General features: G+C 42.8%; 4 protein-coding genes across 7 annotated transcripts in view; 1 reads left to right on the plus strand and 3 right to left on the minus strand.

The window, feature by feature from the left end:
* Positions 1-3,045: 3,045 nt before the first annotated feature.
* LOC135319532 (serpin B4-like) lies at positions 3,046-47,613 on the minus strand. 4 transcript variants are annotated; one of them, XM_064480417.1, is made up of 8 exons: positions 47,586-47,613; positions 9,712-9,916; positions 9,088-9,144; positions 7,748-7,870; positions 7,318-7,435; positions 6,077-6,219; positions 5,467-5,622; positions 3,046-3,891 (listed from the first exon to the last, which is right to left on the minus strand). In XM_064480417.1, the coding sequence occupies exons 2-8, from the start codon at positions 9,877-9,879 to the stop codon at positions 3,481-3,483; spliced, it is 1,176 nt and encodes a 391-aa protein (XP_064336487.1). In that variant the 5' UTR covers positions 9,880-9,916; positions 47,586-47,613; the 3' UTR covers positions 3,046-3,480. The 4 variants fall into 4 exon arrangements, with proteins under 4 accessions (XP_064336487.1, XP_064336488.1, XP_064336485.1 ...); XM_064480418.1 differs by lacking the exon at positions 47,586-47,613 and adding an exon at positions 30,970-30,991; XM_064480415.1 differs by lacking the exon at positions 47,586-47,613 and adding an exon at positions 10,516-10,600.
* Positions 23,275-31,032, minus strand: LOC116151485 (serpin B3-like). Its single transcript, XM_064480420.1, has 8 exons — positions 30,970-31,032; positions 30,166-30,358; positions 29,501-29,557; positions 28,121-28,243; positions 27,690-27,807; positions 26,128-26,270; positions 25,680-25,835; positions 23,275-24,104 (listed from the first exon to the last, which is right to left on the minus strand). The coding sequence occupies exons 2-8, from the start codon at positions 30,331-30,333 to the stop codon at positions 23,694-23,696; spliced, it is 1,176 nt and encodes a 391-aa protein (XP_064336490.1). The 5' UTR covers positions 30,334-30,358; positions 30,970-31,032; the 3' UTR covers positions 23,275-23,693.
* On the minus strand, positions 39,942-47,626 carry LOC105096830 (serpin B3-like). The gene is made up of 8 exons (XM_064480419.1): positions 47,586-47,626; positions 46,781-46,973; positions 46,128-46,184; positions 44,748-44,870; positions 44,318-44,435; positions 42,808-42,950; positions 42,360-42,515; positions 39,942-40,786 (listed from the first exon to the last, which is right to left on the minus strand). The coding sequence occupies exons 2-8, from the start codon at positions 46,946-46,948 to the stop codon at positions 40,376-40,378; spliced, it is 1,176 nt and encodes a 391-aa protein (XP_064336489.1). The 5' UTR covers positions 46,949-46,973; positions 47,586-47,626; the 3' UTR covers positions 39,942-40,375.
* A 13,815-nt stretch (positions 47,627-61,441) lies between these two features.
* LOC105100413 (serpin B11) overlaps positions 61,442-71,004 on the plus strand; it is a 13,539-nt gene continuing 3,976 nt past the window's right edge. Inside the window, exons 1-5 of the mRNA XM_010993433.3 lie at positions 61,442-61,493; positions 67,271-67,454; positions 68,505-68,564; positions 69,727-69,855; positions 70,023-70,140. Of these exons, the coding sequence (XP_010991735.3) occupies positions 67,287-67,454; positions 68,505-68,564; positions 69,727-69,855; positions 70,023-70,140 (475 nt within the window). The 5' untranslated portion in view covers positions 61,442-61,493; positions 67,271-67,286. The remainder of the gene's footprint in view (positions 61,494-67,270; positions 67,455-68,504; positions 68,565-69,726; positions 69,856-70,022; positions 70,141-71,004) is intronic.

Here is a 71,004-nt window from a genome sequence, read left to right on the forward strand (position 1 = left end):
CTTCCAGAAGATTGAAAAGGAGAGAATACTCCCAAACTCATTCTATGAAGCCACCATCACCCTGATACCAAAACCAGGCAAAGACACTACCAAAAAAGAGAATTATAGGCCAATATCTCTGATGAACATAGATGCCAAAATCCTCACCAAAAAATTAGCAAATAGAATCCAACAACACATAAAAAAGATTATACATCATGACCAAGTGAGGTTCATCCCAGGGACCCAAGGCTGGTTCAACATATGCAAATCAATCAATGTAATACATCACATCAAAAAGAGAAAGAACGAAACCACATGATCATCTCAATAGATGCAGAAAAAAGCATTTTATAAAATTCAACAGCCATTTATGATAAAAACTCTCACCAAAGTGGGTATAGAGGGAACATATCTCAACATCATAAAAGCTATATATGACAAACCTACAGCCAGCATAGTACTCAACCGTGAAAATCTCAAAAGCTTCCCACTAAAATCTGGGACAAGACAAGGATGCCCACTATCACCACTCCTATTCAACATAGTCTTGGAAGTCCTAGCCACAGCAATCAGGCAAGAAAGAGAAGTAAAAGGGATCCAAATTGAAAAAGAGGAGGTGAAAGTGTCACTATATGCCGACGACATGTTACTATATATAGAAAACCCTAAAAGGTCCACACAAAAACTTCTAGAGCTGATCAAAGAACTCAGCAAGGTAGCAGGTTACAAGAATAATGTTCAAAAATCAGTTGCATTTCTTTACACTAATGATGAATCAACAGAAAAAGAAAGTAAAGAATCAACCCCCTTTAAAATAGCACCCAAAGTAATAAAATACCTAAATCTAACCGAGGAGGTGAAAGAATTATACACAGAAAACTATAAACCATTGATGAAGGAAATTAAAGAAGACTTTAATAAATGGAAATATATCCCATGTTCTTGGATTGGAAGAATCAATATTGTTAAAATGGTCACACTGCCCAAGGCAATCTATAGATTTAATGCAATCCCTATCAATTACCCAGGACATATTTCACAGAACTAGAACAAATCATAATAAAATTTATATGGAACCATCAAAGACTTAGAATTGCCAAAGCATTACTGAAGAGAAGGAAGGAGGCTGGAAGAATGACTCTCCCAGACTTCAGACAATACTATGGAGCTACAGTCATCAAGACAGCATGGTATTGGTACAAAAACAGACATATAGACCAATGGAACAGAATAGAGAGCCCAGAAATGAACCCACAAAATTTTGGCCAACTAATCTAAAAAATCTTTGAAAAAAGAGGCAAGAATATACAATGGAATAAAGACAGTCTCTTCAGCAAATGGTGTTGTGAAAACTGGACAGCAGCATGTAAAGCAATGAAGCTAGAATACTCCCTTACACCATACTCAAAAATCAACACAAAATGGATCAAAGTCTTAAACATAAGACAAGATACAATAAACCTCCTAGAAGAAAATATAGGCAAAACATTATCTGACATACATCTCAAAAGTGATCTCCTAGAACAATGTACTAAGCAATAGATATAAAAGCAAGAATAAACAAATGGGACCTAATCAAACTTACAACCTTCTGCAGAGCAAAGGAAATCATAAACAAAACAAAAAGACAACCCACAGAATGGGAGAAAATTTTGCTGATGAATCCAACAAAGGCTCATATGACTTAATACGAAACAACCAAACAGCCCAATCCAAAAGTGGGCAAAAGACCTAAACAAGCAATTCTCAAAGGAAGACATACAAATGATCAATAGGCACAAGAAAAAATGCTCAATATCACTAATTATCAGAGAAATGCCAATCAAAACTACAATGAGGTATCACCTCACACCAATCAGAATGGCCATCATTCAAAAATCCACAAATGACAAATGTTAGAGAGGCTGTGGGGAAAGGGGACCCCTCCTACACTGCTGGTGGGAATGCAGTTTGGTGCAGCCACTGTGGAAAACAGTATGGACATTCCTCAAAAGACTAGGCATAGACTTACCAAATGACCCAGGAATCCCGGTCCTGGACATATATCCAGGAGGAACCCTACTTCAGGATGACACCTGCACCCCAATGTTCATAGCAGCACTATTTACAATAGCCAAGACATGGAAACAGACTGAATGTCCATCAACAGATGACTGGATAAAGAAGAAGTGGTATATTTATACAATGGAATACTACTCAGCCATAAAAACTGACAACATAATGCCATTTGCAGCAACATGGATGTTCCTGGAGAATGTCATTCTAAGTGAAGTAAGCCAGAAAGAGAAAGAAAAATACCATATGAGATCACTCATATGTGGAATCTAAAACAAAAAGAAAAAGAAAAACAAACAAATGAAGCATAAATACAAAACAGAAACAGACTCATAGACATAGAATACAAACTTGTAATTTTCAGGTGGGGGAGGGTGGGAAGGGATAGACGGGATTTCAAAATTGTAGAACAGATAAACAAGATTATACTGTATAGCACAGGGAAATATACACAAGATCTTGTGGTAGCTCACAGAGAAAGAAATGTGACAATGAATATATATATGTTCATGTATAACTGAAAAAATGTGCTCTACACTGGAATTTGACACAAAATTGTAAAATGATTATAAATCAATAAAAAATGTTTAAAAAAAGGCTATGTCGTAGAAAATAAAAAGTGGTAATACTTGACTTTATATCTTGATGTACTTCAGGGTCCTAACTTCATCCTCCTTTCTTCACAATTTCTTCTCTTCCAATGTGATGCCATCCTTGCCTTTAGCTACCATGGCCATGTTTCTCTCAGTAATTTGAATCATATCATCAGCCTCACATCTTTAGAGGTTCAGTTTATTTCTAGTCTCTGAGTTGTAGACTCATGTTTAACTCCTGACACGGGTTACAGAGCCATTTATGTCCTCGTACTGGCTCCCCTCTTCTGCGTGATCATGCTCTACTACCTTTGTATTTTTAAAAATGCAACCATCTATTTCTAAATTATCTTTTCTATGTGTGGTGGGCACTTGCACTTTGTTGAAAGGAAAAAAGAGGAAAAGCAACAAAAGATATGAATAAATCATTGTTTTATTGATAATGTATTTCATAAAACCAAGAGATGAGGACAGGTAAGTGTCCCACATACCACCAAAATTCAAATACATGTGTGTGTCTAGGTCAATAGGTTTGAATAGTAGCTATAATTTTCTGAAATAGCAGATAGGATATTTCAAACTTAGATTAAGATAAAGTATTGAAGTATACTTGTAACACATTTTGGAGATTTTGTCTGAAGCAAAATTATCATGGGGAAATAAAGTAGGCCAACATGTGATTGTAGAAAGAGAAAGACAGACAAACATGCTATTTCAATGGTTAGATTCTTAGTGATGACCATGAGGTTGGAAAGGGAAACACATCAAGGAGAACCTGTTGCTTCCAGCAATGAGTGTATCAGAAGGACTCTGTGCATGTGCCCCTAGGGCCGTGCAAGGGTAATCACATCTAAGGGGAAGAGACTCTGCCCAAGAAGAGGATGGTGTTGGTCTTGTTGTGTCTGATGAAGAACAGGAAAGGGTGATCACAATGGAAATGTTCATAATGTGGTACTGGTAATGATTTTGTAACCACAATGATGCCTGTGGCCGCTGCAGCCTCCGTGCCCTCCTCATTCACCTCCACAAAGGACTTGTGCAAGGCTTTAGACACCACCAGGTTGTTTTTCCTAGTCATGCCTGAGAAGTCAGCCTTCTGAGAATTGAAGGCGTCCACCACCCCCAGGGCTACCAGTATGGCCTTGAGGTCATAGGTCTCTTCCACTTTGAACCGAGGTAAGTGTAAATCCACTTGACTCTTCCACATATTCTGTGAGCTCGTCCACTCTAATAATTTCTCAGCAGTGAGTTTATCTTCCAGCTGTAATGATGGAAAACAAGGACATGGAGCCCAGCTTAACACTGGATTGTAACGTGTGGGGAACCTTTATCTTAACAGTAAGTGTAAGTACAGGAGATTGAAGTGATTAGATTTAATCCGAGGATGCAAACGTAACAGAGACCTGAATATATATTATATAATCAAATAAAAGCTCTTATATGTTAATGAATTTGCCATTTTTATCAATATATGTACACATAATTAGATGCATATTTATAAATATCTATACAAAGGTATATAGCTATAAATGTATAAATACATACATATAAGCAGGAACAGAATCAGTAAATAAAATTACTTTGTAAAAGATGAACTGTTCAATTCTCATGCTCCGTATGTGTGGCATGCCTCATTTTCAAAGTCTTCTCTTGTTAATGTCCTTTCCTTCATAAATTTTTACGTTGTGCATTCATAGCATACATCCTACTTTTGTTCTTTTCTCTTGCTTGACGTATTTGTAAACTTTCCCATGGAGATATGTATTTCTCTAATCAAGTTTAAAGTATTACATGATACGTCATTAAATTGATTCTCAGTGTATCTCTTTATTTAATGAACATCTGACTGAATATATTTTCACTGCGTGTCAATCCCTAAGCTAAACTACTGGTAACAGAAACATGTACCATTGTTCCTTGTTTAAAATTTTTCATTATTTTGAGCCACTTCTGTCCAAAAGTGTTTGCCTCATTTAGACTTGTTACCATAGGCTAAAATCACAGAACTGGGGTTCCTGGGGTCCCAGATAATTCAGACTGCAGAGTTGGAGCAAGAATACTTGGATGTTTGTTCACATTTATTGCCACAGGACTTTCCCCGAGGAGTTCTAGTTGCTAGTGTCACTCCATATACATTTTGAGTGTGGGAAGCTCACCACCACATCAGCGTCAGCAGCAGCCACTCCAGTAACTGCAGACGACCATTAACAGAATGTCCTTTATATGTAAGATATTGCCATTGTATATTGCCATTTTTACATATTAACTTTAACTATTATAACATGAGAAGAGGACAATTCTCTAATTCCTTTTTGTTTTTACTCCAAGCAATGAGGCTCTGAATGACTTTTGGGCTCCTTGAACAGAATAATTCAACATTGAAAAGTGGGGATCAAAATAAATCTTTTTGCCCACAGTTTACAAAACCACTGTGATTTAGTATGCAATATGTCACCTGTGTTATTTCCATTTATTTGTCTTGTTTCTGAATGAACTTGCAAATATTTCAATCTGTCACCTACATGTGAGTGTCATTTTCCTGTTTAAATGAGTGGACTAGATTATATTGGAGGTTGTTATGGGTGCAAAATATTAGTATGTGGAGCTTTGTGAACTGACATTCCATAGTTTCATCAGAATATTGATGTGACCTGTGATGGACAGAATTTCTATATATTCTTCCTATCATACTGCGATCCGTAAGGTATATATTTTATTTGTTTGTTCTGTGCTGGATCTCTGTCAGCCAGCACCACCGATGTACGAACAGCCTATTTTGTTTGCATTGCTAGGAATCGAAGCAACAGTAGGAAGACTTGGAGGTACACGGTTTTACCTTCTGCAGTCCATCTACTTCATTGGGCAGCAGCAGCATCATGCTTAGCTCCTCGCCTTTGTACGGTATCTCCAGGATCTTGACTTGCATGTCCTCCAGGGAGGTGAAATTGAAGGTGTTGGTTTCTTTCATCATCTGCACAGATTTGCTTGTATCCTGCAAGGAATTAATGTGGAAACAGGTGCCAAGTGACCACAAGTCAGAAAAAGGTGTAATATTATTGAGATACCAAACCCATTCTCCTTCTAAGAGATGATCTGGGAAATCTGTGAGTTAGAGACAAGAGTTTCTATAAGGTTCCCCAAGTAATTAAAGAAAAAAAATTACATAAGGAAAGAGAGCCTTGACAAATTTGATTATCTACCTGAAGTTGTACATTAATCATTATGTATGTAAATTTCACATTTCACATAGAGCTGTATTACGTTATGAAAATAAATTATAAGCGGAGGGTATAGCTCAAGTGGTAGAGCCCATGCTTAGCATGCATGAGGTTCTGGATTCAATCCTCAGTACCTCCTCCAAAAATAATAAATACATGCAATTACCTCTCCTCATTAAAAAAAATAGAAAAAGAAAACAATTAAAAAAAAATAAGTATACACAATACCTTGCTCAGCCAAAATTTTTCCTTGACAGTGTTTTCCTCCTTAAATTTCTGGTGCCACTGCCCTTTGAAATAGATGGCGTTCACCAGCACCAGAACGGTGGAGCTGTCAATAGAATCTTTGGGAAATAGATTCTTGATTTTTTCTGCAAAGAAAGAAAATGGAAGGGTCTTCCTGAAGGCACACGAGGTTTTTGTTGAAGATGCTTTGAAAGTTACAACTGATCATTAAAACATTGACACAAGTCACCATATTAGGGACACCATACCCAAAAGTTCATAAGGTGCCATTTTCCCGAGTCAGCAGCCTGATGAAGGTACCCTCATGGAGACCCCTTCTTGTGACAGGTAAGGTGTTCAGTCTCTGTCCTTGGTGACATCCATCATCTCACACTGAATACGGATGGAGTGATTTCAGCTGATCTTTCCAGCTGTCAACTTCCTCCCTCTATCACTGTATCCTTCCCTCCCGGTACCCTCAATACCTACTTTCCTCTCTTGTTTCCTCTGACTTTGTTCTATTCTTCCTTTCTTAAGAACGTTTTCTTCCTTCCTCTCTCTCTTCCTATCTGTTCACTTTTCACTCACTACTCAGAAGAAATAGGCCTGAATGCTCTTCAGGATGAATGACATGGACCCTAACACCATTACCAGGGTTGTCCTACTGTTCATTCTCCACTTTGAATTGCTGTAGGTTTGACCTATAATTGGGATGGAGGTAGGACGTGGTTCAGAGGATGGAGACTTTGTGCAGCCACCTGCCGTGGTTGGGGAGATGGCTGTGACCATCCCTGCAGGATGTGGGCACGGACAATGGGCCATGCAGCTCTGCGACAGGTGACAAGAAGGATGGTTCAGAGGAGAGCTGCTTGTTTCCCAAGTAACAAAGGATAAGGGAATCCTTTAATATTGTCTCCTAGTGATCATAATCCAGAATTTAAGACCCTAATTTAAAGAAAAAAGTGTGAAATCAAGTGAAGTTTGAGCCGAGACCTGGGATTCACAAAGACACTTCATCCCCAGACTCCAGCTGTGTTTCCAGGAGCTGGTGCTGGGATCCCTCCTGGGTCCCCTTGTTTCTCTCCACATTTACTGGGACCATCCCACCATCTGCATGTCCTCCTCCATCCTCTACAGTCTCATCTCACCCCTCTCCAGGCACCCCATGCAGTGTCCAGCACAGGGGGTGACACACCCAGCGGAATGAAAAATGTTTCTTAGTGACTGAACCTTTCATAACGTACCATTAGTTTGCCTTTCCACCCAGGAATTAATCATCTTTCGACTTTCTTCTGGAGCATTCACAAAATCAGCAGATTCCACACTGGCTAGGTACAAGTTCTTCACATTATCCATGTATTCCTTTGACATGGGAAGGAAGAAAGAGGAATTAAGAGTAATTCATGAGTAACTTTGTAAGCATCCCCAAATTAAATTTTGCTCAGTCATGAGCAGAGAGAGGACGTGGGACCATCCCAACCCCACTTCACTGGTGGGTGGTCAGGCTCTGGGACAACCCGAGGGTGGGTTGTGGTGTGGGAGCCCAATGTCCCCAGGGTAAATGCTCTCCGTGGGGGTCAGCCAGGCTCACCTGCCTCTCCTCCCCCATTTGGAGACCAGGGGGCAGATGACCAGGATGCAGACGAAAGGTGTGGGCAGGCCAGGGAAACTCACCTGAAGAAAGGGAAACTCCTTTCTGCCATAGAGCCTGTTGGCGATGTTCAGCTCATAGGCGTCGGTGGGTTTGTTTAATTCAGTCAAAAGCTTTTGAAAGTGATGATTTTCTGGATTTTCAACCTTCAAACATCAAAATGAGAGCTCATCAGGCTCTCTTGATGTAAATACTAAATCCACCTAATTTGTCAGTTCTGTGCCTAAATTTTGGTATCTCCTCAATGACGTTTGTTGTTATTCTTCAATTTTGGTGTATTTTACCTCAAATATCCTTCGTAATCCTTACATTCAGTCTTCCTGGAAATGCCTCCTACTCTAACATACTCCAAACATATCTCCTTTGAACCAGAGATGCAGCACCATTCCACTGCTGTCTGTGCCGTAATTATCTCACAGTCAGATTTGGCTTCTCAGGTAACCCTAAGCGCTAGAACGAGACTGCATCTCTAATAGTCACCAATGGTACAGGAATGTCTAATTTGCATCATTTCCTATGTTGTGAATGAAGCCACCTTGTATTTCTTGGTGGGATTACCTTCTAAGACCTACAGTTTGTGCTCAATGGCTGTTCACTCACGACCACCACACTCTGGGTTAGGAGCCATGTGTGGTGGGCACACTGCTAATGGCTTTCCATCAGCATCTCTTTATTTAGTCTAACTGACATGAAAACAGGAAAGCTCAGATAATTAAAAAACTCCCTGGAGAAACAATGTGGCAGAGCCGATTTTCAACTCAGGCCTGTCTGTATCCAGTATCTTCTACTTGCTCTAAAAGTTATGGAGCATTTGGGCTGCACACCAGAATTCTCATTTAATCATTTTCCAAAGTATACCTGAACTTATGGTCGCTCTTAATTTTACTTATGAGCTAAGTAAAATTACGTAAGTTTAGTAACGTCTTGTGATTATCGTCATTACGGTTATTATATAATAACAATACATATCATGTATAAGGATTTTTGTTGTCCAGGCACTGTTGTCATGTTTTGCATGTGTTTGCATGTACAGCAGCAAATCTTTCATTGGGATGAGGTCTCTGAGGCCCAGAGTAGTTGTATTTTGCAACGTTCCCCATTTGTGATAAGCAGAGCAGGATTTTGAAGCTACCTTTGGGCTCCAGAACACATACTGTTAAGCAGAAGCTAATTGCCTCTCAGGGAAACAAACAGATGAATTAAATAAGCATGTAATATGAAATGAGAAACAATCTGTCCCATCTACTTCGCTTAAGATGCCCGTGATAGTAAACTCTTCTCCGTTTATCTGAAATTCCCAGTGTAACGTGCGACCGTCTCGGATGTGTGACCTCCCTCCAGGCCCAGGTGCCCTGGGACTCACGGGATCCGCTGTGGCTCCTGCTGTTGGGTTCTCTGCGACTTCCTTAAAGTGAAGGGCCTGCAGGAGACAGGAAGTGGGACGAAGAAGCTTTACTCTAAAGACCTACCTTCATCAAAGAAAGACAGAGGAAGAAAGAACCGAAGAAAACAAACAAAACAAAAGCCAAAAGCAAACTAAAGTAAAAATCAGTAAGGAAACAAAGACTTAAGAACAAAGTAAAGCAAAATGTAAGCATTTTGCTCCTTGACGACCCAGCAAAGCGGGCTGATCACCAGCCACTTCAAAGAATCCTGATTCATTTTCACTCACTGCAGAGGGAGCACGTAAAGCTGCCTCCCACGGAGTTTAGTCAATGTGTCACTTCTACCTGAGCTCTTCCCCTCTAGTTGGGGGGCAGTTGTAGGGGTTCATGTGGGTCCCAGAGGAGGGCTGGGCTCAGGGAAGCAGAGGGGGCCGGGCACTGGGGGAGACGTGTGTCCCCCACCACCCCGGGCCCACCCAGTCACGCGGCTGCTTGCGGCTCTCTGTGCAAGCCCTGGGGACTGCCAGATCTGTGACCATCTGCACACAAGACAACAGAGGAACCAGTGCCACCTGTTCCAGGTAAAGGAAGCTGCCACCTACCTTCTGAAGTTGTGCAGCAGTGTTTCCTCGGGACCCCAAGTAAAGCATGCCAAATGCTGACATGATGCTGAGGGGGGAATAGAAGATATTATCCCCTCTTGATCTCTGTCTGATCTGTTGGTACAGATCGACTCCAAAGTGGGTGATTGGTCCACTGAGTGAATCCATGGTGTCTTGACGCTGTCTGGAGCTCCTGGAACAGAATCTGTCATTTTATAATGAGTTTACTGAAGGGAAGGTTAGCCTGTAATACAATTTTCTTAAAAGACATCATGCCTTATATATGGGTTGTGGGATTCTGGTAACTAATGTTTGTCTTCATTTTACTTTTCAAGCCTTTTAAAGTGTACTTGTGTACATTTCATCATTAGAGGAGTATCAAAATTAATATTTAAAGACAACGTTTATGAAAAAACAAATAGACTTTTATCTTTCCATCCTTGCTGACTGTACTAAGGCTGGGTAGAGAATGCATTGTAACAGATACCGAGACAAAGACTGATGTGGTGACATGCATCCATGTCTCACGAGGCACTTCCCTGACTTTTTTCTGAAGGATCTGTAGGGGCCAGACATCATAACCACCCATCCCATATGCACCTAACGGAGTATTTGAATTTTTTTTGGAAATAAAGAAGTTTCCTAAAGAGTAAATCAGATGAAAAAGGCGTTTTCCTATTGCCCTGGCAGAGTAAATAAAGTACAATCAGACAAAATGAAACAGACCAATGAGACGATGCACATCATTGTTATCACTTTGAGAAGAGCTCCGTGCAGTGAAGCAGCGCTGCTGGCAGCCCTTACCTGTGATCCTGGAGGGGGCAGAGGTGGGCGGGGAGCCTGTCGGCGTCTGCGCGGTGAGCGGTGAGATGGGAATATATAGCTCCCTCTTGCACCTCCCACTGCCCAGAGCAGCTGCAATTTCAAGTAAATCAACCTTTGGTTTCTTCACCAGGCTAACCACCAGCTTCCTGAGTAACCGTGACCTTCATGAGTGAAATCTCCATGAGTAAAGACGAGATTATTATTCTTTTCCTGTATTTCCTTTTCAGCAGCAGAAATTGGGACCTGCAATTCTTTGCTTATATGAAATGTATGTAGCTGCCTTTCTATTACCAATGAGAATATAGTTAATTCCAACTCCTTCCCATGATCCGAGCCACTACCCACAACCAGAAAGAACCCTTAAAATTCTTTCTTCTCTTACACATTGAATGTCTTTAAGGTCACTTCAAACGCAAACAATTTAAAAGCTTATATTTTCTATTTTATGCTCTGAAAGGGCTTTTCACAGATCAACGTCCTGGCAATTATTCTTTATAACCAGAAAATAGCTTGAATTCTCATCGTAAGAGATATGGACGAGGTTTCCCAGCCATAGAAGGAGAACAGGCGTCATCTGCCTTCCCTTAGCGGCTGGACCTTGGCAGTGGTCCTCCCGGTCGTGCCTCTTGCAGCCAAGCCCAGTGTGGCCTGATTTCTGAGGTCAGTGGGAGGTTCATTTCCTTGCAGCGTTAACATGTTTTCAGTGAGAAGAACCATGGATGCCAACAGGGGCCAATTTGGTGGCAGTATTCTCACTTTTACACAAAGGTGTAACAGAAAATAAATTATTTGTGCTACAGAATCACGACATGTCTTTGTCAGTCTGCCCCTGAGCACACCGGCTTCAGATTCTTGGTCTGGACAATGGAGTCTAATGCCAGAGAGAAAAAGGAGGAAAAAGTGTTCTTTCAATGCCATGGTTACGTCTTGTCACTAAAACCTTGGCGTTTTCAAGTGTCTGGTGTTTGGGTAGAGGAATCGTATTATTAACTGTAGACTTTTACTGCGTGGGGTAATGTCTTCAACACTTTCCCTCTTCAACACCTATTGAAGCTGGTCCCTTTGTTTCCCCCACTTCACAGATGACAGAAATGAAACACAAAGTGGCTGAAACAAAGCCCAGATTTCACTGGGCCCTGAATTGCACAGGCGAGCTGTCCAGGCAGGAGCTGGCTCATAAGCTGCATGTGTATCCACCCCCCACACTACGTTAGACACACTGTGGGATTCAAATGCCATTTCTCCTCCTGTTTAAATGGAAACACCCTGTCTCTTCTGCACTCTCCAGAGAGATAATCTCCTCCCACACCATGTAATGGGGCGGGATTGGGTCAAACAGGAAAGTCCCAGAACCCTCCTCTGTGGGCCCCAGAGTCGCTAGGAGGGGAGGCTGGGGCTCAGACACTCCTCTAGGGCTCCAATCAGAGACAACCAGGAGCAGGGAGTGGGGGATGGAGTTGGGATGTCTCTCTGTGTGTGTGACTTAGAGAGAGGACCAAATCCTGCCCACCCACCATTCCCCGAAATGGCTCCATCCAGCTGGGATTTGGAAGACATGAATAACTTTGAGAGGGAACAGAGGTGGACAAAAGTAAATCATTTTTTCGCCAGAGTAGACTGTGCCCTGCGACACGGCAATGGCAGGGGACAGCCTGTATATCCAAGGCATCTGGCCCAGGATCTCCCCTACCACCAGATATGGGATGCTTGTACTGCAGACTGACTTTCTAAGTGGGATATCATGCACATACAGTGAGCTCTCTATATCCACTGTTCCTGCATCCGCAGATTCAATCAATCAGATGGAAAATGTATATTAAGAAAAGTCCAGAAACTTCCAAAGAGCAAAACTTGAGTTTGCCCCACTCCAGCCACTATTTTACATTGTATTCATAACTATTGATGTAACCTTTACCTTGTCTGAGGTATTATAGAAATTGAAGGATGATTTAAAGCATAAAGGAGAATGTACATAGGCTTTAGGGCATTTTATATAAGGCCCTTGAGCACTCATGGATTTGGGAATCCTGGGGTGTCCTTGACCCAGTCCCCCATAGGTCCCCAGGGACGTCTGTACTGTAAGGTTCACCACTTAAAAATGTGTAAGTCACTGGCTTTTTGTACATTGATAACGTTGTGCAACCACTAGCACGATCTGATTCCAGAGCCATTTTATCACTCCCCAAGGAAAATCCTTCCATAGTTCTCCCTTCTCCCCAAGTCTCTGGAAACCACTAATCTGCTTCCTGTCTCTGTGGGTTTATTCAATCTGGATATTTCCTGTAACTGGAATCACAGAGTATGTACCCTTCTGTATCAGACTCCTTTCACTTAGCATAATATCTTCAAGGTTCATTCATGTTGGAGTATAAATTGGTGCTTCATTGCTTTAGAGGCCTAAATAGTGTTCCTTTGTATGATATACCAGTTTTAAAACAAATCCGTTCATGTGTGGATTACTTTGGGTCTTGTGTAGCCTTGTGAGTAAGGCTGATATAATCTCTTATGTAGACATTTCAGTGTGGACCTATGTTTTCACACCTTAGGCATATCCTTAAGAGTGAAATCTCTGGGTCTTTTGGCAAGTCTATGTTTGATTTAGAAGAACTGCTCGACTGCCGTACACAGCCGCTGCCCCACGTTACATTCCCACCAGAACGCGATGAGTGTCCGGAGGCGTGAGTTATGATTCTCTGCACCAGCCCCGTGACTGTCGACGGTCCTGTCGCTGAGTCTCTGTCTCTGCACGTCACGCATTCATAGGAAGTGTCACCTACAGTGAGGTCCCAGAAGCCCAGGGGATGGAGACACGCTGTGAAGGGAGAAGGGATCTGTCTTCTACAACTGAAAGCTGTTTCTGCCGATCCCCCTGCCCCCAGGCTCTGCTCTTCTTAGGTCTCCTCTGTCTGTGGGTATAACACCTGAACGGGACTGAAGGAAAAAGACCCCTGAGCTGTGATTAGGTAAGGCTGAGGGAGGGTGTAGAGTATTGAGTCTTGATGAAGAGGTCCAAATCAGAAGGCAGTGGCAGGAGACAAGTCCTTGGATGAAAAACTACAAACAGAAGGACCGGGAGCTTCTGTTCAGGGTTGGGCCACACGTCACCGTCACAGAGCAAGTGGAGGCTGTGAGTGGGAGGGGGATGGGTTTCTTTGGGCTCAAAGAGAAAGAGGCCTGACCCTAGAGGAGCAGAAGCAAGAAGCTCAGCCTGGAGCATGAGGGAAACGTCGGGGAACAGAGCAGCCCAGGTGGAGTATCGGGAGCTCCTGCCTGAGGCTGATTCGCCCTGTGGCTGAATCACGCAGGTTTGTCGTGCAGTTTGTCTTTGAGAGGAGGTGTTGATTGATAAGGACCAGGAATTTGGTTACATTGAAAGAGAGTTCATTTACATACGAAACCATGTCGTACTTCTCCACCAGTCCTGGTGTTGAAAAGTGCTCCTGGCAGGTAATAGATGAGTTATGACACGCTGATGTCGTACAGCGTCACAGAAGACTCAGCAATTGTCACAATGGTTTCTAAGGCAGTACTTGCCAACCTAAGCCATCGGGTATTTTCTGCATATGCACCAACATCATTGGCTCCAAGAATCCAGGAACCCAATAAAACCAAAGGGGAAATTACCCTTTCAGGAACCATCCAGCTGTTTTTATACCTTTACAGGTTGGTGAAGAAATATGTCCTCTCTTCCTAAACCTTCCTTCCTTGTGAAGGGCGGGAAGATGGTCAGCGTTGTTAAGTTGCTCCTTCTAGGGGGCAACTCCCTCTTCTTTGTTTTACCTTGGCCTTCCTGTCAGCTGCCAAGGAACCTACTGCAGCTTCCTCCTTTTCCTAGGACTGTCCCTCTCCCTCCTTGTTTGCCTGAAATATATTTTTCCGTGACTGTATGTCTCTTGATATTTTCTCAGCAGTAGCCTCTCATTCCTCTGTTTTATACTGTGAAACCACAAAATATTGTTCCCACTGCCTTTTCTTGCCAATGTCCCAGTGTCCCTTTTAAGGTTTCTGGCCATGCAGGTAATTTACCAGGTGCCCACCTACCATCTTGTAAGTTACTCCTCAATATTCACTCATAAACGGTTGCCTCCCCATCATTTATGTGGTGCCCTTCATCCTAATGGCTTGTAGTTTTCTGGGTGACTTCAAAAGTTTATTTTAGAGGCAACAGATGGAATCCATGCTCATTTTATTTTACATCGCTGTTGTAGTTGAATCTCGTCATTTGTGAAAATCTGGTCTAATCTTTTGTTCCTGTGTTAATTGGATCCTTGATGTTTCTTATCTGTTTGAATATATTATTTGCATAAAGTAATATTAATATAAAGCAATATTAATTATTGTTGATGCTGGTCTCTGCAGTATTAATGGAGATGGAAAGTTTTAGAAGTATAAAGAGATTCAATTCCTCAGGATGGAGGTGTGCTGGGAATTTTATTTTCCTTCTCCAGTTTGACCCTTCACTCTTTCAACCTTCAATGACCCTCAGAGGCAGAGATGTAGGGAGACATAGTCAGGGTCCTTGTCCTCTGGGGCATTGCATTTGGTCAGTGGGAGGCAGAAGGGATGACTCCCAGCTGGGTGAGGTAGGGTGCTTGTCACTCAACTTCCTGTCAGCTGGGTTGTCAAGGGGTGGCTGACATTCCTTACTAAAGGCCATACGTCTTATTGGGCAGCCTTTTTGGCAGCTACAGCCACTTCCTCTGGATTTTGGTCACCATCCGTGCCTTTGCCCTCCAGGTCCTGGGGTGGCACTGTCTCCCTGCTGTTGCCAGCCCTGGGATGCTTCACCTATTCTCCGTCTACTGTCTTAGTCCTGATCAGACTTGGTATAGTCCCTTTATTAATCTTCCTTAATTGCCCATTTGACTATGACATTTGATAGACCCTTGATTAGAACACTGAGTAAGTAGCTTTAGGGAAGACATCTTCAGATGAAATTTGGGGATGAGGTTGCCCACTTATTGAGAAGCACCTGCTGAGAGGAAACGGGGTACAGGTGTATGGCATATAGTAGCATCAATTGGTCAGTGATGGAGGGAAGAAAGGAAGTGCAGGTGGGAGACAGGTGTTGGGATATCTGTGGCTGTGGTGCTCAGTTGCTATAGTGACAATGGTGATTATAATCATCGTGGCATCAGCTGCTTTCTTGTGAAGGGCATGGGAAAGTCATCCAAGAGACATCTGAATGACAACTTTTTATGGATGTTTCAAATAAATCCGAAAATACATATACACATTTACATAATAGATGCTTAATCTTTTTCTGTAAAGAAAATATAATTAATATCAACATAAGATTAACACCAGGAATGCTGAGAATTCTTAAACCTAAGGATTGGTGTTTTGCAGAAGTAGAGAAGCTGTATGAAATGGTGATGAAAATGTTAGTTATTACAAGCAACTTGGTAACCCTTGGTGGTATGTGGTTAAGATTCAGCAATTCTCTATTTAAACCTGAGCCTGAGTACCCTCACATGTGATGCTCAGGGATACGTGTATTGAGGGTTAATGGCAGTACTGACAGCAATGGCAAGAAGTAGAGAAAATTTCGACATTTAAAATGGAAGAATAAGGAAAATGAATGACCATGAGTTCACACAATAGTACATCCAACAGTGCTGAACATAAATGAATCAGATATTCATGATTGATGATTCAAACATAATGCTCAGTGGAGAAAAATACACATTGAAAACAGATGCATGACTATCTTTCTTGCTTTGTGGGTGGGGAAAGTGGGGAGACTGGCCACTGAACTGAAGTTCTGGGGCAGGAGGGGGCTTGCTCACTGGGGGTCCCACGACACCCACTTGTGACAGGTCAGCACTGAGAGCCGTCTGCTGTCCATGTGGTTTGTTGCAGAAACACTGACAACATCTGCGGTTTGTCCTTTCGGGCTGAGGTTTACACCACGCGTGCAGATTCCCCATCTATTTCTGCACCCACTGTGGCCTCACCCCATTACACCTCTCAGTCTTTCCTGCTGAAGCCTAGCAGTGACTCCCTGTTAGCCCCCGAGAGTCCCCCTTTACAGTGAATTTTTGAATTATTTGTCACTTGTTGACTCTTCTTCCTTGGGTACTATCTTCAAGTCTCCTCCACATCTCTGGCTTTCTGTCTTGCACTCCCTCTCCACTGCCTCCCTTAAGTGCAGGCTCTTTGCTTTTCCTGGGCACCCACCGCAGGCAGGCTCTCTGTGTTGTACCTGGTCATCTAGCCACTGTAACAGCTTCCATCCAGGCGGTCCCTAGTCCATTCCTCACAACTTAGGACCCATCCCTTCCCTCCCTCCCAGCTCCAGGCTCCATCCTTCTCTGACGTCTCCCACCTCTACTGCCATTCACACAGCCCTTGCCTCCTTTTAGCTCTGGATTGATACCTAAGATTTGTATTGATTGATATCTTCCATGAATGAAGGATTGATTAAAGTCCTCAGGTAAAATGTAGTCTGTAACTTGTCACCTTATCAATAAAATGACACTACCTCCCCCCTCTTGTGTTATGGGGCTCTGTTACTGTTTCAGTGGAATAAGTGTGCTTTTTGGACACAGAGAGTTTTTTATCATCCCGCATCTATCAGTAGCCAGGAATAACGGATTGTTGACTTTGTACATTTTGATGAATGCTTCTTGAAGATTCAATTTGAATTTAGCAATGGTTTAATTGTATGTGTGATCATATTTTTCTAGCTTCTTCAGTGATCCATTCTGCATACAGTGGGTCCTTAGTTACTTCGTGTGACTTAGTAGTGGGTTAAGTGAGGGGTCCATAACACAGCGCTGGATGCAGGGACTCAGTGACGAGGGAGGTGTGCCAAGTTTCCCTTACTTTTGGGTCAGAAGTGATTTCCAAAGCCTCATGCCCTGAACCAAACTCTGAGATCATCTCATCACCATACACTTGTCATTTTATTACGTCTGGAACCAACCTCTGTGACCCAAGAAATGATCTTGGTTTCAAGGTGCATCTCACCCGGCCTGCCAGGAGCAGTGTCGTCACGTCCCTCAGTTTCTCAGTTGTTCAAGATAAAATTTACTCTCATAGGTACCAGTAATTATGTCTTACTGGCCAGGAAACTTCTGACCTTGAAGCTGTCCCTTGAAATTATATATATAAAGATCACATGTAAATTAAGGCATGGGGACAGTGAGACTAATGGCAATTTTTCAAAATAACCGATTTGAAATTTTGACTATTTTACAAGTTTGCTTTCCTCTGTGCAGCATATCAAAAGATCATTTGAATTGCTGCTGAAAATATGAATTTTCTACCTTTGAATTTACATGTCACAAAGTCATTCTGTTCTTTCTGATTCTTGTTTTAGGCACAAAAATACCAAAAATATTGTGAAAAAGAACATGAAAATGAATATATGTATGTTCATGTATGACTGAAACATTATGCTGTACACCAGAAGTTGACACAACAGTGCAAACCTACTGTACATAAATAAAAATGTGTATTCAAATTACCAAAAAAACCTGGAATGTTTACTGGGTTTTATAGTTTAAACCTATGAATAAAAACTAAAATTGCTTGCAGATATGATGGACATTATTCAGTTAATACATAAATTCTATTTAATCGAATCTCATCATGAATATTCCTCCTGGGCTTGTGGTTTTTTGTTCTATTTCCCATCTAAAATATTTAATGATTCAATCTGCTATGAGCAAATTCCAAGAATCTATGTTTGATGCGAAACGAATGAGCTTTTAGAAGGATATACTTTTATTTTAAATGAAAAAGCCCAGAGAAATTTTGTTCTGATTCATCTCATTAAGAGATGCTGCTCCAGTTTAAAAAATTAGGTTTCATGTTGAATTATTATTTATCTTATTTTCGTATTTTGGGATTTGTTTTTAATTTTATACCAACAGTCAGTGTACTGATAACTCAATCCAAAAGAGACCTTTGAAACATTTAGAGAAATATGATCATGGGAATTAAAAAAAAATTCATACTTTAAATTTCTGAACAATTTCATTGCAAAGAAATATGGTAAAGTTTTATTTTTAAATATGAAAATACTCATTCTAATGTCATTCTTAGGAGAAAGGAGGTGAAAATATATTTCCCATACAGCATGATTCAAATGAAATATTTGAACATTGAAGGGTTCATGTTTTGAAGATGGGTGACAGTGTGTATCATAGAGGTAGATTCCACTGGGTGGATTTAAAAGCGTGAATTAAGATTGCAAATTTTAAAATTGCAACATGCATATTAGGACATGAATTACATCCTTTGTAACTACTTCCATTATGGGTAAAATGTTAGCTGTCAACTGAAAAATATGGGAAGTTTGAAGGGGAAGTTCTGAGTTGTTCTTGAGCAAAGGGTTTGGCCATCACTGTTGCAGGGTCCAGATCCGGACATGGTGTTGCTGTGTGCTACCAGGTGTTCCCCTTTCTGGCCACACAACTAGGGACACCGTGTGGCAGTGATTCCAGCAGCAGGTCAGCAGTACAAGACCTTCTGGGGGACAAAAGAGAATTCTGGTGTTTCCTCTTTAAACAAGCAGAAGGCTGATGACTCCCCTCTTCGTCCCAACTTGGGAAGCACCCTGCGATTCTTAATGTTATTGAGTGGCAGGATCCCGGGAGAGAGAATGATGTTTCATAGACAAGATGGTGGATAGATTATATTTAATGTGATGATGAAAAGGAATGTGGTCTTATTTTTTCTTCACTGAAAAATCAGTGTTTCTTCTGCAAAAGAGAAGCCCTGGGCTGAAAGGATTCACTGGTGAATTCCAGCAGATATTTTAAAAAGTTAACACCACTCCTTCTCATACTCTACCGATAAATTGAAGAGGAGGGGTCATTTCCCCACTTATTCTTTGAGGGCAACACTACTTTGAAATCAAAGCTAGACATACAGTATAAAAAAGAAAACTCCAAAGAACTATCTTTTATAAATACAAATCAAAAACCTAAATGTAAGAGCTAAAACTATAACATTCTTAGAGGAATGCATGATAGGAAAATATGACATAGGATTTCACATTGATTCCTTTGATATGTCACCCAAACACAGGGAACAAAAGAGAAAATGCATAACTTGGACATCATCAACATTTACAATTGTTATGCATCGTAAGGCACCGTCTAGAGAGTGTAAAACAGCCAACAGAACATGGAAAAACATTTCCAATCATATATCTGGTAAAGGTTTAACATTCATAATATGTCAGAAACTCCTACAACTCAACAACAACAACAAAAACGAAAAACGCAATTGAAAAATTGCGAAGGATTGAATAGGCGTTTTTCGAAAGCAGATATGGAAATGTCCACAACAGAAGCTCACAGTGTGGCAAGGACGTGAAGATCATGGAACACTTGAGAATTGCTGGTGGGAATGGTGCAACTATTCTGGGAACCAGTTTGAGGAACCACCATACTGGTGGCAGCCACACAACAATGTATGTACTTAATGCCACTGGATTGTTGGGTTAGAAATGATTAAAGTGGTAAATTCCATTTTATGCTATTTTGACACACACACACGTGCACACATACGGGGCATGATTTCTGATTTAAGCTGTTCTCCCGACAGTGTTCCCATATCTTTCTATTATCTTGAGTCAGCTCCTTTTTGCATTTCCCTCAAAGCTTCTGTAAACTTGCTTTCCTTTCTTAAATTCTCTATTCATCCCATAGCCTGATCATTTTCACTTGGTGTCTTTTCCTCCTATTTCATTAAAGAAAAACGAATATTATATTGCAACTTCTTCGTCTTCCCATCATCCTCTAAACTTCAGACTTTTGTGCCCTGTAACCTGTAACTCTTCCTTCTCCCTTTTTATTACCACCTCCATTTCCTCAGGAACAGTAATTACACACCTTTCCTGAATGAACCTCCGTGTCTCGGGTGGGGCCCCTCCTGGTGTCAACACATTGACATTCTCTCTCATTCTTAAGCAAGCAAAGTCAGTCTCTCCAGCCACTCCCTGTATATAAACTTCTTTTCTCCTTCAAGTTTTTGAGCGTCTAGACTCCATATTTCTCCTTCTTCACCCTCTGGAATGTGGCTTCTTTCTCAATATTTAAATGCTCACTTTCTGCTTAAGTTCAATATATACTTTCTGAAGTCCTAATCCAGTAGACATTTCCAGCATTCCCTTCTGTGCGAAGGATTCTTCTTGTGTGTTCTGTAGACTCTAGGAGTTCCCAGACCACAAGATCACAACCAGTTTCATGAAAACAATAAGACAATATTCGACTTTCCCACTGTGTACAGTGAGAATCAAGGTTCTACTCCCAAAGCCTACTAGTGTACAGATCCTCCACTCCCATCCCTGACAACAACACACAATTGTCATTTTTGAGTTATCGTCTTTTATGAATCAGTAAACATTTTGAATTGAAGATTTATTCAATCTCTACCTTTGAATACACACCATTTAAAATTAAGTGAGATGAATGCAGTATTACTCAGCTATAAAAAAAAATGAAGTAATGCCGCTTGTAGTAACATGGATGGAACTAGAGATTATCATATACCATACTTAGTGAAGTAAGTCAGACAGAGAAAGAGAAATATCATATGATATGATGTGTGTGTGGAATTTGTACAAATGCTACAAATTCTATTTACAAATCAAAAGCAAGCTCATGGACATAGAACACAAATCATGATAACCAAAGGGGAAAGGGTGGGGAAGGGATAGATTAGGAGTTTGGGATGAACAGATACACTTTTTATATATAAAAAAGATAAGCAGCAAGGACCTACAGTGTAGTACATGGAACTATATACAATTTCTTACAGTAAAATATAATGGAAAAGAATCTAAAAAGAAAAAAGTGTATTTGCATGTATATGTATACCTGAATCTCTTTGTTGTACACCTGAAACTAACATTGCAAATCAACTACACCTCAATAAAAATTTTTTTTTAAATAAATTATTATTAAGTGAGATAAAATGGAAGTATACCTAATGCACCTTGAAAATTGTTTTCCTAAATTGGGGGCTATCTTCAAAACAGCTTTAATTCCGAAGCGCTTCCCTACACCAGAAATAATTCTGAGGCAATACCTACTATGTGTGCTTTCTTCAAATCTCCTCCTCTATCTCATTCTTTATCAAATTTATTGAGGTACAATTTACATAAAATAAAATCCACAGGTTATAACACTGCAGTTTGATGACTGTTGACAAATGCAAACCACTGTGACCATCATCCAATCAAGTTGTAGAGAATTCATCACACTAAGGAATTTTCCTTGGAGTTTTGAACAATCAATTTCTTCCCGAAGTCCAGCCTCGGGAACCGCCAAGCAGCTTTCTGTCACCACATGTTCGTTTTGCTTGTTCAGGGCACCATATAGCTGGAATCACAGGACGTGTGCTCTCTCTGTCCAGTTCCTGTTTCGCACAGCAGTGTTGCAATTTCATCCATGTTTCTGCAGGATCAGTAGTTTGTTCTTTTTACCACCAAGTGCCCCCCTTTAGTTTGCATTACAGCTCACCTGCTGACACAAACTCGAGTTTTTCCCAGCTTTCGACAGTCACAAATAAGGCATCAATGAACATTTTCATACAGTCCTTTTGTGACATGTGTATTCAGAGCTCTAGTGTAAAATCAAGGTGTGGAATTACTGGATCCATTGGTAAGTGTACCTTTAATTTTATAAGAAAGTATCGATGCATGTCTCTTTGTACACTGGAGGAACACTTTGTCTACAAGTGCGTTGCTCAGCCATAGAGATTTAAAGATTTCTGGAGTGACATCACCTAAACTGCCACGGAGGAGACCCCAGCCTCCATTCCCCCTCAGAGAGCAACAATTAGACAGCTGTCCTTGATCAAAAACAGCTCACAAAAAGGAGATGGTAACGTTGTGATGTAATTGAGGCCTTAGCTAAAGCTATGGCGGGATCATTTTGCAGTAACTAAGTGTATCAAATCAATACGTTGTACGCTTTAATGAGAGTTGTGGTTGATCCACATTCTCTCCACAGAGAGTATGACCCGTCTTTTAATTTCAACTTTGGTCAATCCAATGGGAATGAGGTGCTATCCTGTGGGGTGGTACTTTGTATGCACTTAAGCATTGTATTCCTTGTGAAACTTCTATTATCTTTATTTGTACTTTTTAGGAATAGAATGTATTTCTTTTTATTACTTTCCATTAACACATAGCTTTATTGATGTATGATTGATATGGAATTTGTTCTACCTAATTCATGTGTACGAATGAGTTTTGAGATGAGTCTACATCTATGAAACCATCACCCCAATCTATGTCATTAACGTATCTCTCAACTCCAAAAGATTCTTCCTGTCCTTTCTTAAAAAGCTATGTTCTAGAAAATAAAAACTGGCAATACTTGACGTTTATATCTTGATGTACTTCAGGGTCCTATCTTGGTCCTGCTTTCTTCACACTTTCTTCTCTTCCAGTGTGATGCCATCCTTGCCTTTAGCTACAATGACCATGTTTCTTTCAGTAACTCTAATCATATCATCAGACTCACATCTTTAGAGATTAAGTTTATACCCAGTGTCTGAGTTCTAGACTCATGTTTAAGCTCTGGACACGGGTTACAGAGCCATTCATGTTCTGGTACTAGCTTCCCTCTTCTGGGTCATCATGCTGTATTACCTTTGGATTTTTAAAAACACAAACAAGTATTTCTAAATAATCTTTTCTATATGTGGTGGGCACTTGCACTTTGTTGAAAAGATAAAAAGAGGAAAAGCAACAAATGATATGAATAAGTCATTGTTTTATTGATAATGTATTTCATAAAACCAAAAGGTTAGGTCACATAAGTGTTCCATATCCCACCAAAATTCAAATACATGTGCCTGTCTAGGTGAACAGATTTGAATAGTAGCTATAATTTTCTAAAACAGCAGATATGATATTTCAAACTTAGATGAAGATAAAGTATTGAAATACACTTGTATCACATTTTGGAGATTTTGTCGGAAGCAAATTATCATGGGGAAATAAAGTAGGCCAACATGTGATTGTAGAAAGAGAGAGACAGACAGACATGCTATTTCAATGGTTAGATTCTTAGTGATGACCGTGAGGTTGGAAAGGGAAACACATCAAGGAGAACCTGTTGCTTCCAGCAATCAGTGTATCAGAAGGACTCTGTGCATGTGCCCCTAGGGCCGTGCAAGGGTAATCACAGCTAAGGGGAAGAGACTCTGCCCAAGAAGAGGATGCTGTTGGTCTTGTTGTGTCTGATGAAGAACAGGAAAGGGTGATCACAGTGGAAACGTTCATAACGTGGTATTGATGTTATTATTATACCTGTACTGATGCCTGTGGCCGCTGCGGCCTCCGTGCCCTCCTCATTCACCTCCACAAAGGACTTATGCACGGCTTTAGACACCACCAGCCTGTGTTTCCCGGTCATGCCCGAGAGGTCTGCATCCCGTGAACTGAAGGCGTCCACCACCCCCAGGGCTACCAGCATGCCCTCGAGGTCATAGCTCTCTTCCACTTTGAACCGAGGTAAGTGTAAATCCACTTGACTCTTCCACATATTCTGCGAGCTCGTCCACTCCAATAATTTCTCAGCAGTGAGTTTATCTTCTAGCTGTAATGATGGAAAACAAGGACATGGAGCCCAGCTTAACACTGGATTGTAACGTGTGGGGAACCTTTATCTTAACAGTAAGTGTAAATACAAGAGATTCAAATGATTAGATTTAATCCGAGGAGTCAAAAGGAAGAGAGTCCTGAATATATATTATATAATTAAGTAAATGTACTTGTATAGTCATGACATCACTATTTTTTAGCTATATATGTACACAAAATTATACTAGTATATATAAATACCTTTAAAATGTATATATGTATAGATTTCTATACACATACATATATGCAACAACAGAATCATTAAATAAGATTACTTTGTAAAAGATGAACTGTTCAATTCTCACGCTCCGTATGTGTGGCACGCCTCATTTTCAAAGTCTTCTCTTGTTAATGTCTTTTCCTTCATAAATTTTTACATTGTGCATCATAGCATACATCCTACTTCTATTCTTTTCCCTTGCTTGACTTATTCGTAAACTTTTCCCATAGAGATATATATTTCTGTAATCAAGTTTAAGTTGTTGCATAATACTACCATTAAATTGATACTCAGTGTATCTATCTTTATTTAAAGAACATCTGTGTGAATATACCTTCACTGCGTGTCAATCCCTAAGCTAAACTACTGGTAACACAAACGTGTACCATTGTTCCTTGTTTAAAATTTTTCATTATTTTGAACCACTTCTGTCCAAAAGCGTTTGTCTCATTTAGACTTGTTGCCATAGGCTAAAATCCCAGAACTGGGGTTCCCGGGGTCCCGGATAATGGGGACCGCAGAGCTGGAGAAAGAGTACTCTGATGTTTGTTCACGTTTATTGCCACAGGACTTGCCCCGAGGACTTCCGGTTGCCAGTGTCACTCCGTACACACTCTGAGTGTGGCAAGCTCACTGCCACGTCAGCGTCAGCAGCAGCTATAATAGTGATGGCAGACCACTATGTACAGAATGTCCGTTCATGTCAGATAGTGTTTTGGGTATTTTTACATATTAACTGTATTAAAGCAACGCTAAGAACAAAATTCTATAGTTCCTCCTTTTTCAAACACTCCAAGCAATGAAGGTCAGCATGGCTTCTGAGCTCCTAGGGACAGAATACTTCCACACGGAAATGTGGGCATGAAGATAAATCTATTGGCCCACAGTCTACAAAACCACTGATTTCATATGCACTATGTAAACTTGCCTGTTTTAATTTCTTTCTTTTGTTTGCCAGTGAACTGGCAAATACCTCCATGTGTCTCCTATATCTGAGTGTTAATTTTCTTGTCTTCCAATGAGTGGACTGGAATATGCTGCAGGTTGTTAGGGTTGCAAAATAGGAAGATGAAGAGCTAGGTATATAGTTTTGTGAACTGACATTCCATAGGTTCATCAGAATATTAATGCAACCTGTGATGGACAGATTTTCTATGTATTCTGCCTACCAGACTGTGATTCTTGAGAAATTTGTTTGTTCTGTGCTGGATCTCTGCCAGCCAGCACCACCAATGTATGAACAGCTTATTTTGTTTGCATTGCTAGGAATCGAAGCAACAGTGGGAAGACTTGGGAGGTGCACGGCTTTACCTTCTGTAGACCATCTACTTCATTGGGCAGCAGCAGCATCATGCTTAGCTCCGCGCCTTTGTATGGTATTTCCAGGATCTTGACTTGCATGTCCTCCAGGGAGGTGAAATTGAAGGTGTTCATTTCTTTCATCATCTGCACAGATTTGCTTCTATCCTGCGAGAAATTAATGTGGCAAACAAATGGCAAATGAGCACAAGTCAGAAAAAGGGATAATATTTTTGAGATACCAAACTCATCCTACTTCTACGGGATGATCTGGGGAATCTGTAAGTTAGACAAGAGTTTCTTCAAAGATTCCCAAGTAAAGAAAGAAAGAAAAAGAGAAGAAAATAGAACCTTGACACATTCTATTTTCTACTGCAGTTGCCCATTAATCACTATGTATTTGAATTTCACATTCCTCGTGGAGTTAGGTTACATTATGTAAGTAAAGTATAGACAATACCTTGTTCAGCCAAAATTTTTCCTCCACCGTGTTTTCTTCCTTAAATTTCCGGTGCCACTGCCCTTTGAAATAGATTGCGTTCACCAGTACCAGAGCAGTGGAGCTGTCAAGAGAATCTTTGGGAAATAGATCCTTGATTTTTTCTGCAAAGAAAGAAAATGGAAGGTCTTCATGAAGGCACACGAGGTTTTTCTTGAAGATCTTTTGAAAGTTACAACTGATCATTAAAACATTCTCACAAGTCACCATATTAGGGACACCATGCCCAATAGTTCCAAAAGTGAACGTTCTCTCCTGGCACCGGGTTGACGGAGTTACCCTCGTGGAGACCCCTTCTTATGACTGGGAAGGCGTTCAGTTCTGGTGACATGAGTCATCTCACACCGAATACAGATGAACCGATTTCAGCTGATCTTTCCAAGTGTCAATTTCCTCCCTCTCTCATTGTATCCTTCCCTCCCGGTGCCCTCAACACCTGCTTTCCTCTCTTCTTTCCTCTGAATTTGTTCTATTCTTCCTTTCTTAACAACTCTTTCTTTACTTCCTTCCTTCCTTTCTTCCTTCCTTCATTCCTTTCTTTCTCTCTTTTTCTTTATTTCTTTCTCTCTCTTCCTTCCTTTCTTTTCTTTTCTTTTCTTTCTTTCGTTTCTTTCCTTCTTTCCTTCCTTCCTTCCTTCATTTATTTCTTTCCTTCTTTCCTTCTTTCTTTCCTTCCTTTCTTGTTTCTTTCTTTCTTTCTTTCTTTCTTTCTTTCTTTCTTTCTTTCTTTCTTTCTTTCTTTCTTTCTTTCTTTCTTTCTTTCTTTCTTTCTTTCTTTCTTTCTTTCCTTCCTTCCTTCCTTCCTTCCTTCCTTCCTTCCTTCCTTCCTTCCTTCCTTCATTTTTTCCTTTCTTCCTTTCTCCTCCCCCCATCTTCCCACATTTCACTCACTACTCAGAGGAAATAGGCCTGAATGCTCTTCAGGATGAATGAAATGAACCCTAAACCAGTCCTTGGGGTGTCTTCCAATTATTTATCCACTTTGAAATGCTATAGCTTTGACCTATAATTAGGATGGGAGAAAGGACGTGGTTCAGAGGATGGAGAGATTGTCCATCCATTGCCTTGGTTGGGGAGATGGCTGTGACCATCCCTGCAGGACGTGGGCACGGAGAACAGGCCAGGCAGCTCCGCTGCATGTGACAAGAAGGATGGTTTAGAGGATGAGGGAATCCTTTTAATATTTTCTCCTCATGATCATAATCCAGAAGTTAACGTACTAACGAAATAGGTGTGAAATTAAACGAAGTTTGAGCAGAGACCTGAGATCCACAAAGACATTTCACCCCCAGACTCCAGCTGTGTTTCCAGGAGCTGGTGCTGGGATCCCTCCTGGGTCCCCTTGTTTCTGTCCACATTTACTACGACCATCCCACCATCTGCACGTCCTCCTTGATCCTCTGCAGTTTCGCCTCACCCCTCTCCTGGCACCCAGTGCAGTGTCCAGCATGGCGGGGGGGGGGGGGTCACACACCCCGGGGACTCAAAAGTGATTCTTAGTGAGTGAACCTGTCATAATGTACCATTAGTTTGTCTTTCCACCCAGGAATTAATCATCTTTCGACTTTCTTCTGGAGCATTCGCAAAATCAGCAGATTCCACACTGGCTAGGTATAACGTCGTCACATTATCCATGTATTCCTTTGACATGGGAAGGAAGAAAGGAGGAATTCAGAGTAATTCGTGAGTAACTTTGTAAGCATCCCCAAATTAAATTATGCTCAGTCATGACCAGAGAGAGGACGTGGGACCATCCCAACCCCACTTCACTGGTGGGTGGTCAGGCTCTGGGACAACCCGAGGGTGGGTTGTGGTGTGGGAGCCCGATGTCCCTGGGGTAAATGCTCACTGGGGGGGTCAGCCAGGCTCACCTGCCTCTCCTTCCCCATTTGTAGACCGGGGGGGCCGAGGACCAGGATGCAGATGAAAGGTGTGGGCAGCCAGGGAAACTAACCTGAAGGAAAGGAAACTCCTTTCTGCCATAGAGCCTGTTGGCGACGTTCAGCTCATAGGCGTCGGTGGGTTTGTTTAATTCAGTCAGAAGCTTTTGAAAGTGATGATTTTCTGGATTTTCAACCTTCAAACATCAAAACGAGAGCTCATCAGATTCTCTCTTGATGTAAATCCTAAACCCACGTAAGTCTGTTGGATCTGTTTCTAAAGCACTGTATCCCCACCGATGACATTTGTTGTTATTCCCTGGTATTCGGTGTATTTTATCTGAAATATCCTTCAAATCCTTACACTCAGTCTTCCTGGAAATGCCTCCTGCTCTAACATACTCCAAACATGTCTCGTTTGAAGCAGAGATGCAGCACCATTCCACTGCTGGCTGTGCCTTCATCGTCTCATGGTTAGATTTCGCTTCCCAGTAAACATAAGCTCCTTGAAGGCTAGAACCGCACTGCATGTCTCACAGCCATCAAGGGAATGAGAACGTCAAAGTGCAAGCTATTCTCTGTTACGACAGGAAGCCCCGTTCCACTGCTTGCTGGGACGCCCTTGTGAGACCTGCGCACTGTGCTCGATGGCTCATCACTCACAACGGTCAGGCTCCCAGTGCAGGAGCCGTGTGTGCTGGGTAACGTGCCAGTGGGCTGACACTGCTGTCTCGAAGCCTTTAGCCCAATGCCCCTGAAAACAAGAGCCCTCTGAGAGTTCCAAAAGTTGTCCAAGGGGACAGAGTGTAGCAAAGCGAATTATGCACCTCAGGCCTGTCTGAACCCGGAACCGTCCACTTGCTCGCTGAGGGCTTTGGACTGTTCGGTCTATAATCATAACCCTCAGTCAATGTTTGTCCAAAATATATGTGGATGTGTGCTTATTGCTCTGACTCTAATGTATGAGTTAATTAAAATTACATCATTTTAGCCACATTATTCTGATTATGGTAATGATTCTGATTCTGTAAATGGAATACATAACACGTGTCAGGGTTTCCATCGTCCAGGCGCTGTTGCCGTGGTTTGCATGTATTTGCGTGTACTGCAGCAGACCTGTTACTGCCCCTAGTTAATTGGGATGAGGACTCGATGACTCAGAGCAGTTGTATTTTGCCTCTTCCCTCTTTGTGAACAGCTTTTGTGAGAAGGAATTTGCAGGTAACTTCGGGCTCCAGAGCCCATGATCTTAAGCAGATGCTAATCTCCTTTTCGGAAGACAAATGTATAAAATAAATACGTAATATAAAATGAGACACAACTCTCTCCACTCTATGTTGCTTAAGATTTTCCCTAAAAATGGACTTTTCTCCGTTTATCTGAAATTCCCAGTCTAACGTGCGACCGTCTCGGATGTGTGATCTCCCTCCAGGCCCAAGTGCCCTGGGACTCACGGGATCCGCTGTGGCTCCTCCTGTTGGGTTCTCTGCGACCTTATTAAAGTGAAGGGCCTGCAGGAGACAAGAAGTGGGACAAAGAAATTGTATAGATCTTTACATCAAGGAAAGAAATAAAAGCACGGAAGGGTGGAAGGAAAAAAAGAAGGCAAAAAGGTAGAAACTTTGCAAGAAAACAAACAAAAGCCCCAAACCAAAGCAAAAAAAAAAAACAAAAAAAAAAACAAAAACAAAAACAAAGATTTAAGAACAAAGTAAAGCAAAGTGTAAGCATTTTGCTCCTTGACGACACAGCAAGCGGGTTAATCATCAGCCGCTTCAAAGAATCCTGATTCATTTTCACTCACTTCAGAGGGAGCACATAAAGCTGTCTCCCATGGAGTTTAGTCAATGTGTCACTTCTAGCTAAACTCTTCCCCTCAGGTTGGGAGGCAGTTGTAGGAGTTCATGTGGGTCCCAGAGTAGGTCTGGGCTCAGGGAAGCAGAGGGGGCCAGGCACTGGGGGAGACGTGTGTCCCCCACCACCCCGGGCCCACCCAGTCACGTGGCTGCTTGCCGCTCTCTGTGCGAGCCCTGCGGACTGCCAGATCTGTGACCATCTGAAGACACGACAACAGAGGGACCAGTGCCAACTGTTGCACGTAAAGGAAGCTGCCACCTACCTTCTGAAGTTGTGCGGCAGTGTTTCCTCGGGACCCTAAGTAAAGCATGCCAAAGGCTGACATGATGCTGAGGGGGGAGTAGAAGATATTCTTCCCGGTTGAGCTCTGTCTGATCTGTTGGTACAGATCGACTGCGAAGTGGCTGATTGGTCCACTGAGAGAATCCATGGTGTCTTGACGCTGTCTGGAGCTCCTGGAAAAGCATCCGTCATTTTATAATGACTTTACTGAAGGGAAGGTTAGTCTGTAATACAATTTTCTTAAAAGAAATGCCTTTTATGTAGGTTGTAGGTTTCTGGCAAGTAACATTTTTCTTCTTTGGACTTTCAAATCCATTTTAACACACATGTAAATATTTCATCATTAGAAGCCTATCGAAATTACTATTTAAAAGAAAACTTTTGTGTAAAAGAAATAGTGTATCTTTTTATCTTTGTGTCTTTGCTGACTATACTAAGACTGGGTAGAAAACGCTTTACAACAGATCCCAAGAAAAAGGCTGATGTGGCAACATCCATCCTTCTACTGGGAGGAAACTCTCTGCTTTTTTCTCAAAGGATCTGTGGGGGCCAGACATCCTATCCCCCCATCCCATGTGCTCCCAAAGGAGTATTTGTTCTTTTTTGGAAATAAACAAATTACCTACAGATTAAATCAGATGAAAAAGGCTTTTTCCTATTGCCCTGGCAGAGTAGGTAAAGTACAATCAGACAAAATGAAACAGACCAATGAGACGACGCACATCATTGTTATCACTTTCAGCAGAGCTCCGTGCAGTGAAGCAGCGCTGCTGGCAGCCCTTACCTGTGATCCTGGAGGAGGCAGAGGTCGGCCGGGAGCCTGTCGGCGTCTGCGCGGTGAGCGGTGAGATGGGAATATATAGCTCCCTCTTGCACCTCCCACTGCCCAGAGCAGCTGCAATTTCCAGTAAATCAACCTTTGGTTTCTTCACCAGGCTAACCATCAGCTTCCTGAGTCACCTCCACCTTCCTGAGGTTAATTCTCTGTGAGTAAAGACAAGAGTATTTTTTTAATCCTGGATTTCCTTTTCAGCAGTAGAAGAAATTGGGACCTGCAATCATTGGCTCATAAGAACTGCATGTAGCTGCCTTTCTATTACCAATGAGAATATAGTTAACTCCAACGCCCTCCCATGATCCGAGCCACTACCCACAACTAGAAAGAACCCTTAAAATTCTTTCTTCTCTTACACATTGAATGTCTTTACGGTCAGTTCAAACACAAACAATTAAAAAGCTTATATTTTGTAGTTTAGTCTCTGAAAGGGCTTTCTCACAGAGCGAGTTCCTTCGGATTTACTGTTTGTAACCAAAAAATAGCTTGAATTACAGCATAAGAGATGTTGACGAGGTGTCCCTGCGATAGAAGGAGAACAGGCGTCATCTGCCTTCCCTTAGCGGCTGGACCTTGGCAGTGGTCCTCCTGGTCGTGCCTCTTGCAGCCAAGCCCAGTGTGGCCTGATTTCTGAGGTCAGTGGGAGGTTCGTTTCCTTGCAGCGTTAACATGTTCTCGGTGAGACGAATAATGGATGCCAACAGGGGCCAATCCGGTGGCAGTATTCTCATTTTTTGTAAAAAGAGGAAGAGAAAAATAAATTCCTTGAGCTGCAGAATCACGACATGTCTTGGTCAGCCTGCCCCTGAGCACACTGGCTTCAGGTTCTTGGTCTGGACAGCAGCGTCTAATGCCTGAGAGAAAAAGGAGGAAAAAGCGTTCTCTGAATGCCATGGTTACATGTCACCATTGGAGCCTCAGTCTCTCCATGTGTCTGACTTCCCATCGCAGAAGCACATTGAGAACTGTTCCATTTCACTGCGTGGGGATATGTCTTCACCCCTTTCCCTCTTCAGCACCTCCCTTTGTTTTCCCCATTTCACAGATGACAGAAATGAGGCACAAAGTGGCTGAACCAAAGCCCAGGTTTCTCTGGGTCGTGAACTGCACAGGCGAGCTGTCCAGGCAGGTAGTTGGCTCCGGAGCTGCATGTGTATCCACCCCCCACACTACGGTAGACACACTGTGGGCTTCAAATGTCACATCTCTGTGTGTTTAAATGGAAACTGTCTGTCTCCTCTGCACTCTCCAAAGGGACAATGTCCTCCCACAAACTCTGAAGACAGGAGTGAGTCAACTTGAAAGCCCCAAAACTCTCCTCTGGGGACCCCGTAGCCCCTAGAAGGGAAAACTGGGCATTCAGACAGACACTCTTTTAGGGCTCCGGCCACAGGCAAACAGGGCCAGTGAGAGGCGGACAGAACTGGGGTGATTTCCTTATACATATGCTTTAGTTTCCCAGGTGCACACCTGAGTGCGAGATCTCTGGCTCACGCGGCAGGTCTGTGTGGATGTAGAGGGGCTGCCAGTTTGGTTCCCACCACAGCTGCTCCGTTTTACGTTCCCAACAGAATGTGATGGAGGAACGTGTGTTTCGTGTTGTGATTCTCTGCACGTCGCCTCCACTTCCTACTGGCGACACCTGCCACGATCAGAGCCTGTCTCAGCACACCACGTATTCGCAGGAAGATTCACCCGCCAAAGGCCCTGAAGCACAGGGGATGGAGACGGGGGGGAACAGGTGGAACGGGGACTTGAGTTTCTAACACGTAAAGATTATTCTGCCTGCCCCCCCAGCCCCCAGCCCTGCTACTCTTAGGTCTCCTCTGTCAATCTGTGTGTAGTGAGCCTTGAATTCTCCTGTAGGTAAAAGATTCCTGAGTTGAGACTGGGTGGGGGTGAGGGGGGATGTAGACTCCTGTAGTTTTCATGAAGAAGTGAATCTAAAAAATAGAAGAAAATGAAAAGAAAATGATCCAGAATGAAAAATTACGAACATGAGGTATAGGAGCTTCTAGACAAGATTGTATCACAGGCCACAGAGAGAGTTGTGGTTCCTGGAGAAGGAGCGGGAGGGGTCTCTTTGGGCTGAAAGATAAAGAGACCTGATCCCAGGAGGACAGAAGCAAGAAGCTCAGCCTGGAGCTCGGGGGGAGGAACAGGGGCACAAAGTAGGATAGACTGGCCTTCGAAGGAACTTTCAGCTAAGGTTGAATTGTGAAAAGAAACTTCTAAGATTCGTCATGCAGAAGTTGGCTCTGAGGAAAAGGGACTAATTGGTAATGAGCAGACGTTTGGTTTAATTTAAAGAGATCTTGAGATAGTTCAAATAAGAAGCCATGGCATAGGTTTCTGTTTTCCCCAGTCTCTGACGATGGCTTCTGGCATGTAATGGACAGGAATATGACATTCTAATGTCATACTGTGTCAGAAGACTCAGCAGTTCTCAGAAGATTTTGCAAACGAATAATTTCCAACTCATGTCTTTGGGAATTTTCTAAATATGCACCATCATCCCTGGTTCTCGGAATCCAGGAACCCAATAAAACTCAAGAGCAAGTCACACCTTCAGGAACTATCGTGCTCGTTCTAATAGATTGATAGATTAGTTAACACATATCTTCTCGGGTTTCCTGGCCCTTTCTTCCTCGCGAAGGGGTGAATGTCTGTCAGTATTGTTAAGCTGCACATCCTAGGAGGCATGTCATTTCCTCTTTGTTTGCAAGTACGTGGTTGTGCTTGTGTATAGGGAAGCTGCTTAGTGCAGAAGATCCTCCAAGCATCCAGCAGTCGAGTATCTTCTGTAAATTCCCTACAGATGCAGATACAGGCGTGGACCTGTCCACGGTGAAAAGTATCAGAACGGGGTTAATAAGCTGTGCTTTAATTTTCACAGAGGAGATCCAACTCCAGTAATCTGTTAAAAGACACTACTTAGGGAACTGGTGGGTTTATGAAGGCAGAATGAGACAGAGTCATATAACCTCCACCCCTCGCCTGATTCCCACGCCTCCGATACCACCCAGACAGTCACCCTTCTCTGCTTTCAATCAAATACGGTGCTGTTCCTCGGTGATATTTTGCAACTCCCTCCCTGTTTGATCCTGCCTTTCCTGTTCTGCTGCCCAGAAAAACCAATGCAGGCTTCCCCTTCTCCTGGAAGTGTCCCTCTTCCACGTTGCTTTAGCTGAAATATGGATTTTCTCTACGATTGCAGGTCCCTGATCTTGCAGAGGCAGCTCCTTTCTCCCCCATGTCCGTACCCTGAAGCCCGGGTACGTGGTCTTCTATTTCGTACATTCCTGCTGCCTTTTGTAGCCATTGTTGTTTCCCTGTCCGAAAGCCCTGCTTCAAGTTTCTGGCCAATCAGGTAATTCACCATGTGCCCACCTACCTACCATGTTGGATGTTACTCCTTAATGTTCACTAAGGAATTTGTTGCCCCTCCGCCCTTTATGGGTTTCCGCTCCAACCTAACTGCTTCCGAACTGGAGGACCGCACATCTTTCACTGTGTAGGCAACAATTGAACTCATTCTTATTCCATTTTACGTCTCCTTTCCAGTTGAATCTCCTCCCTTTAGAAAAAAACCCTTAAAAATATTAGACCCATGACCTTTAATATCTATTTGAATATATTGTTTATATAGAGGCAATATTAATTATTGTTGATTTTGCTATGGAGTATTAATGGAGATGGAATGTTCTAGAGAGATAAACCAATTTGGTTACATGGGATGTGGGTGTGCTGTGGATTTTATTTTCCTTCTCCGGTTTCTCCCTTTACCCCCTCAACTCCAGTGGCCCCAGGAGGCAGAGATGTAGGGAGACATAATCAGGGTGCTTGTCCTCTGGGGACATAGCATTTGGTCAGTGGGAGGCAGCAAGGGAAGATCCCCAGCTGGGTGAGGTCAGGGAGCTTGTCACTCGATTTCCTTTCAGCTAGGTTGTCAAGGGATGGCTGCCTTTCCCAAGTGTGTGATTGCTGGATCATTTGGTAGGTCTATTTTGAGTCTTTTGAGGAAGAGGTGTATGAAATGTTCAGAGCAATATGATCTTGGAAACTAAGAATATTTCATATATTACATTTATATTTTCATTTGTTAGAAGGCTGACAAAGTTATCAATAAAAGACTTTAGAATACAAAATTAGGATAAAATTCTTTGGAGAAAGTGGAATGGAAATGTCATTTCCATGGAAGAAGGAATGATGTAAAACATTTGAAAGGTAAGTGGGCTGTCATGTGTTTTGAAAGTATTCCATTGCATGTATTTGGTAGTGTGTAGAATAGTTTTATTTAAAATAGCAACACTCATAATAGGATAGGAATTATATCCTTTCTAACGATTTACATTATGGACAAAATGTGCAGCTGTCAAGTAAAAACTGTGGGAGGTTTGAAGGGGAAGTTCTGAGTAGTTCTTGAGCAAAGGGTTTGGCCATCACTGTTGCAGGGTCCAGATCCACACATGGCGTTGCTGTGTGCTGCCAGGTGCTCCCCTTTGTGGCCACACCACTAGGGACACCGTGTGCAGGGACTGCAACAGCAACTCAGCAGGACGAGACCTCCCGGGGACAAAAGAGAATTTTGGTGTTTCCTCTTTAAACAAGCAGAAGGCTGATGACTCCCCTCTTCATCCCAACTTGGGAAACACCCTGCGGTTCTTAACATTATTGAGTGGTGGGATCCCCGGAGAGAGAATGATGTTTCGTAGACGGGATTGTGAATGGACTATATTTCATCTGATCGTGAAAAGGATTATGGTCTCATTTTTTCTTCACTAAAAACTCATGCCTGCTTCCGGAAAAGAGAAGCCCTGGGCTACGTGGATTCACTGGTGAATTCCACCAGATATGTTTAAAAGTGAACACCATTCCTTCTCATACTCTACCGATAAATTGAAGAGGAGGGAGCACTTCCCAAGTTATTTTCTGAGGGCAACACTACCCTGAAATCGAAGCTAGACAGACAGTATTTAAAAAAAAAACTGCAAACAAGTATCTTTTATGAATACAAGTCAAAACCTAAATGTAAGAGCTAAAACTCCAAAATTCTTAGAGGAATGCATGATAGAAAAATAGGACATAGGATTTGTTAATGTATTCTTTGATATGCCACCCAAATACAGGCAACAAAAAAGAAACTGGAAAACTTGGACATCATCAACATTTAAAATTATTATGCATCGTAAGGAACCGTCTAGAGAGTGTAAAACAACTCAAAAACTTTTCCAATCATATATTTAATAAACGTCTAATATTCGCAATACTTCAACAACTCCTTCAACTCAAAAACAACAACAAAAACAAAAAACCCAATTGAAAATTTGCAAAGTATCGGATAGACATTTTTCGAAAGAAGATATGGAAATGTCCACAACAGAAGCTCACAGTGTGGCAAGGACGTGACGATCATGGAACACTTGTGAATTGCTTGTGGGAATGGTGCAACTATTCTGGGAACCAGTTTGAGGAACCACAATACTGGTGACAGCCACACAACAATGTATGTACTTAATGCCACTTGACTGTTGGGTTAGAAATGGTTAAAGTGGTAAAATTCATTTTATGCTATTTTGACACACACACACGTGCACACATACGGGGCATGATTTCTGATTTAAGCTATTCTCCCGACAGTGTTTCCCAATCTTTCTATTATCTTGAGTCAGCTCCTTTTTGCATTTCCCTCAAAGCTTCTGTAAACTTGCTTTCCTTTCTTAAATTCTCTATTCATCCCATAGCCTGATCATTTTCACTTGGTGTCTTTTCTTCGTGTTTCATTAAAGAAAAACGAATATTATTTTGGAAATTCTTCATCTTCCCATCATCCTCTAAACTTCAGACTTTTGTGCCCTGTAACCTGTAACTCTTCCTTCTCTCTTTGTATTACCACCTCCATTTCGTCAGAAACAGCAATTACACACCTTTCCTGAATGAACCTCTGTGTCTCGGATGGGGCCCCTCCTGGTGTCAACACATTGACATTCCCTCTCATTCTTAAGCAAGCAAGGTCAGTCTCTCCAGCCACTCCCTGTATATAAACTTCTTTTCTCCTTCAAGTTTTTGAGCGACTAGACTCCATGTTTCTCCTTCTTCACCCTCTGGAATGTGGCTTCTTTCTCAATATTTTAATGGCTCAGTTTCTGCTTAAGTTCAATATATACTTTCTGAAGTCCTAATCCAGTAGACATTTCCAGCATTCACTTGTGTTCAGAAGATTCTTCCTGTGTGTCCTGTAGACTCTAGGAGCCCCCAAACCACAAGATCACAACCAGTTTCATGAAAACAATAAGACAATATTTGACTTTCCCACTGTGTATAGTGAGAATCAAGGTTCTACTCCCAAAGCATACTAGTGTATCGATTCTCCACTCCCACCCCCGACACCAACACACAATTGTCACTTTTGAGTTATTGTCTTTTATGAATAGTAAACATTTTGAATTGAAGATTTATTCAGTCACTGCCTTTGAGTACACACCATTTAAAATTAACTGAGATGAATGCAATATTACTCAGCTATAAAAAAATGCAATAATTCTCTTTGTAGCAACATGGACGGACGTAGAGTTTATCATATATCAAACTAAGTGAAGTAATTCTCACAAAGAAAGACAAATATCATGATATGACTTGTATGAGGAATTTTTACAAAATGATACAAATTCTATTTACACATGAAAACCAAACTCATGGATGTAGAAAACAAATCATGTTTACCAAAAGGGAAAGGGTGGGGATGAGATAGAGTAGGAGTTTGCGATGAACTGATACACACTATTATATATAAACAAGATAAGCAACAAGGCCCTACTGTGTAGTACAGGGAACTATGTTCAATTTCTTAGAATAATATATAATGGAAAAGAATCTGAAAAGAAAACAGTGTATTTGCATGTGTATGTATAACTGAATATCTCTTTGCTGTACACCTGAAACTAACATTGGAAATCAACTACACCTCAATAAAAAAACTTTAAAAAATTTTTTTAAATAAAAGAAAATGAAGTGAGGTAAAATGGAAGTATACCTAATGCACCTGGAAGATTATTTTCCTAAATAGGGGGTTTTCTTAAAAACAGATTTAATTATGAAGTGCTTCCATACACCAGACATTCTTCTGAGGCAATACCTACTATGTGTGCTTTGTTCAAATCTCCTCCTCTATCTCATTCTTCATCAAATTTATTGAGGTACAATTTACATAAAATAAAATCCACACGTTATAAGACTGCAGTGTGATGACTGTTGACAAATGCAAACCACTGTGACTATCATTCAATTAAGTTGTAGAGCATTCATCTCACTCAGACATTTTCCTTGGAGTTTTGAACAATCAGTTTCTTCCCCAAGTCCAGCCTTGGGAACCGCCAAGCAGCTTTCTGTCACCACACGTTCGTTTTGCTTGTTCAGGAAATCATATAAGTGGAATTACAGGACGTGTGCTCTCTCTGTCCAGTTCCTGTTTCGCACAGCACAGTGTTGGGCTTTTACCCATGTTTCTGCAGGATCAGTAGTTTCTTCTTTTTACCACCAAGTGCTCCCCTTTTGTTTGCATTACAGCTCACCAGCTGATACAGCCTTGAGTTTTTCCCAGCTTTCGACCGTTACAGATAAGGCTTCAATGAAGATATTCATACAATCCTTTTGTGACATGTGTATTCAGAGCTCTAGTGTAAAATCAAGACATGGAATTACTGGATCCATTGGTAAGTGTACCTTTAATTTTTTAAGAAAGTATCGATGCATGTCTCTTTGTACACTTGAGGAACACTTTGTCTACAAGTGCGTTGCTCAGCCATAGAGATTTAAAGATTTCTGGAGTGACATCACCTAAACTGCCACGGAGGAGACCCCAGCCTCCATTCCCCCTCAGAGATCAACAATTAGACAGCCGTCCTAATCAAAAACAGCTCACAAAAAGGAGATGGTAACGTTGTGATGTAATTGAGGGCTTAGCTAAAGCTATGGCGGGATCATTTTGCAGTATCTAAGGGTATCAAATCAACAGGTTGTACGCTTTAAACTTACTCACAATTGTAGATAAATTTCATCTAAAACAGATGGAAAACGTAACCTGCAAGACGTTTTCCAAAGTGGCTGCAGCTTTTGTATTCCCACAGGCAGCGCATGAGAGTTGTGGTTGATCCACATCCTCTCCACAGAGGGTCTCACCTGTCTTTCAGTTTCAGCTTTGGTCAATCCAATGGGAATGAGGTGCTACCTGTGGGGTGGTACTTTGTATGCATATAAGCATTGTATTTCTTGTTAAACTCCTATTATATTTATTTTTATTTTTTAGGCATAGAATGTATTTCTTTTTATTACTTTCCATTAAAACATAGCTTTATTGATGTATGATTGATATGGAATTTGTCCAACCTAATTGATATGTACAACTTAATGAGTTTTCAGATGAGTCTACATCTATGAAACCATCACCGCAATCTATGTCATTAACATATCTCTCAACTCCAAAAGATTCCTCTTGCTCTCTTTTAAAAAGCTTTGTTCTAGAAAATAAAAACTGGCAATGCTTGACGTTTATATCTTGGTGTACTTCAGGGTCCTCTCTTGGTCCCTGTTTCTAGACACTTGCTTCTCTTCCAGTGTGATGCCATCCTTGCCTTTAGCTACCATGACCATATTTCTCTCAGTAATTCGAGTCATATCATCAGCCTCACATCTTTAGAGATTCAGTTTATACCCAGTCTCTGAGTCCTAGACTCATGTTTAAGCTCTGGACACGGGTTACAGAGCCATTCATGTTCTGGTACTGGCTTCCCTCTTCTGCGTCATCATGCTCTACTACCTTTGAATTTTTAAAAATGCAACGATGTATTTCTAAATTACCTTTTCTATGTGTGGTGGGCACTTGCACTTCGTTGAAACGAAAAAAGAGGAAAAGCAACAAAAGATATGAATAAGTCATTGTTTTATTGATAATGTATTTCATAAAACCAAAAGGTTAGGTCACATAAGTGTTCCACATCCCACCAAAATTCAAATACATGTGCATGTCTAGGTGAACAGATTTGAATAGTAGCTATAATTTTCTAAAACAGCAGATATGATATTTCAAACTTAGATGAAGATAAAGTATTGAAATGCACTTGTATCACATTTTGGAGATTTTGTCTGAAGCAAATTATCATGGGGAAATAAAGTAGGCCAACATGTGATTGTAGAAAGAGAGAGACAGACAGACATGCTATTTCAATGGTTAGATTCTTAGTGGTGACCGTGAGGTTGGAAAGGGAAACACATCGAGGAGAACCTGTTGCTTCCAGCAATCAGTGTATCAGAAGGACTCTGTGCATGTGCCCCTAGGGCCGTGCAAGGGTAATCACATCTAAGGGGAAGAGACTCTGCCCAAGAAGAGGATGCTGTTGGTCTTGTTGTGTCTGATGAAGAACAGGAAAGGGTGATCACAATGGAAACGTTCATAACGTGGTATTGATGCTGATGTTAAAGCCACACTGATGCCTGTGGCCGCTGCGGCCTCCGTGCCCTCCTCATTCACCTCCACAAAGGACTTATGCACGGCTTTAGACACCACCAGCCTGTGTTTCTTGGTCATGCCGGAGAGGTCTGCATCCCGTGAACTGAAGGCGTCCACCACCCCCAGGGCTACCAGCATGTCCTTGAGGTCATAGGTCTCTTCCACTTTGAACCGAGGTAAGTGTAAATCCACCTGACTCTTCCACATATTCTGTGAGCTCGTCCACTCTAATAATTTCTCAGCAGTGAGTTTATCTTCCAGCTGTAATGATGGAAAACAAGGACATGGAGCCCAGCTTAACACTGGATTGTAACGTGTGGGGAACCTTTATCTTAACAGTAAGTGTAATTACAAGAGATTCAAACGATTAGATTTAATCCGAGGATGCAAAAAGGAATAGAGTCCTGAATATATATTATATAATTAAATGTTCTTATATAGTCATGACATCACTATTTTTTAGCTATATATGTACACAAAATTATACTAGTATATATAAATACCTTTAAAATGTATATATGTATAGATTTCTATACACATACATATATGCAACAACAGAATCATTAAATAAGATTACTTTGTAAAAGATGAACTGTTCAATTCGCATGCTCCGTATGTGTGGCACGCCTCATTTTCAAAGTCTTCTCTTGTTAATGTCTTTTCCTTCATAAATTTTTAAATTGTGCATTCATAGCATACATCCTACTTCTATTCTTTTCCCTTGCTTGACTTATTCGTAAACTTTTCCCATAGAGATATATATTTCTGTAGTCACGTTTAAATTGTTGCATAATACTGCCATTAAATTGATACTCAGTGTATCTATCTTTATTTAATGAACATCTGTGTGAGTATACCTTCACTGCGTGTCAATCCCTAAGCTAAACTACTGGTAACACAAACGTGTACCATTGTTCCTTGTTTAAAATTTTTCATTATTTTGAGCCACTTCTGTCCAAAAGCGTTTGTCTCATTTAGACTTGTTGCCATAGGCTAAAATCCCAGAACTGGGGTTCCCGGGGTCCCGGATAATGGGGACCGCAGAGCTGGAGAAAGAGTACTCTGATGTTTGTTCACATTTATTGCCACAGGACATTCCCCGAGGACTTCCGGTTGCCAGTGTCACTCCGTACACACTCTGAGTGTGGCAAGCTCACTGCCACGTCAGCGTCAGCAGCAGCTATAATAGTGATGGCAGACCGCCATGTACAGAATGTCCATTCATATCAGATATTGTTTTGGGTATTTTTACATATTAACTGTATTAAAGCAACGCTAAGAACAAAATTCTATAGTTCCTCCTTTTTCCAAACACTCCAAGTAATGAAGGTCAGCATGGCTTCTGAGCTCCTAGGGACAGAATACTTCCACACGGAAATGTGGGCATGAAGATAAATCTATTGGCCCACAGTCTACAAAACCACTGATTTCATACGCACTATGTAAACTTGCCTGTTTTAATGTCTTTCTTTTGTTTGCCAGTGAACTGGCAAATACCTCCATGTGTCTCCTATATCTGAGTGTTAATTTTCTTGTCTTCCAATGAGTGGACTGGAATATGCTGCAGGTTGTTAGGGTTGCAAAATAGGAAGATGAAGAGCTATGTATATAGTTTTGTGAACTGACATTCCATAGGTTCATCAGAATATTAATGCAACCTGTGATGGACAGATTTTCTATATATTCTGCATACTAGACTGTGATTCTTGAGAAATTTGTTTGTTCTGTGCTGGATCTCTGCCAGCCAGCACCACCAATGTATGAACAGCTTATTTTGTTTGCATTGCTAGGAATCGAAGCAACAGTGGGAAGACTTGGAGGTGCACGGCTTTACCTTCTGCAGACCATCTACTTCATTGGGCAGCAGCAGCATCATGCTTAGCTCCGCGCCTTTGTATGGTATTTCCAGGATCTTGACTTGCATGTCCTCCAGGGAGGTGAAATTGAAGGTGTTCATTTCTTTCATCATCTGCACAGATTTGCTTCTATCCTGCGAGAAATTAATGTGGCAAACAAATGGCAAATGAGCACAAGTCAGAAAAAGGGATAATATTTTTGAGATACCAAACTCATCCTACTTCTACGGGATGATCTGGGGAATCTGTAAGTTAGACAAGAGTTTCTTCAAAGATTCCCAAGTAAATAAAGAAAGAAAAAGAGAAGAAAATAGAACCTTGACACATTCTATTTTCTACTGCAGTTGCCCATTAATCATTATGCATTTAAAGTTCACATTCCTCGTGGAGTTAGGTTACATTATGTAAGTAAAGTATAGACAATACCTTGTTCAGCCAAAATTTTTCCTCCACCGTGTTTTCTTCCTTAAATTTCTGGTGCCACTGCCCTTTGAAATAGATTGCGTTCACCAGTACCAGAACGGTGGAGCTGTCAAGAGAATCTTTGGGAAATAGATTCTTGATTTTTTCTGCAAAGAAAGAAAATGGAAGGTCTTCATGAAGGCACACGAGGTTTTTCTTGAAGATCTTTTGAAAGTTACAACTGATCATTAAAACATTCTCACAAGTCACCATATTAGGGACACCATGCCCAATAGTTCCAAAAGTGAACGTTCTCTCCTGGCACTGGGTTGACGGAGTTACCCTCGTGGAGACCCCTTCTTATGACTGGGAAGGCGTTCAGTTCTGGTGACATGAGTCATCTCACACCGAATACAGATGAACCGATTTCAGCTGATCTTTCCAAGTGTCAATTTCCTCCCTCTCTCACTGTATCCTTCCCTCCTGGTGCCCTCAACACCTGCTTTCCTCTCTTGTTTCCTCTGAATTTGTTCTATTCTTCCTTTCTTAACAACTCTTTCTTTACTTCCTTCCTTCCTTTCTTCCTTTCTTCCTTCCTTCATTCCTTTCTTCCTTCCTTCTTTTCTTTCTCTCTCTTTGTTTTTCTTTATTTCTGACTCTCTCTCATCCTTTCTTCTTTCCTTTCTTTCCTTCCTTTCTTTCCTTCTTTCTTTCCTTCCTTCCCTTCTTTCCTTCCTTTCTTTCTTTCTTTCTTTCTTTCTTTCTTTCTTTCTTTCTTTCTTTCTTTCTTTCTTTCTTTCTTTCTTTCTTTCTTTCTTTTTTCTTTCTTTCTTTCTTTCTTTACTTCCTTCCTTCCTTCCTTCCTTTTTTCCTTTCTCCTCCCCCCATCATTCCACATTTGACTCACTGCTCAGAGGAAATAGGCCTGAATGCTCTTCAGGATGAATGAAATGAACCCTAAACCAGTCCTTGGGGTGTCTTCCTATTATTTCTCCACTTTGAACTGCTACAGGTTTGACCTATAATTAGGATGGGAGAAAGGACGTGGTTCAGAGGATGGAGAGTTTGTCCATCCATTGCCTTGGTTGGGGAGATGGCTGTGACCATCCCTGCAGGACGTGGGCACGAGGAACGGGCCAGGCAGCTCTGCTGCAGGTGACAAGAAGGATGCTTTAGATGTTGAGGGAATCCTTTTAATATTTTCTCCTCATGATCATAATCCAGAAATTAACTTACTAACGAAATAGGTGTGAAATTAAATGAAGTTTGAGCAGAGACCTGAGATCCACAAAGACATTTCACCCCCAGACTCCTGCTGTGTTTCCAGGAGCTTGTGCTGGGATCTTTCCTGGGTCCCCCTGTTTCTGTCCACATTTACTACGACCATCCCACCATCTGCACGTCCTCCTTGATCCTCTGCAGTTTCGTCTCACCCCTCTCCTGGCACCCAATGCAGTGTCCAGCATGGGGGGGGGGGTCACACACCCCGGGGACTCAAAAGTGATTCTTAGTGAGTGAACCTTTCATAACGTACCATTAGTTTGGCTTTCCACCCAGGAATTAATCATCTTTCGACTTTCTTCCGCAGCATTCGCAAAATCAGCAGATTCCACACTGGCTAGGTACAACTTCTTCACATTATCCATGTATTCCTTTGACATGGGAAGGAAGAAAGGAGGAATTAAGAGTAATTCGTGAGTAACTTTGTAAGCATCCCCAAATTAAATCATGCTCAGTCATGACCAGAGAGAGGACGTGGGACTATCCCAACCCCACTTCACTGGTGGGTGGTCAGGCTCTGGAACAACCCGAGGGTGGGTTGTGGTGTGGGAGCCTGATGTCCCCGGGGTAAATGCTCACTGGGGGGGTCAGCCAGGGTCACCTGCCTCTCCTCCCCCATTTGGAGACCGGGGGACAGTGGACCAGGATGCAGATGAAAGGTGTGGGCAGCCAGGGAAACTCACCTGAAGGAAGGGAAACTCCTTTCTGCCATAGAGCCTGTTGGCGACGTTCAGCTCATAGGCGTCGGTGGGTTTGTTTAATTCAGTCAGAAGCTTTTGAAAGTGATGATTTTCTGGATTTTCAACCTTCAAACATCAAAACGAGAGCTCATCAGATTCTCTCTTGATGTAAATACTAAACCCACGTAAGTCTGTTGGATCTGTTTCTAATGCACTGTATCCCCAACGATGACATTTGTTGTTATTCCTTGGTATTCGGTGTATTTTATCTGAAATATCCTTCAAATCCTTACACTCAGTCTTCCTGGAAATGCCTCCTGCTCTAACATACTCCAAACATGTCTTGTTTGAAGCAGAGATGCAGCACCATTCCACTGCTGGCTGTGCCTTCATCGTCTCATGGTTAGATTTCGCTTCCCAGTAAACGTAAGCTCCTTGAAGGCTAGAACCGCCCTGCATCTCTCACAGCCATCAAGGGAATGAGAACGTCAAAGTGCAAGCTATTCTCTGTTACGACAGGAAGCCCCGTTCCACTGCTTGCTGGGACGCCCTTGTGAGACCTGCGCACTGTGCTCGATGGCTCATCACTCACAACCGTCAGGCTCCCAGTGCAGGAGCCGTGTGTGCTGGGTAACGTGCCAGTGGGCTGACATCGCTGTCTCGAAGCCTTTAGCCCAATGCCCCTGAAAACAAGAGCCCTCTGAGAGTTCCAAAAGTTGTCCAAGGGGACAGAGTGTAGCAAAGCGAATTATGCACCTCAGGCCTGTCTGAACCCGGAACCGTCCACTTGCTCGCTGAGGGCTTTGGACTGTTCGGTCTATAATCATAATCCTCAGTCAATGTTTGTCCAAAATATATCTGGATGTGTGCTTATTGCTCTGACTCTAATGTATGAGTTAATTAAAATTACATCATTTTAGCCACATTATTCTGATTATGGTAATGATTGTGATTCTGTAAATGGAATACATAACACGTGCCAGGGTTTCCATCGTCCAGGCGCTGTTGCCGTGGTTTGCATGTATTTGCGTGTACTGCAGCAGACCTGTTACTGCCCCTAGTTAATTGGGATGAGGACTCGATGACTCAGAGCAGTTGTATTTTGCCTCTTCCCTCTTTGTGAACAGCTTTTGTGAGAAGGAATTTGCAGGTAACTTCGGGCTCCAGAGCCCATGATCTTAAGCAGATGCTAATCTCCTTTTCGGAAAACAAATGTATGAAATAAATATGTAATATAAAATGAGACACAACTCTCTCCACTCTATGTTGCTTAAGATTTTCCCTAAAAATGGACTTTTCTCCGTTTATCTGAAATTCCCAGTGTAACGTGCGACCGTCTCGGATGTGTGATCTCCCTCCAGGCCCAAGTGCCCTGGGACTCACGGGATCTGCTGTGGCTCCTCCTGTTGGGTTCTCTGCGACCTTATTAAAGTGAAGGGCCTGCAGGAGACAGGAAGTGGGACAATGAAATTGGAAAGATCTTTACATAAAAGAAAGAAAGAAAAGAAAGGAAGGGTGGAAGGAAGAAAAAAGGCAAAACGGAAGAAAATATGCAAGAAAACAATCAAAATCCCCAAACCAAAGCAAAAAAAAAAAATAAAGAAAGAAACAAAGACTTAAGAACAAAGTAAATCAAAGTGTGAGCATTTTGATTCTTGACGACACAGCAAAGTGGGTTGATCACCAGCCAATTCAAAAAATCCTGATTCATTTTCACTCACTGCAGAGGGAGCACGTACAGTTGACTCCCACGGATTTTAGTCAATGTATCACTTCTAGCTAAACTCTTCCCCTCGGGTTGGGGGTCAGTTGTAGGGGTTCATGTGGGTCCCAGAGTAGGTCTGGGCTCAGGGAAGCAGAGGGGGCCAGGCACTGGGGGAGACATGTGTCCCCCACCATCCCGGGCCCACCCAGTCACGCGGCTGCTTGCGGCTCTCTGTGCGAGCCCTGCGGACAGCCAGATCTGTGACCATCTGAACACAAGACAACAGAGGGACCAGTACCAACTGTTGCACGTAAAGGAAGCTGCCACCTACCTTCTGAAGTTGTGCGGCAGTGTTTCCTCGGGACCCCAAGTAAAGCATGCCAAAGGCTGACATGATGCTGAGGGGGGAGTAGAAGATATTCTCCCCGGTTGAGCTCTGTCTGATCTGTTGGTACAGATCGACTGCGAAGTGGCTGATTGGTCCACTGAGTGAATCCATGGTGTCTTGACGCTGTCGGGAGCTCCTGGAAAAGCATCCGTCATTTTACAATGAGTTTACTGAAGGGAAGGTTAGTCTGTAATACAATTTTCTTAAAAGAAATGCCTTTTATGTAGGTTGTAGGTTTCTGGCAAGAAACGTTTTTCTTCTTTGGACTTTTCAAATCCATTTTAACACACATGTAAATATTTCATGATTAGAAGCCTATCGAAATTACTATTTAAAAGAAAACTTTCGTGAAAAAGAAATAGTGTGTCTTTTTATTTTTGTGTCCTTCCTGACTATACTAAGACTGGGTAGAAAACGCTTTACAACAGATCCCAAGAAAAAGGCTGATGTGGCAACATCCATCCTTCTACTGGGAGGAAACTCTGTGCTTTTTTCTCGAAGGATCTGTGGGGGCCAGACATCCTATCCCCCCATCCCATGTGCTCCTAAAGGAGTATTTGTTCTTTTTTGGAAATAAACAAATTACCTACAGATTAAATCAGATGAAAAAGGTGTTTTACTTACTTTCTAGCAGAATAAGTAAAGTACTATCAGACAAAATGAAACAGACCAATGAGACGATGCACATCATTGTTATCACTTTCAGCAGAGCTCCGTGCAGTGAAGCAGCGCTGCTGGCAGCCCTTACCTGTGATCCTGGAGGAGGCAGAGGTGGGCGGGGAGCCTGTCGGCGTCTGCGCGGTGAGCGGTGAGATGGGAATATATAGCTCCCTCTTGCACCTCCCACTGCCCAGAGCAGCTGCAATTTCCAGTAAATCAACCTTTGGTTTCTTCACCAGGCTAACCACCAGCTTCCTGAGTAACCTCCACCTTCCTGAGGTAAATTCTCTGTGAGTAAAGACAAGAGTATTTTTCTATTCCTGGATTTCCTTTCCAGCAGCAGAAGAAATTGGGACCTGCAATCATTGGCTCATAAGGAACGCATGTAGCTGCCTTTCTATTACCAATGAGAATATAGTTAACTCCAACGCCTTCCCATGATCCGAGCCACTACCCACAACTAGAAAGAACCCTTAAAATTCTTTCTTCTCTTTCACATTGAACGTCTTTAAGGTCACTTCAAACACAAACAATTAAAAAGCTTATATTTTGTAGTTTAGTCTCTGAAAGGGCTTTCTCACAGAGCGAGTTCCTTCGGAATTATTGTTTGTAACCAAAAAATAGCTTGAATTACAGCATAAGAGATGTTGACGAGGTGTCCCTGCAATAGATGGAGAACAGGCGTCATCTGCCTTCCCTTAGCGGCTGGACCTTGGCAGTGGTCCTCCCGGTCGTGCCTCTTGCAGCCAAGCCCGGTGTTCCCTGATTTCTTAGGTCAGTGGGAGGTTCATTTCCTTGCGGAGTTAACATGTTCTCAGTGAGAAGAACAATGGATGCCAACCGGGGCCAATCTGGTGGCAGTATCTCATTTTTGGCACAAAGAGGAAACAGCAAAATAAATTGCTTGAGCTGCAGAATCACGACATGTCTTGGTCAGCCTGCCCCTGAGCACACCGGCTTCAGGTTCTTGGTCTGGACAACAGAGTCTAATGCCTGAGAGAAAAAGGAGGAAAAAGCGTTCTCTGAATGCCATGGTTACCTGTCACCATTGGAGCCTCAGTCTCTCCATGTGTCTGACTTCCCATCGCAGAAGCACATTGAGAACTGTTCCATTTCACTGCGTGGGGATATGCCTTCACCCCTTTCCCTCTTCAGCACCTCCCTTTGTTTTTCCCATTTCACAGATGACAGAAATGAGGCACAAAGTGGCTGAACCAAAGCCCAGGTTTCTCTGGGTCATGAACTGCACAGGCGAGCTGTCCAGGCAGGTAGTTGGCTCCGGAGCTGCATGTATATCCACCCCCCACTCTACGGTAGACACACTGTGGGCTTCAAATGTCACATCTCTGTGTGTTTAAATGGAAACCGTCTGTCTCCTCTGCACTCTCCAAAGGGACAATGTCCTCCCACAAACTCTGAAGACAGGAGTGAGTCAAATTGAAAGCCCCAAAACTCTCCTCTGGGGACCCCGTAGCCCCTAGAAGGGAAAACTGGGCATTCAGACAGACACTGTTTTAGGGCTCCAGCCACAGGGAAACAGGGCCAGTGAGAGGCGGACAGAACTGGGGTGATTTCCTTATATATATGCTTTAGTTTCCCAGGTGCACACCTGAGTGCGAGATCTCTGGCTCACGCGGCAGGTCTGTGTGGATGTAGAGGGGCTGCCAGTTTGGTTCTCACCACAGCTGCACCGTTTTACGTTCCGAACAGAATGTGATGCAGGTACGTGTGTTTCGTGTTGTGATTCTCTGCACGTCGCAACCACTTCCTACTGGCGATACCTGCCATGATCAGAGCCTGTCTCAGCACATCACGTATTCGCAGGAAGATTCACCTGCCAAAGGCCCTGAAGCACAGGGGATGGAGACGGGGGGTGGGGGGGGAACAGGTGGAACGAGGACTTGAGTTTCTAACACGTAAAGATTATTCTGCCTGGCCCCCCAGCTCCCAGCCCTGCTACTCTTAGGTCTCCTCTGTCAATCTGTGTGTAGTGACCCCTGAATTCTCCTGTAGGTAAAAGATTCCTGAGTTGAGACTGGGTGGGGTTGAGGGGGGATGTAGACTCCTGAAGTTTGGATGAAGAAGTGAATCTAAAAATAGCAGAAAAAGACCCAGAATGAAAACTTACGAACATGAGGAATAGGAGCTTCTAGACAAGATTGTATCACAGGCCACAGAGAGAGTTGGGGTTCCTGGAGAAGGAGCGGGAGGGGTCTCTTTGGGCTGAAAGATAAAGAGACCTGATCCCAGGAGGACAGAAGCAAGAAGCTCAGCCTGGAGCTCGGGGGGAGGAACAGGGGCACAAAGTAGAATAGACTGGCCTTCGAAGGAACTTTCAGCTAAGGTTGAATTGTGAAAACAAACTTCTTAGATTTATCATGCAGAAGTTGGCTTTGAGGAAAAGGGACTAATTGGTAATGAGCAGACGTTTGGTTAAATTTAAAGAAATCTTGAGATAGTTCAAATAAGAAGCCACGGCACAGGTTTCTGTTTTCCCCAGTCTCTGACGATGGCTTCTGGCATGTAATGGACAGGAATATGACATTCTAATGTCATACAGTGCCACGTAACACTTGGGAATTCCCAGAAGATTTTGCAAGTCAATAATTTCCAACTCATGTCTTTGGGAATTTTCTATACACCATCATCATTGGTTCTCGGAATCCAGGAACCCAATAAAACTCAAGAGCAAGTCACACCTTCAGGAACTATCGTGCTCGTTCTAATAGATTGATAGATTAGTTAACACATATCTTCTCGGGTTTCCTGGCCCTTACTTCCTTGCGAAGGGGTGAATGTCTGTCAGTACTGTTAAGCTGCACATCCTAGGAGGCATGTCATTTCCTCTTTGTTTGCAAGTATGCGGTTGTGCCTGTGTATAGGGAAGCTGCTTAGTGCAGAAGATCCTCCAAGCATCCAGCAGTCGAGTATCTTCTGTAAATTCCCTACAGATGCAGATACAGGCGTGGACCTGTCCACGGTGAAAAGTATCAGAACGGGGTTAATAAGCTGTGCTTTAATTTTCACAGAGGAGATCCAACTCCAGTAATCTGTTAAAAGACACTACTTAGGGAATTGGTGGGTTTATGAAGGCAGAATGAGACAGAGTCATATAACCTGCACCCCTCGCCTCATTCCCACGCCTCTGATACCACCCAGACAGTCACCCTTCTCTGCTTTCAATCAAATACAGTGCAGTTCCTCGGTGATACTTTGCAACTCCCTCCCTGTTTGATCCTGCCTTTCCTGTTCTGCTGCCCAGAAAAACCAATGCAGGCTTCCCCTTCTCCTGGAAGTGTCCCTCTTCCTCGTTGTTTTAGCTGAAATGTGGATTTTCTCTACGATTGCAGGTCCCTGATCTTGCAGAGGCAGCTCCGTTCTCCCCCATCTCTGTACCGTGAAGCCCGGGTACATGGTCTTCTATTTCTTTTATTCCTGCTGCCTTTTGTAGCCATTGTTGTTTCCCTGTCTGAAAGCCCTGCTTCAATTTTCTGGCCAATCAGGTAATTCACCATGTGCCCACCTACCTACCATGTTGGATATTACTCCTTAATATTCACTAAGGAATTTGTTGCCCCTCCGCCCTTTATGGGTTTCCGCTCCAACCTAACTGCTTCTGAACTGGAGGACCGCAAAACTTTCACTGTGTTGGCAACAATTGAACTCATTCTTATTCCATTTTACATCTCCTTTCCAGTTGAATCTCCTCCCTTTAGAAAAAAAACCCTTAAAAAAATTAGATCCATGACCTTTAATATCTATTTGAATATATTGTTTATATAGAGGCAATATTAATTATTGTTGATTTCTACTATGGAGTATTAATGGAGATGGAAACTTCTAGAGAGATAAGCCAATTTGATTACATGGGATGTGGGTGTGCTGGGGATTTTATTTTCCTTCTCCGGTTTCTCCCTTCACCCCCTCAACTCCAGTGGCCCCAGGAGGCAGAGATTTAGGGAGACATAGTCAGGGTGCTTGTCCTCTGGGGACATTGCATCTGGTCAGTGGGAGGCAGCAAGGGAAGACCCCCAGCTGGGTGAGGTCAGGGAGCTTGTCACTCGATTTCCTTTCAGCTAGGTTGTCAAGGGATGGCTGCCTTTCCCAAGTGTGTGATTACTGGATCATATGGTAGGTCTATTTTGAGTCTTTTGAAGAAGAGACGTATGAAATGTTCAGAGCAATATGATCTTGGAAAATAAGAATGTTTTATATATTACATTTATATTTTCATTGGTTAGAAGGCTGACAAAGTTATCAATAAAAGACTTTAGAATACAAAATTAGGATAAAATTCTTTGGAGAAAGTGGAATGGAAATGTCATTTCTATGGAAGAAGGAATGATGTAAAACATTCGAAAGTTAAGTGGGCTGTCATGCGTTTTGAAAGTATTCCACTGCATGCATTTAGAAGTGCATAAAGAGTTCTATTTTACAATAGCAACACTCGTAGTAGGACAGAAATTATATCGTTTCTAACGATTTACATTATGGACAAAATGTGTAGCTGTCAAGTAAAAACTGTGGGAGGTTTGAAGGGGAAGTTCTGAGTTGTTCTTGAGCAAAGGGTTTGGCCATCACTGTTGCAGGGTCCAGATCCACACATGGTGTTGCTGTGTGCTGCCAGGTGCTCCCCTTTCTGGCCACACCACTAGGGACACCGTGTGGCAGTGACTGCAACAGCAAGTCAGCAGTTTTCAGGGACAAAATTAATTTCTGGTGTTTCCTCTTTAAAGCAAGCAGTAGGCTTATGAACCCGTCTCCATCCTAACTTGGGAAACACCTTGCGGTTCTTAAAGTCATTAAGAGAGGGAGGATCCAGGGAAAGAGAATGTTTTCATAGACGGGATGGTGGATGGATTATATTTTATCTGATCCTGAAAAGGAATGTCGTCTTATTTTGTCTTCACTAAAAAGTCATTGTTTCTTCCAAGAAGGAAAATCCCTGAACTAAATGGCTTTCACTGGTGACTTCCACCAGATACTTAAAAAATTAATACCAATCCTTCTCAAACTCTTCAAATTGAAGTGGAGAGAGTACTTCCCAACTTACTCAGGTAGCATGACCCTGATATCAAATTGGCTAGACAGACACTACAAAAAGAAAACCACATAGCAACATTTTCTATAAATACTGATACAAAAGTCCTCACAAAATAATAGCAAGCTGAATTCAGCAGCATTCTAAAAGGATCATACATCCTGCGCAAGTAGGATTTATTTCTGGAATGCAGGGATACATCAACATATGTAAACAATCAATGTTCTACAGCACATTAATAGAATGAAGGGGGAAAACATGATGCGATCATCTCAAGTGATGGAGAAAAGTATTAGAAAAATTCAATGCCTTTTTACGTTAAGTACATTCAGCAAATAGGACCAGAAGGAGATTTCCTCAACATGATAAAAGATATTTATAAAATGCCCACAGCTAACACCATACTGCATGGTAAATATTGTCAATATCTGTTAATAAGTGCACAGTTGATGATGCGAATAAGTAACTTGAGAGGCCAAAACGCAGAGTATGATTAGACTCCATGCGCGAGATCGTGACACTGATTCTGTGGGAAGCCGCCAGGGGAGCCTGGGACCATTGTTTAAACACGGAGGACCTCAGAGCCGCGGTGGTCTTTGCAGGGCTTGGCTACCGTGAACAAGCTCCAGCGGTTCTGCCCGTGTTTGTTCTTTAATAAGTTGAGCAAACATGAACTACAAGGGCTGTCACCTCGTCCCTGTCCACTGTGCTGTGTAATTGGAGGAAGCAATCCCAGTTCGCCTCTTCCCTGTGAAGCAACCAGTTAGGCAACAGAGCAGTCATCTGACCTGGGACGGTTACGGAAGCTCAGGATTCAAGACGGTGTGCACTCTCTTGCCTGGTTAATAGCGCAGCATCTCATTTCCTCGAGGAGAACCTCCGAGAAGCAGGTAATCAGGTAACTGTAGGTTCCAGAATCATAGACTCTCGGAGTTACAGAGGACCTTAGAACAAATAGCAGCAGCAGACATAGATCACAAAATACATTTAAAGGGTGAACAGTATACAAGCAAATTAAACATTCAGCGGAGCAAACAGCAGCGCAAGTTCTGCTGGGCTGTGGCCACTGCGGCGTGGAGGGGGGGGCGACTTCAGGCCTCAGAGATGGGACGAGATCAGGATAAGGATGGGGTTCCAGAAAATCAATTTCTCCAACTGCCTCATTTCCAATAGAAGAAAATGAGGCCCAGAGGATTTTCTCAAGATTGCTCAGGAAATGGGACTAATCTTCTGACCTCAATCAGAGGGACATGAGGGACGTGGTCTCTGCCTCCCCAAACCCTCCGGGGGCCTGCGGTACCACTGCTTCTTCCTCTGTTCCTCCGACTCCCCCATCTTGTCCCTTCTGTCCCCTGTCTCTGTTTAAATCCCTCCGTGTTGACTTCTGACTCCTTCCACCCTTCTTGTGTTGCCTGGTTCATTTAGAAATTTTTAGCATCCTAATGCTTACTAAATCAAGTATTCTGCTTTGAATCTTTTAAAAACATTTTTACAAGTGGGTATGTTAAATATTTTATACTTATCTCTCTCTCTCTAAAAAAAAAGAGTACATTAATTAAACTGCTCAGTGACCCTATATTCCCTCTGTGATTTGAATACAAACCCCCACCTCTCACATCCCCCCAAAAGAACCTCTTCCCTTCCCTGCCAGGTGCCCCCTCTTGGATCTTAGCCCTGGAAAAGTTTCTCTTCTTTTGAACTCTCCAAGTAAGACTGCTTCACCTGCCCGCCTTGGAAAATAGCACGAAACGTTCACGGTTTCCTGCTCTCAGCATCACAGGCTGAAAACCTAAAACTAACAGCACGACTGCACGGTAACTCCCGGCAGTCGACCTGCACGTGTCCTGGAGAAGCCTTTCTTTGAGAAGCTGAACGTTGCCTCCCCACCCCACTAACACAAACACTGTGGACTGCGGTCTCTAAGGAACATGGAAACAGGGAGGGTGGTGCCAGGCCAGGGTGGAGGTGATTTTTTTTTTTTTTTGAGAGATTGAGAAACCCAGGAAGAAGAAGATCAGCCCTGGTAAGTCAAACCAGCACGTATGTCCTAAGAGTAAGGGTCCGGGGCTGTCGGAGGGGGGTTAACGTGGTCCACAGATGCATCTAATACATGTAGTTCTAGCACCACCGATGTTCCATTGCATTTCAGACCCAATCTCCCACCACGGTAGCTGTGATACAGCCAGAAAGGCAGCTGAATGCAAGACTACGGTTCCAGACAGAAGCTGTAGGGTCTGTCGACGGCAAGAGAGTTATTTCCGAGGATGAAGGACAGTTAGCAGCTGGCAATAGGCAACTGTGGAAGAAAGCACTCATTTTTTTCAGTTGATGAAGAGGCTGTCTTGAAAAACTTTTTTTTTCCCCTAACTGTATCAGCTTATTTTTTTTTGTAATTGTTTTTATTTTTATTAAAAAAAATTTCTTTGTTGAGTTATAGTCATTTTACAATGTTGTGTCAAATTCCAGTGTAGAGCACAATTTTTCAGTGATACATGAACATACATACATTCATTGCCACATTCTCTGTCGCTGTGACCCACCACAAGATCCTGTATATATTTCTATGTGCTACACAGTACAATCTTGTTTATCTATTCTACATTTTGAAATCCCAGTTTGTCCCTTCCCACCCTCCATCCCCCTGGCAACCACAAGTTTGTATTCTATGTCTATGAGTCTGTTTCTGTTTTGTATTTATGAATTTTTTTTTAGATTCCACATATGAGCAATCTCATATGGTATTTTTGTCTTGAAAATTTGAATTACAGATGGACATTCAGCATTTCTTATAGTTAATAAGTAATGAGGGCTTCTCTATTATTATAATTCATTTATTTTTGTAATAGGACCATCAGGAACCACCTGGAACAAGGGCAGAGGAATAGTTATAAAACCTGGATGTTTCAACACGATCAATACGGCCCAGTTCAGTCCAGACCACCAATTCCCACATAGTCATTGCAGGAAAGAGTTAAAAAGCAGGGCTTCTCTTGGTATGCTGTTGTCACTGCAAGAAACTGGGTGAAGGATACACAGGATCTCTCTGTGTTATTTCTTACAACTGTATGTCAGTGGCCTGATGATTAGCTCAAAATAAAAAGTTTAAAACAAAACACTGTTATTGACATATTGTGAAATGCTCAGATGAGTCAGTTTAACCAGTTTTGACCAACGTGTGCATGTATGTAACCCATATCCCTACACGGAATGAAACATTTCAATTGCTCCAGAAAGTATCTTCACACCCCTTCCCAGTGAACCTCCCCCTAGAGGAACCACCATTGTTTTGATCTTTGTTATCATGTGCATTTGCCCACACAATTTTTGGGGTTTTGTTTTGGCTTGGCTTCTTGCACTCAGCATAGTGCTTTTCATTCCTTTCTTTCTTTTTTTTTTTTTTTAATGGAGGTAATGGGGATTGAACCCAGGACCTCATGAATGCTAAGCACATGCTTCACCACTGAGCTATACCCACCCCGCTCCATAATGCTTTCCAGATTGATCCAATGTTGTGTGTATTAATAGCAGTTTGTTCCTTTTTAATGCTGTGTAGTGTTCCAAGTGTGGCTGCAAAACCGTTTGTGCTTTCTCCTCTGGATGGACATCCAGTGTTTAACTCTTATGTTTAAAGCTACTACTGACATTCTTGTACAAGCAAGGCTTATTGTGGACAAATGTCTTCATTTCTCTCGGCTGAATTCTTTGGAGAGGAATTGTTAGATCATAGGGTAGATACATGGTTAACTTTTTAAGAATCTGGCCCTTTTCCCAGAGTGGTTGTACATTTCCCATCCCAACCGGCAGCATAGGAGGGCCACGTCCTTGTTAACACGGGGTGCAGGCGCTCGCTGGCATTCACGCATTCCAGTGGGTGTGATGTGGTACCTCTGTGTTTTAACTTGCAGCTCTCCGATGACTCATGCTGTTGAACACTTTGTTATGTACATGTTGGCCACTCATATGTGTTCGTCAGTAAAGAGCTTGTACAAATATTTTACCCATTGATTTATCTTTACCTTTTTTGGCTTGTAATTCTTTGCATATTCTATGTATAATCACCTTTCCAGGTATATGCACTATGAATATTTCCCCCCACCTGTGGTTTGCCTAATTTCTTTTTATTGTATTTTTTTGTTTTGGGTTTTTTGAGGGGGGGTTGGTGTAATTAGGTTTGTTTATCTATTTGTTTGTTTATGTATTTATTTTTCAAATGGAGGTACTGAGGTTTGAACCCAGGACCTTGTGCATGCTAAGCATGCACTCTACCACTGAGCTCTACCCTCCCCTGTGCCTAATTTCTTAACAGTGTCTTTAATGAGACTTAAGAAAGTTTTTTAAAGACTTTTTCTCTTTTAGTTTGTTTCGAGTAGTGAATCCCTCTTGACTTACTTACTCTAAGTGTATCAACTGAAGTACCGAGGCTTCGCCTAGGCTGAAGCATCCTTCTGGTACTTGGAGTTGCTTGTCACAGCCGAAAGCCTCTTTCTGTGCATCCCGGAAAATAAAAGAGCAGCATTGCGTATTGTTTTTCCTGGGTCTACGCGTCACACTCTTCCCCTTTTGTCCCAACTGAGCCTTTGTCAGGAGCTGATCTGACTCAGTGCAAAGTGCTCCGGGTGTTGTTTCAAAACTCCTGATTTTCACGTGACACAACTTCTTTGGAAAGAGTTGCTTTTATGGATGGGAACGTGCGTGTTTAATATTTCATTGAAAAAGTCCTGACAGAAAATGGAAACTTCTGCAGAAAATGGAGGCTGCTTGTGGTGATGACATGCCAAGGTTTGGGGAGGCCTGGGAGGTGGGGACTTGCAAGTCACAGCAAAGTGTGCTTGTTGGGATCTCATTCTCACGGTCTGTCACTAACCGCGTGTGCTTCCAGCCCCACCTGGCGGGCAGCGAGGGAGCCTTGTGTGTGTTCTTGGTCAGGCGCTTCTCCGATTTTCCAACCTGGCCATTCTAAGCGTTCACCTCTGCCTCATGCTGGCCTGACGTGCATCCCTTTCCCCTCCACTCAGTAAAAGGATGAGCAGTTTAGTTTAATGAATAATTATTGTGTGCTCACTAAACGTCAGGCATTTAGCAAACAACACAGTCCCGACCCAGCGTTACGTCAGTCTGCCTTGCAAACCTTTCTTAATTCTGTGCCTCATCCAAATAAATGTCCGTAAATAGGTATATTGACTACGGTCTCTCAGGAAAGTGCCAAAGAGACGGGGTTGCCAGATAAAATACAGAACGCCCAGTTCAATTTGAATTTCAGATAAACAATGAAAAAAACTTTCAGTATAAATATGTCCTCCACAGCATTTGGGAAATGCTAGCTCTAGAAAATTATTCATTGTTTACCTGAAATTCAAATTGAACTGGGCATCCTATATTTTCACTTGCTAAATTTGGTAGCCCTGCAAAGGGAGATGACATTTATAATGCAAATGAAAAGTCTCCCAAATCATCATTGTCTCCCTCTTTCTGTCTCCCACGCATACAGCAGAGGCTCCCAAAGTTCTCCTCCCTCTCACTCCCAGTTTCAGCTTCCAAGAACAACTAACTCAGCCTAAACAGGGTCCTCTGTCTAATGCTATTCTTTCTTTTTTTGGTTTCACCCCCCAGAGGCTCTCAATTCCACTATCTTTGGCTTCTCTGTTTTGTGCCCATATCCACCCTTCCTCCGTCATCCTCACTGAAGCCCCAGAGGTGGTCCTGGCCCCCTCCTCTGGGAAGGCAGGGAGGTAGTAAGGCTGTGAATACATACCATTCTTTGTTCCCTGTCTGAATAGGCTAAAGCCGCAGACAAAAAGCTCTTCAGCTCTGCCTCCTCTAGCATTGCCTGATGTCACAGCTTCACTCAAGGGGAGTGTTCTTTAGTACTTCTGCAATTCTCCTCCTTTAACTCCTGAAGAAGGCCATCAGGTACGGTGGAGCTAGTGGTGCCCTGCCTCAGAGGAGGGAGTAGCTGGGGGCAGAAACCCAGCCTGCACTCTCCTCCCCAGCCCACGCTCTCTGTCTGAGGCTGTGAAGCCCGGTAAACAACACTTCTTACCTCACCTGAGTCCTGAAAAATATGGCGAGAAAGCAGAGGAACTCAGGCAGATGGAGAACCAAATATTTACTGTGGCTAAAGATAGGCTGAAAGACAAGATTACGTATGAGCCAACAGTGGGTCTTCTGATTCGAGTCCTCAGAACGTGACAAGCGAGTCAGAAGGAGTATGGACCCAGGTTGGGATGCTGCCCCAGGAAAACCTAAGGCAGGAGGACTAGACCAGAATGCGTGCTTCCTTTGAACAGCCAGAGCCCACATAAGGGAACTGGAGTGCAGCTCATCTCCCAAATCCACCAGCAGTGTAGGTCACGGACTAGATGTGTTGGACACTTCTTGTGAGCTACTTCGGATTCCTTCACCCTACCTCCAAACCTAGGTGCTACTGAGGCTACCAGTTCTGCACAAGCTTTAAGTAACTTTGTGCGTTGCAACCTGACAGCAGCTCCCCTCACATCTTGCTTCTAGCTCCAGGGCTTGGATGCAGGATGTGCAAGCTCAGTGCACATTCAAGAGCAGCCTGAGTTAACTCCCATGGGGCCATCCTTGACCAGCGGGTTTGGAAGCCAATAGATAATACTTCCCTCGTTTTCCTTCTAGGTGGACAGTTCTGAGATACATGTTATAAGGTACCCCCAAAGGTCCATGGGATCAGGTACCAGCGGCCAAATTGCAACAACCAGTGTATTAGCTTTCCCTCTTTCCCTGCTCCACACCCTTTTCTCTTTTAGTTCTATTCTGTGAGATAATTTTCCAAATAAACTCCATGCATGCAAGACTTTGTCTAAGGCTTTGTATCAGGGAATCTGGACTAAGACACTAGTGGAGGAGAAGTGAATGAGAGAGGAAAGAGAAGCAAAGAGGGTTATGCTAACAGGTGTCCATCCACCTAGAAGGCAAACTCAAATGGAGCATAAGAACATGTCCTGTGATAGAGAAAACATCAGAGCTTCAGCCCAGACCAAGGCTGAAAAAGATCGTCTTTGATCAGCCCAATTCTTAGATTGCAAGACAGCCAAGAAAATCTTGATCTCTAAAGAGATGAAAACAAGATGAAGAGGTGGAGAATCATCTGTAACCATGAATATGGTGATTCCAAGTGATGGAAACTCCCAGTTGGAAATGGGTCACACCGGAAAACACTTCCTTTGAGCAGAGAAAGACTGAACAGATTTGGGGCTCCTTTTAGTTCTGTGCATTTGGTTGTGCACAACCATTTTTATGAGAACCTTATGTTGCTGAAAACACATCCCCCGTACCCCGCTTACCAAATTGAGACTTGAGGACAGAGTTTTGGATGCAGTAGAAAAGGCAGCTTTATTTCTTTGCCAGACAGAGGAGGTCACAGTGGGCTAATGCCTCTACGACTGTGAGCCTACCAGGGAGAGAAGGCGGGGGGGTTTATAGTAAAAGTTCAAGAGTTCAAGGGGTGGAGCTAGTTTCCACAGAGATGGCACACAGGGTAACATACTGTTGCAAAGTTGTTCTTGGCTTTGCAGGTGCAACGGTCCCCTTCCCTCTGCTGGGTATGAAGTTCACCTCCAGCTTTGGGACTCTCTTAAAATTCTTGTTCCTAGAACAAAGGATGCATAGCTCCATGGGAAGAAAAACTTGTGCAGTTTAAAGTCAGGTTGATAAATGCTTTTAGTCTTTTTAACAGGCTGAGGTATGCAACTCAAACAACAGGATACAAGGAAAGCACTCTGGGGGCAAGAGCAGGGCACTGAGCATGATCCCCACATGCAGCACCGTGAGGGGGTTGGTGGTCTGTCCCTGCTCTCCAGCCCAACCTTGGTCAGCAAAAGCATGAGAAAAATCCTCTAAACCATTGTACAGTTAAGCAATTACAAACAGCACTACAGATATCAGATGGTCACCAATGTAGACAATAGGGTCCTACTCTGTGACACTTATGGGCACAGAGGAGAGTAGGGCCATAATTTTAACCCTAACTCTTCTAGTTCCTGTGTCTTGTAAAACAGTTTAATTTTAACCAAGAGAGGACACACTGCAAACTGAGGATGAAGAGAAAAATCACTGGCCATCAAGGACTTTCTCTTATCACAAGGGCAGTGCATCCTGCTTTTATAGTCCAAGTTTGGGCGGTGATATCAACCTGGCGAGACTGGGCTGTGTATTATTACGTGAACAAGAGGAGCCTTTGGGAAGTTGGGCTTGACTCAGAGTGCCAATTCTGGCTACTGCACACCCCAAACATTTTTTTGTCTGCAGCTTTCATCCCTATGCCTAATAACTTGTCTTTTCTTACACGGTCCTGAATTACACCTCTCTGAATTCACTTTAGGTGGAGTGGCTTGTTGCTCCTTGCAAGCTTTTAAACTCAAACCACAGAGCAACTCTTGCCTGAGCCCATCCTTGAATTCTTTTTATGGGGCAGGAATTACCTTCCAGCAGATTGCTGAAGCTTCATGTAAAAACACATGCTCCTTGCAGGAGAGCTCAGATCTTGGGATGAATGTGACTCAGGCCAGGACACGTCCATCATGACTGGAATCTCCCCTGTTGAGTAGCTCTGTGCCAGGGACACGGACACAGGCAATCCCTAGAATTTTGAATGGGGCAGTGCCAATTTGAACGTGTCCAAGCTACTCTTTTTAGAAATACAGCTCATTTTCTTAGATAGAGGTAAGGCTCCTCCACGTTTCCCCATTAGCAAATCAGAAGGAGGTTAAGAACTGGGTGCTTCTCCAGAAAGCACGGCCATCCTGACAGTCTCCTTTTAGAAGGACTTCCTTCTCAGAGCTGTCTTTGCTGCCCAGCAGGTGTCGAGCTGAATCACTGAGGACACAAATGGAAAGGGAGGGGCAAAAATAAAGGCTTTATATTTCTTCTTCAGGGACCAGGCTCCAACCTCTCCTGCCAAACTGTCCACTTCGCCACCGAAAAGCAACAAAGGTAAAGAGAAGTATCTCTGTACTTTGTGTTTCAGCCGTGCGTCTGGTCAAAGGGGAAGAGATGGGAGCAGCGAAATGCGGCACCTGGACCGGGGTGCAATGAGCCACAACGAGGGGCAGCTTAACCTTTTAGTTGGGGGTGGCTTTTTGTTAATGCAGATCAGACGTTAACACGAATGTCACTGATATTGTGCATTTAAAATCCTTGAGGCGGGCTGACTTGATTTGAAATCTCCGATTAGTTTAGCAAAAGGGACTCTGTTGATTGCTTCTACTTCCTCCCTGATAATGCTTATTCAAACCAGAGCCAGTCACCGATGGCTCTGGCCTCTGTGTGATACAGCACCTCTTAGCTCCTCAGAGGATCTTAACTCCACTGGATTGGCCTTATTAACACCTTTATGTGTTGGGAAGAATTCCTTTATTTTCCTGGGTCTCAGTTTCTTCTTGTGACTTTAAAATTAGTCTCATAAAAAGTAGGTGTATTCTGTAAATGGATGTAAAGGCTCATAGTTCATGGTTGTGTGATGGGGTGACGATTCTGAAGTTCCTGCTACTTCTAGGCTCAATGAGCACATTGTGAAATTTAAAAGGTTTGAAGGACAGAGCGTGAGAGTAAAAGATTCGCCCTGATTTAGGGGAGAGGAGGGAGTCATTTGAGATGGTTAAGAATCTCCCCAGGCTCCGTGCCCATTGTGAGAGCTCAGTGTCTTAGCTACCCGGGAGGTGTGTTTCGCCAGATAGGACAGACCCAGCTTCTCTGTCTCCCTGCAACGCTTTAGTGGCAATACGCTCTTCTAAGATATGTTATCCATGCCTTTACAAAGAAGTTCCCACACAGGTGGGTAAGAGGGTGTGCAGGGGGCTAGTCCCCACACAGTGTTCATGGTGGCGTGGACTCCGAGGCCACTGGGTGTCTGTCACCGAGGAGTGGCTGCACGAATGTGGCGAAAGCACAGAAACCCAGCACTCAGAAGTAACAGATTACGTTTCCAGAATAACATAGATGAATCTTAAAAGCGTAGGGCTGAGTGAAAAATAAACTATTCAACATAAGCTCATTTATGAAAATGAAAAAAATGCATGATATAAGGAAAGCAATAGAATATAAGAGAACGTAAATAGAGGGACACGCTTTAAACATGTTGTGTCATCTTTGGGAACGGAGGAGACGGGACGTGTTGGGTCGAAGGCAATGAGCAAAGCAGTGCTTTGGTCCAGTGATGGCTCGTGGTACAAACTGACGGACGTGATTCCCTCAATCTTTTATGCTTATGGTTCAAAAAGAAGACACACGCATATAAACACATTAATAAAATAAAAGTGCCTGGTATGCAATAAGTAGCCCATCAGTGTATTCCGAACTCTTTTCCTGGGCAGCCCGGTAACTGTGGGGCCACAGGAACTGTGACATGTAGGCAGGCTGTTTTACAATAACAATGAGGCATAGATTTAAGAAGAATAAGCTTACATTTCCTTATAAATCCAAAATTGCATTTCAGAACCGGACACTAGCTAGAGTGCAGAGCCCAATAGGAAGAGGGTCTGGCTTGGACATGCTTCAACGTAGGATGTGGTTTCATTATTAAAGCAACTAACGGTGGGGACAGCGTAGCTTAGCAGCAGAGTAACTGCTTAGCGTGCACGAGGTCCTGGGTTCCATCCCCAGTACCTGCATTAATAAATTATAAACCTAATTATCTCCCCCTAAAAATTTTTTTTAAAAAAGCAACTAAACAAAGGCCTCCAAGGATACTGTTATTATTCAGCGTGTTACAGAGAGCTCTATTAAAATTAACTTGAACAGTATCTTGTTAAAGGCACATACTAGTATTTTCATTAAGATCAGCTAACCTTTTGTGTCATACCTTTAAAAAACTTTCAAGAGCAAAGAAAAACATGGCCCAGGCTTGGGGTAATACAACTGCTAAGCTCCAAGAAACTGTGTTGGAGGGTCTGATGGTTGGAACCCATGACATCTACTCCTTAATCGTTATTTTAGGACAGCCAGTTTCGATTACAGGGATGTGTGATCATCTTTTTTGCCATTATAAATGTCATGGGCCATTATTTTGAAAGTCCATGAGTGACACACTTCCTTTCAGCCTCTCTCTGCCTGATGAGTGCTGAGCTCTGCACACTCCTCCCTGCCCCAGTTCTCAGGCCCCAGTTCCCTTGGCTCTCTTTGGCTCTCTCAGCGCACAAAGTACTGTGTTTTAAGGAAAAGGACGACACAAATGCGTAAATCTCTGGGTCACATCCCAGAGAACACATTTCCAGTGAGCTCAGCTCTGATGTAAGGCAAGTCAGTAACTCAAATAAACACACACTGGCGGAGATACAGACCAGTCGTCTGCTGAAACAGCCTAGAGAATGTAGGCCTAGACTAGGATCCTGAAAGAAAGCAAAGCCATAATCTAGAAGATGAGAGATAGAAGAACGAAATGGTCCCAGATCCCTGGGGGACTAAATAAGGGAAAAGATGTAGCTGTGCTGGAAAAGCATGCGTGTGGTGGGCTAATTGGTCCTGGTGGACCAGAGCGGTTAAAGAGATCCCTAAAGAGAGCTGGGATGCTTCTAGCTGCAAGAAACAGAGGCCTCAACTAAAATAGCTTGAACAATAAGGATAAAGCTATCGTCTTACAGGACAAGAAATCCTGAGCTAGGGCAGATCCGGGGTAGGTTAATCCACCCACTCAATGGTGGGTCATCAAAGCCTCAGGGCCTTTCCATCAGCCTCTCTGAAATCCTGACTTGGTCACAGAGTAGCCGCTGCTGGAGCGGCGCCATGAAGACAAGACAACCTGACACGAAGAAGAGGCTGCTTCCATCCTGTGAGTCTCTTTCCATCGGAGGGAAGCCTTTTCCAGCAGCCACATCTTATGGGCAAGGACTGCCATACTGTCCGATATTTAAAATTTTATTTATTTTCCTCCAACTTTATTGAGGGATAATCGACAAACATAATGGTGCATATTTTAAGTATACAATGTGATAATTCAATATACATACACACATTCGATATACATACATACATACATAGACCAAGATCAAGACAATGAACGCATCCATCGCCTCACACAGTTAATGCTTTGTGTGTGCAATGAGAATGCTTAACATCTGCTGTCAGCTACTTGCAAGTCTACAGTACTGTATTGTTCACCATCGTCACCATGCGGTGAAGGTATCTGAAAAGAGAAAAGATGTGTGGGGCATGCAAGGCTTCCGGGGACAGTTCTGCCCGTCTCCAGCCCTACCGCCCACCACCTCTGGCCTTCTGTGTCATGCTCTTATGGTAGAAAGTTTCTCTTTCAGGTTTTTGAGTCTCTGCTCACGCTATTCTTTCTCTCAGTAATGATCTTCCTCTATGTACATACCTGGATGACTCTTATTTCATTCTTCAAGAAGCAGCGGGCACCTCCTCCAGGAAGTCTTCCTGTAACTCCCAGGTTGGCTCTGTGCTTCCACAGCATTCTGTGTACATCCGTGTATTGTAGTACTGAACGAACTGAAATTTCTTCCTTCGTTTCTTCCTTCCACAGATACTTAATGAGTGGCAACCCTATGGCCAGGGCTGGTGCTGGAATAAAGCTTAAAAAAACAAAGTCCTTGCTCTAACGGACGTTTACTCTAGGCAGACGGGAATTAGACAGTAAATACATATATAACATATACACATATTTAATTTATATAAATAAATATAATATTGTTTATTCTTATTTTATCAATACCTAGATACACATGTATATATTATATATATAAATACACACATATGTAATATATATGGCAAATAAATAATAATTACTATATATAGGGCAAATAAACACAAACTGATTTATATTTACATAGCATGTATGTATATAATACACACAAACTAGGATAATGAGATGGGGAATCACTGGAGGATGTTTGCAATAGAACAGTCAGTGAAAGCCTTACTGATGGGATGCTGAGTGCGCAGAAGGAAATGGATGGACTGCTGGAGGGAGCCATCTGGATATCTGGGGAAGAGCACCCCAGGAGATGCTCCGAGATGGAATCTGCTTGGCGTGGTGAAGGCATGCCAGGAGGCGACATGGCTGGAACAGAGCGAGCTGGGAGACTGGTGGGTGATGAGGTCTGAGAGGCAGCAGAGGCCAGACCCTGAAGGCCTCGCTGGTCATGGAAGGAAGCCTGTGTTCTGCTCTGAGAGAAAGGGAAGCCACTGGAGTTTGGCGCAGAGGCCATGAGCTGCCCTTACGCAGTTAGTACCTGAGGAACCCATCTCTTAAAAACAACACTCTGTCTTCTCTAGGAAATGTAACATAGGAGGTAAGGTCTGAAGTAGGAAGACGAGAGAGGAGACTGTCTCTCTGATCCAGGAGAGACGTGATGATAGCTTTGCCCTGGATGCTAAGCAGAGAGAGTGAGTGATGGACCAGTGGTGAGTGTTTCTGAAGACAGAGGAAATGGGATTTTTGGAAAGTTTGAATGAGATGTGAGTGAAACACCATTTAAGGATGATCTCCAGGTTCTTGGCCTGAGCAAATGGAAGAACGCAACAGCCCTTTGGGGGAGATGAAGACGGCTTTGGGGGGAGCAGGCTGGAGAGAGGGTTAGGAAGTTGAGAGTCTGTTTTTGGACATTTTACATGAAGCTAACATATTAGACCTTCAAGTAGGGATGTCAACTAGACAGCTGGATACATGAATCTGGAATGTGGAAGCAATATACACTCAGGAGCTAACAGCCTACCAGTGACTTAGAGCTCGAGGGTGGAAGAGATCACCTATAGGAACAAAAACAGAGACGAGGACCAAGGTTTGAATCCTGATGTGTGAAGTTGTACAGAGGCTGAGAATGTGAGAGAGAGCCTGTAAAACAGACTCAGAAGGGGTGGCTCCACTGCGGGTGGGAAGCAAGAGACAATGATGACCCAGAAATTAAAGGAAAAGAGTGTTCACTGGCAACTGGAGGGTCCTGGAAAGTGAAACATCCCAGAGGGCAAGAACGATGCAGAATTACTTTTGTATCTACAGCCCCCACACTTAGCAGTGCTCAGCAGGTGCTTGGGGGGCTGAGTCAATGAACACTTCCTGACCCACTACTGTCCTCAGGTAACACACACCCCAGCCTCGTCGTCTTCCCTCTCAATTTTTTCTCCTCTATTCCTCCATTTTCATTGACATTATGCTGGGCTGAGGGGCTTGACCACCTTCTGATGGCATGACCTATTTGCTAGTATCACCTTGCTTTCATGGAGGGCACAGGAAATGAGGTCCCACCAAGGAGATAAAGGTGCGGAGAATGTTGCCCACGGTTGTTCTGTTGACTGTCTCCTTGTCTGTGCGAGAGTGACCAGGATGGAGACTGTGCAGGTGGGCTGCCTAGCAGGAAAGCATCTCTTTTGGCTGAGCTTCTGTAGCTCAAGGATTTTTCTGTGCAAATTCCAGGTCGAGGAGCGTCTTAAAGCATGGAAATTAAGAGCAAAAAGACCCAATTCCTTCTGCTCTTTGGCCCCAGAACAATGACGGAACACTTAAACGTACCCCAATGTTGGTGAGACAGCTTTGCACTAGTGGTTGGAAGGAACAGTGAATCTTCTCTTCTTTAGAATCTAAAAGTACTAAATGCCCCCCTTTGGCATTTACTGCTTTCTCAGAAATGGTGACAACAGGCTGCGACTTTTCATGAAGCAGGGTGCTCAGGCTACTAAATTCATGAAATGTAGTAACTGAATGCTAGATATTATCTGTACCTCCAGGCGATCGTCTGAGCCTTTCTCCCTTCTGTTCTCAGGTAGCGCTTGGCAAGAATGGATTCCCTTAGCACAGCAAACACTGAATTTTGCCTTGATGTGTTCAAAGAGCTGAACAGTAACAACGCAGGAGACAACATCTTCTTTTCCCCGCTGAGTCTGCTTTATGCTCTAAGCATGATCCTCCTTGGAGCCAGAGGAAACAGCGCGAGGCAGATGGAAAAGGTGTGCATGCAGCAAAAAATTCCTTGCAGCCTGGAAGTCTCACCTGCACCCGCTTTGAGTCAGCCAGATTACCTCCATCCTTATACCAGGAAAACTGCCATCTCATGAAAGAAGGAACACATTTGAGCAAAATTTATTATGAATGATGACTTAAATAATGCAATACATTACAATGCAAATAACACAATACATGCTATTCCTAATCTCTTCCTTACTGACAGTGGTTTCACACATAAATGTCTACAGTTTAATTTCAGAGTTTTATTCTTTTAGTGATTTGAACATGTATGGTATTACTCTTGCCCTCTACAATTTTAACTTACAATAAAACTTAATGACACTTTAAAAATTACAAGTTTTTAAAAGTACTCAGTAATACATTTGGAGTTTGTGACAACCCTGTGTAGCAGGGGCAGGAATTGTTATCCCCATTTTACAGATGAGGAAACTGAGACTAAAAGAGAAAGAGTGACTTTTCAGGTTACGTAGGCTGATGTGCGGTGGGTTTTCCTGCTGTGGAGCTTTATTTGCTGTGGGAAGTCTAGAAGAATGTCACTTAACAGCCCCAGGATGCTTGAACGTCTTATTATTGTTTGTCTTTTATTCCTTTATTCCATATTCTGATGCACTTTCATGAGTTCTTGCATTTAAAATAGGTATTGTTCGGGGAAACCATGCAATGGTTTACAACAAGCCTGATGGGCACTGTCACAGTGATGGCCTGAGAAGAGTGACAGGGGCAGGAGAGCCTGGTGGACAAGAGCTCGGTGCCTGGGGCCTGACCGACAGTGGCCTGGGGGCAAGTCCCCTAATCTCATGAGCTCAGTTTCCCTAACAGAAAATGGGGATAACAGTCTCTACTCATAAAGTTGTTGAGAGGATTAAATGAGATACGTAAAGGCTTAGTTCAGGACTTGGAATAGAACATCATTAAGCATCAGCTATTACTGTTGCTCTTTATCTGAAATGGAAAAAGAGATGCTTCTAGCTGTTAACCTTTATAGACCATATCGGGCTTTTGATGCCAATCCATCCCCTTTTTTTTTCTAGGTGCTTCATTTTAATCATATTGAAGAATCTTTAGGACCAGAGTTCAAGGACTCAGCTAAGGTATGACAATATCACTGCTGAGCTTTCAAATGCTCTTTAAGTTAAGCACCCCGAGAAGTAATACATTCCGGGGGGGGAGTGGCAGAGCCCCTTCTCGGGCCCGCAAGAGAGCTAGCGACGTCTCCGTGGGTCCGCTCCTTTCATTTCCCTGAGGATGGCTACGGCCGAGAGACTGTAACACAAAGACAACCACAGTAATGGAGCCCCCAGATTTTAGCACACCGTTATTGCCATCCTTACTCAAATTGTCTGTTCTTTTATGGACTGTGCCCCGTGGTGAGTCTGCCAGACTCCTCCAGGCAGTGTCTGATTTTTTAGTCCCATGGAGGGACTGAGAAAGGACCCCAATGCTTTGCCTTTTACTTACCTACCAGGAGAATAGGGCCTGATGTCACCCCACCCACGTGCTCTGGGACTGGGGTCCCAGTTCTAACAAAAGGATTCCTTTTGACACCAAATTAAATAGAAACCCCCTGTAAAAATAGTTGTGCATTTGAGAGGGACAGATTGAGAAAGGACAGAAATGCATACAGACACAGAATACTTGCTTCACAGAACCCACCTTACCGTTAGGACATGAAAGTCTAAGGTCTGGGAACATTTGCTTTAGGGAATACAGGCGTCACCCCTACAACGTCCATGAATTCAGATGCATCAAAGCTGCACGCTTCACCAAACTGCTCCTGTGAGGGACACATGGGTGTGTGAGGTCAGTTCAGGGAAGAGCTGAGTGAGTGAATGATCACACAGAAAACGGAGACGTTGCAAGGAGCGTGATGGAGAAGAGAGACAATTCTTTAGGCACAAAGGCAACGATAAAACTTGGATCATTGCCCTGACTATCCCCACGAGGATCCCTTCATTTGTAAAAGCTTTTGCTCTTGGCGTAAACCACTGGGGCCTACATAGACATGCTTTGCAGTGGTTTACAATTCTGCCCACAGTCTGTAACCGAAGTCCCCAGGTGCTGAGATTATTGGGCGAGGGGAAAGCTAGAGAAGGAAAAATGCTATAAGCTCGCCAACTCCTTGTCTGTCAGTATTTGCTGCCCTTTTGTTCAGAGGCCAACACCAGGCTGTCTAGTGTTCACATTATTTATAACTCTCCAATGGCAATGAATCAAGCAATTTAATACTCCATTCACTGTTTCCTGGTGCTTCAGTGCAGCCAAACTGGAAAGATTCATTCAGAGTTTGGAGTTCTGTTCTCTCAGATCAACCGGCCAGACTCTAACTACACCCTCAGCATTGCCAGCAGACTCTACGGGACCAACGCGATGGCATTCCACCAGGTCAGTCCATTTGGAATAGCGGCCGATAGCTTTCTTGGCATTCTCTGCATTTCACACTGCCTGCTGTTTCTGTCTGCCTGTTGTGAATTCAGAATACGTTAAGCTGTGGGTTTTGGCTTTCCTTACACTATTTTTGTGTTGTTGTGCAACTGTCCTCTCTCTTACAGCAATACTTACACTGTTCTGAGAAACTGTATCGAGCCAGGCTGCAAACGGTTGACTTTGAAAGGTCTGCGGAGGAAACGAGGAAGGCTATTAATGCTTGGGTTGAAAATAAAACTAACGGTAAGGATGGGTCACATGTGTGTCTCCAGACTTCATTTGAACTGTGTTGATAAACTGAGTTAACATGCTAAGGAGGAAGGTGGGCGGGGTCTGGTTAGCTTAGTGTTCTAGCTTCAATTTAGTGCTCCAGTGCCTAGAATCATGCCTGGCACACACAAGTCGCTTAAAATTTTTTAGCATAAATGAATAGATTGATTGGTGGTGTCTGTCATAGGTGTGGATCAGGGACCCACATGCTGTGTATCTATCTAGACTATTACTGATATTGTCATTCATTTATGCATTTATTTATCATTCATTCAAAGATACATATCTTTGTGTATATATATACACACACACACACACACACACACACACACATACATATATATTGAGCATTCACTGTTAGACATTGTTATTGCATGCTAGGTATTGTGTTTGACCCAAAAGTTCAATAAAAATTCAAACTCCCATCAAGCTTAGGACTCTGATATTCCAGATACCTGTTTCATATTATACGACAGATTATGTCCCCAAACTTTTATAAATTGCAATGCACCAAAATGCACCTAGAGGACTTGGTGTTCAGTGTTGATCAGTATATTTACAAAGCTAGCGACTCCTGGTTGCTTTTATAAATCATGACTTTCAGATACGGATTTACTTCAAGTGTTGGCATCTATGCTTGTGACAGACTCACGTTAGCGTACTTAGAGGAGGAGTGACTGTTTGAAATGCGTAACATATTTGCACATGGTGAGGTCTTGGTAGGTATAAAGCCTGATAAATATCAAAGCCACAAGAAATTATTAAAGGACTTTCTAAAAATGCAGCAGTGTGCAGGAAAGCATTGGCTGCAACCAGGTGTAAGGCGAGCTAACCCAC

The sequence above is a fragment of the Camelus dromedarius genome, chromosome 28, assembly GCF_036321535.1.
Source record: "Camelus dromedarius isolate mCamDro1 chromosome 28, mCamDro1.pat, whole genome shotgun sequence".
Classification (NCBI taxonomy): domain Eukaryota; kingdom Metazoa; phylum Chordata; class Mammalia; order Artiodactyla; family Camelidae; genus Camelus; species Camelus dromedarius.

Excerpts from the sequence above, each read along its gene's own strand:
- LOC135319532 (XM_064480417.1), bottom strand. The coding sequence starts at position 9,879 with ATGGATTCACTCAGTGGACCAATCACCCACTTTGGAGTCGATCTGTAC. Across the intron at positions 7,436-7,747 it reads AGGAGTTTCCCTTTCTTCAG|GAATACATGGATAATGTGAA; the intron begins GTGAGTTTCCCT and ends CCCATGTCAAAG. Across the intron at positions 6,220-7,317 it reads GGTGGAAAGGCAAACTAATG|AAAAAATCAAGAATCTATTT; the intron begins GTACGTTATGAA and ends CTTTCTTTGCAG.
- LOC116151485 (XM_064480420.1), bottom strand. The coding sequence starts at position 30,333 with ATGGATTCTCTCAGTGGACCAATCAGCCACTTCGCAGTCGATCTGTAC. Across the intron at positions 28,244-29,500 it reads GAGGAGCCACAGCGGATCCC|GTTGAAAATCCAGAAAATCA; the intron begins GTGAGTCCCAGG and ends TGATGTTTGAAG. Across the intron at positions 25,836-26,127 it reads AAAAATTTTGGCTGAACAAG|GATAGAAGCAAATCTGTGCA; the intron begins GTATTGTCTATA and ends AATTTCTCGCAG.
- LOC105096830 (XM_064480419.1), bottom strand. The coding sequence starts at position 46,948 with ATGGATTCACTCAGTGGACCAATCAGCCACTTCGCAGTCGATCTGTAC. Across the intron at positions 46,185-46,780 it reads CTGCCGCACAACTTCAGAAG|GCCCTTCACTTTAATAAGGT; the intron begins GTAGGTGGCAGC and ends TGTCTCCTGCAG. Across the intron at positions 44,871-46,127 it reads GAGGAGCCACAGCAGATCCC|GTTGAAAATCCAGAAAATCA; the intron begins GTGAGTCCCAGG and ends TGATGTTTGAAG.